Consider the following 64,884-nt stretch of genomic DNA (forward strand, 5'->3'; position numbering starts at 1 on the left):
ATCTAGTAGATGGGGGGGGGGGGGTGAGGAGTGTCCCTTATATTACTCACGTTGGCCATCCCTTAAAGCTGAGCGCTCTGCATACCCAGGAAGTTCTTCTGTATAATCTAGCCTATCTGTATACATTAGCCTGTCTTTTGTACACATTAGCCTCTCTGTACCAACTAGCCGGCCCTCTGTATACTCTAGTCCGTCTGTATACACTAGAGAGGCTTGGTTACACAGACGGCTAAAAAAGGGTTTAAGAGGCTTGTGAATGCAGAAGACGGGCTAGTTTATACAGAGAGGCTAAAGTGTACAAAACACAGGCTAGTGTATACAGATAGGCTAGATTAATACAGAAGAACGTCTTGGGTATGCAGAGATGGAGGCTAAGGTATACAGAGAGAGAGGCTAGAGTACGCATACTTGCTAGTGTATGCAGATGGACTAGTGTATACAGAAGACCTTTCTAGTTTATACAGAGAGGCTAATGTGTACAAAAGACAGGCTAGTGTATACAAATAGGCTAGATGATAGATAAGAACGTGCTGGGTATGCAGAGATGGAACCTAGGGTATACAGAGAGGCTAGTGTATGCAGACTTGCTAGTGTATACAGACGGACTAGTGTATACAGTAGACCAGCTAGTTTATACAGGGAGGCTAATGTCTATAGAAGACCGGCTAGTGTATACAGATAGGATAGATAATAGAGAAGAACGTCCTGGGTATGCAGAGATGGAGGCTAGGGTATACAGAGAGAGAGGCTGGGTTACAAAGAGAGGCTAGTGTATGCAGACTTGCTAGTGTATGCAGGCGGACTAGTATATACAGAGAGGCTTGGGTATACAGAGAGATAATGTATAAAGAGATGCTAGTGTGTACAAAAGACAACCAAGAGTAGACAGTGAGGCTCGTGCGCGGAAGCCGCGGAACGGCTACAGAGAGGCTAATTTGTACAAAAGACAGGCTAGTGTATACAGATAGGCTAGATTATACAGAGGAAGGTCCTGGGTATGCACAGATGGAGGCTAGGGTACCCAGAGAGAGACTGTGTTACACAGAGTGGCTAGAGTATGCAGTATACACTAATACGTCTGTATACACTAGCAAGTCTGTGTAACCAAGCCTCTCTAGTGTATACAGACGGACTAGAGTATACAGAGGACCGGCTAGTTTATACAGAGAGGCTAATGAGTACAAAAGACAGGCTAGTGTATACAGATAGGATAGATAATAGAGCCTAGTGTATACAAAAGAATGGCTAGTGTATACAGAGAGGCTAGATGATAGATAAGAACGTGCTGGGTATGCAGAGAGGCTAGTGTATGCAGACTTGCTAGTGTATACAGACGGACTAGTGTATACAGTAGACCAGCTAGTTTATACAGGGAGGCTAATGTCTACAGAAGACCGGCTAGTGTATACAGATAGGATAGATAATAGAGCCTAGTGTATACAGAAGAATGGCTAGTGTATACAGAGAGGCTAATGTGTACAGATAGGCTTGTGTATACAGAAGACAGTCTGGGGAATTCAGTGAGGCTATTGTATGCAGAGAGGCTGGGACAACGAAACTATTTGTAAAAAGAAGGCAGGCTAGTGTATATAGATTATGGGCACGGAGAGATTAATGTATACAGAAAAGCTAGCGTGTAAAGAAGACAGGACTTTATTTTTTGCTAATGCAACTACTTCTGAATCATGTAAAGCGCTTTTTTCATTCATGCTTTTTTCATTCTTTGGTGCTGTTAAAAGGTCAGTGGTGTGTTGTCAGTGGTGATATCAATGTGACAGTTAATGTGGAGAACTACAAATATGCAAAATAGGGCAAAAGAGTGCTAAGTTTATTTTGTTAAGTCATTGACTGATAGACGTTAAGTAATTGGCCGTTATTGGTTTGGCAGTACATTGTTTATTTTGTTCTGGTAGCACTGAGAAGACTGATATTAGATGAGTGATCTACACATTACGTTTACTTTTGCAGAGAGATACCGGCTAATATCTTAATATGTGCTGCGTGTAAGGTAGGTTTACCAGGATTTAGAGATAGTAATGTGTTTATTCTAATAATAAATATAGCAAAATTACTCAGATTAATATTGAGACAGTATATACAGGTCGGGTTTAAGTGGAAGTACACGAAATAACAGCAACGACGTGTTTAGGTTTTTATCAATCAGGTTCATTACGTGTCTTTAATCATGTAGTGAATATACCCCAAATAGAGCATAAGGATGAGAAAGGATAATAACTGGCATAGGATGACATGGCAAAAAGACAAACTGCATTAGAAATGTGAATGTGAATTAGAGATGAAATGTCAATCCCCATTGGTTACTTGCAGGTAACTATTAATACAGTTAACACGGCTACGTACAGCAAAGTGTGAGCTAAGCAGCAAAATATTACTTAATATTGCAGAGATTAAGTATTGCAGTTAAAAAGAGATCAAAAAGTTATCCCGGTAGCACAGAGTGGACTGATATTAGATGAGTGATCGTTGTAGTACAAATTCAGTTTCCTATAGCAGAGAGATACCAGATAAAGGTGAGAAGAGCAATTAAACTGTTCACATCGGTAGCATTGTATTACTCCTAATATGTGCGGCGTGTAAAGAAGCAATAAGATTGTTTTGTATTGTCTTAAAATTTGCAGAATACGTAATAAAGGTGAGTAGGTAACCTGGATTTAGACATAGCAAACTCTATAATCGAATTTAGCAAAATTAGAAAGGATAATATTGAGACAGTATATACAGGTCGAGTTTAAGTGGAAATATACAAAGTATCTAGCTTACCTTTACATTGTTCAATAGAGCGTTGCAAAGTGATACCAAGGTAGAATGTCGGAATAGCAATTAGATGAGATGATTGCTGTAATCATGAAATATCAGCAACGACGTGACTAGGTTTCTATCTTTTTTCAGGATCCTTACGTGTCTTTAAGGATGAGAAAGTGTAATAACTGGCAAAGTATGACATGGCAAAGAGACAAATTGCATTAGCGATGTGAGATAGAATTGAAATGTCAATCCCCATTGGTTACTTACATGTAACCATTAATACAGTTAACGCGGCTACATACAGCAAAGCGTGAGCTAAGCAGCTAAAGGGTATACATTGTTTAAGAGTCAATTGTTGTAGCTTGAAAATTCCAACGTGTAAATCGTTCCATAAATTTTGTTACGCACGAAGACGGCTTACACTGACTGTTTTCCGTTTCTAATGGTTATCGGCATATCAGTAACCCTGAACATTAATAGTGATAGACATTAGGATGTATGCTTGATGTGAATGTAAAATAGTGGCATTATGTGTTATTAAATGTAATCAAGCTTTATTGCTATCCTTTGCTACTGCAACCACTACTACATCAAGTAAACCGTCCCACTGCTTTTCTCACATTTTGCTGCTGTTAAAAAATATATTGCCAGTGTTATGTGTTACAAAAGGTTATCAGTGTGACAGTTAATGTGGAGAAGAAGTAATACACAAAATAGAGTCAGAAAGAGAATCCCATTTCATAGAGGTAACGAGAGATGGATGCATTACTCTTAATGTGCAGTGTGTAAAACGTTTTTAAAAGATGGTTTTGTGTGAATTTTGCGTTAACGTAAAATTAGCTGTAGACATTGTAACTATGGTTAGGTTTACAACGATTTAGAGATAGTAATCTCTATAATAGAATAATAAGTATAGCAAAACAAATTAGGAAAATATTGAGGCAGTATATATAGGTCGAGATAAAGTGAATACACAAAAGGGATCAAGGGATAGTTGCAAAGTATCATTAAGGCAGAATGTCGGAATAGCAATGAGATTAGATGGTTGCAACATAACACGAAATATGAGCACGGCTAAAATACAGAAAAACAGTACATTATTTAAGAGTACAGTAGAATATAGTATAAATTATTTAAGATTAAATTGATTTAGCTTGAAAAAATCTAAGTTTAAATCGTTGAGTAAATCGTTGAGAAAATCGTAAATTTATCAGATGTGTTATCTCGTCTGATTGATGAGATTATTAATCAATGAGATTATGATTAATTTGACAGTTCCATTACACGGTCCTTTTCCACTAGTATAATCGTAATCTAATATCAGTAAATGTTAAAATTGTATGATGGTTTACATTAGTATGTGGCATTGATATGGATTTTAAAGCGGTACATTAATTTTCTGAAGCATATGGCAGAAAGACGGCTTACACTGCTTTTCTCAGATTTTGCTGCGGTAAAAAGGAATGTTTTGTCACTGTGTTTTAACTGTGACAGTTAGGGTGGAGAAGTAATACAGAAAAGAGAGTCAAACAGTGAAATAAAAACGTTTATTTGCTTGTGTCATGACAGCTGATACTGGTTGAGCAATAAAACTGTTTTATTAAGATGTAAGACTAGTTTTATTCGCTATATATATGCTTTTCAGAGAGTTGTATAATATAGGCGACCAATAGGACATTTAAATGGCTTAATGTTGCAGGGAGGAAGTATCGCTGTTTCAACGGTAGGAGATTGAAAGCTTAGTTTGAGCATGGCCGAAAATTGTTTCGTTAGTCTAAATTTAAAGGATAAGTCGGTACCATTGAGAAAGCTTATATTAGACTAGTTGATCTTTGCATTACACAATTCTATTATTATTATTATTATTACAATCCTAGTGCAGAGAGATACTCAGTTAAAGTCAGAGATACTCAGTTAATGTCAGAAAAGCCATAAAACTGTTTAGCGAGCGATATTTACATTGCTCTTCGTATGTACATCTTGTCTGGTAGCAAATGGATGGTTTTGTGAAAATTTTGCATTACCGTACAATTAGCGGTAGACCTCATCAAAGTGAATAGATTTAACCGGATTTTGAGATAGTATTTCTAATAATAAATAAAGCAAAATAAGTCAGAATGGTGTGTGGTCAGTGGTTATATCAATGTGACAGTTGATGTGGAGAATTACAAATATGCAAAATAGAGCATTAGAACAATAGTCTCTCTGTATAAACTAACACCTCTGTATACACCAGCCTGTCTTCTGTACCCACTAGATTCTCTGTATACTACCCAGTCTTCTGTATACACTGTCAGCTTTGCCTGTTTTATGTACACACTAGTTTCTCTATATGCACTGTCCTATCTGTATACACTAACATCTTGGTATATACTAGCCTCTCTTTAAACTAGCCTCTCTGTGTATACTCAAGCCTATCTGCATACATGAGTCTGTATTCTGTATTCACTAGCCTTTCTTCTGTATGCTGTAGTCTTCTATATATACCAGCTTATCTGTACACCCTTGCATTTATGCTGTAGTCTTCTATATATACCAGCTTATCTGTACACCCTTGCATTTCTGTAATAAAGCATCAAGCATACATCCTAATGTCTATCACTATTAATGTTCAGGGTTACTGTTACATTATGCCGATAACCAGTAGAAACGGAAAACAGTCTCTGCTATAGGAAACTGAATTTGTACTACAACGATCACTCATCTAATATCAGTCCAATCAGTGCTACCGGGATAACTTTTACATTTTAGAGTAATGAAATGATTTCTCAGTCATTTTGAGGCTACTAACGCTTCAAATCTCTTTTCAACTTCAATACTTAATCTCTGTAATATTAAGTAATATTTAGCTGCTTAGCTCACACTTTTCTGTACGTAGCCGTGTTAACTGTATTAATGGTTACCTGTAAGTAACCAATGGGGATTGACATTTCATCTCAAATTCACTTTCACATTTCTAATGCAGTTTGTCTTTTTGCCATGTCATCCTCTGCCAGTTATTATCCTTTCTCATTCTCATGCTATATGTGGGGGATATTCACTACATGATTAAAGACACGTAATGAACCTGATTGATAAAAACCTACACACGTCGTTGCTGTTATTTCGTGTATTTCCACTTAAACCCGACCTGTATATCTGTCTCAATATTAATCTGAGTAATTTTGCTATATTTATTATTAGAATAAACACATTACTATCTCTAAATCCTGGTAAACCAACTCACACAAAACCATCTTATTTCTACCTTACACGCAGCACATATTAAGATATTAGCCGGTATCTCTGCAATAGTATCACTCATCTAACATCTTCTCAGTGCTACCAGAACAACACAAAACAATGTACTGCCAAACCAATAATGGCCAATTACTTAACGTCTATCAGTCAATGACTTAACAAAATAAACTTAGCACTTTTTTGCTCTATTTTGTATATTTGTAGTTCTCCACATTAACTGTCACATTGATATCACCACTGACAACACACCACTGAACTTTTAACAGCGCCAAAGAATGAAAAAAGCACTGTAACGCTTTACATGATTCAGAAGTAGTTGCATTAGCAAAAAATAAAGTCATGTCTTCTTTACACGCTAGCCTTTCTGTATACAATAATCTCTCCGTGCCCATAATCTATATACACTAGCCTGCCTTCTTTTTACAATAGTCTCGGTGTCCCAGCCTCTCTGCATACACTAGCCTCACTGAATTCCCCAGACTGTCTTCTGTATACACAAGCCTATCTGTACACACTAGCCTCTCTGTATACACTAGGCTCAGGGGAATAACATTAGCCTATCTGTATTACCTTGTTTGACTTTTCTGTTTTCTGTTTCTTTTCTAGGCTGTACTTCGCCGTATACCCGAACCATTCTTATTACCCCAGCCTCATTCCAATTATAATAGCCTCACTGTATACCCCAGGCGGTCTAGCTTGTCTTTTATACACCTAGTCTCTCGGTATACCCAGGTCTCGTGTATACGTCTTTATACACTAGCCTCTCTGTGTACCCTATCCTCTCTGTATAATCTTGCCTCTCATTATACCCCAGCCTGTATTCTGTTTACCCAATCTTGTCGTTTATATAAACTAGCCTGTCTACTGTATAACCTAGCTTCTCTTTATACCCCAGCCTCACTGTCAGCTTGTCTCTGTACACTAGCCTCTCTGTTTTCCCTAGTCTCTCTGTATAAAATAGCCTCTCTGTATACACTAGTCTGTCTGTATACTCTAGCAAGTCTGCATACACTAGCCTCTCTGTGTAAAAAAGCCTCTACCTCTGTTTAACCTTCCTGTCTTGTGTACACATTAGCCTCTCTGTATAAACTAGCCGGTCTTCTGTATACACTATTCCGTCTGTATACACTAGCAAGTCTGTGTAACTCAGCCTCTCTCTCTGTATACCCTAGCCTCCATATCTGCATACCCAGGAAGTTTTTCTGTATAATCTAGCCTATCTGTATAAACTAGCCTGTCTTTTGTACAAATTAGCCTCTCTGTAGCCGTTCCTCTGTATGCACGAGCCTCACTGTCTACTCTTGGTTGTCTTTTGTATACACTAGCATCTCTTTATACATTATCTAGTCTTAACTAGTCCGTCTGTATACACTAGCAAGTCTGCATACACTAGCCTTTGTGTAACCCAGCCTCTCTCTCTGTATACCCTAGCCTCCATCTCTGCATACCCAGGACTTTCTTATCTATAATCTAGCCTATTTGTATAAACTAGCCTGTCTTTTGTACACATTAGCCTCTCTGTATAAACTAGAAAGGTCTTCTGTATACACTAGTCCGTCTGTATACACTAGCAAGTATGCATACTCTAGCCTCTCTCTCTGTATACCTTAGCCTCCATCTCTGCATACCTAGGACGTTGTTCTGTATAATCTAGCCTATCTATATACACTAGCCTGTGTTTTGTACACTTTAGCCTCTCTGTATAAACAAGCCCGTCTTCTGCATTCACGAGCCTCTCTGTATGCACTGTCCTATCTGTATACACTAACATCTTGGTATATACTAGCCTCTCTTTAAACTAGCCTCTCTGTGTATACTCAAGCCTATCTGCATACATGAGTCTGTATTCTGTATTCACTAGCCTTTCTTCTGTATGCTGTAGTCTTCTATATATACCAGCTTCTCTGTACACCCTTGCATTTCTGTAATAAAGCATCAAGCATACATCCTAATGTCTATCACTATTAATGTTCAGGGTTACTGTTACATTATGCCGATAACCAGTAGAAACGGAAAACAGTCTCTGCTATAGGAAACTGAATTTGTACTACAACGATCACTCATCTAATATCAGTCCAATCAGTGCTACCGGGATAACTTTTACATTTTAGAGTAATGAAATGATTTCTCAGTCATTTTGAGGCTACTAACGCTTCAAATCTCTTTTCAACTTCAATACTTAATCTCTGTAATATTAAGTAATATTTAGCTGCTTAGCTCACACTTTTCTGTACGTAGCCGTGTTAACTGTATTAATGGTTACCTGTAAGTAACCAATGGGGATTGACATTTCATCTCTAATTCACTTTCACATTTCTAATGCAGTTTGTCTTTTTGCCATGTCATCCTCTGCCAGTTATTATCCTTTCTCATTCTCATGCTATATGTGGGGGATATTCACTACATGATTAAAGACACGTAATGAACCTGATTGATAAAAACCTACACACGTCGTTGCTGTTATTTCGTGTATTTCCACTTAAACCCGACCTGTATATCTGTCTCAATATTAATCTGAGTAATTTTGCTATATTTATTATTAGAATAAACACATTACTATCTCTAAATCCTGGTAAACCAACTCACACAAAACCATCTTATTTCTACCTTACACGCAGCACATATTAAGATATTAGCCGGTATCTCTGCAATAGTATCACTCATCTAACATCTTCTCAGTGCTACCAGAACAACAAAAAACAATGTACTGCCAAACCAATAATGGCCAATTACTTAACGTCTATCAGTCAATGACTTAACAAAATAAACTTAGCACTTTTTTGCTCTATTTTGTATATTTGTAGTTCTCCACATTAACTGTCACATTGATATCACCACTGACAACACACCACTGAACTTTTAACAGCACCAAAGAATGAAAAAAGCACTGTAACGCTTTACATGATTCAGAAGTAGTTGCATTAGCAAAAAATAAAGTCATGTCTTCTTTACACGCTAGCCTTTCTGTATACAATAATCTCTCCGTGCCCATAATCTATATACACTAGCCTGCCTTCTTTTTACAATAGTCTCGGTGTCCCAGCCTCTCTGCATACACTAGCCTCACTGAATTCCCCAGACTGTCTTCTGTATACACAAGCCTATCTGTACACACTAGCCTCTCTGTATACACTAGGCTCAGGGGAATAACATTAGCCTATCTGTATTACCTTGTTTGACTTTTCTGTTTTCTGTTTCTTTTCTAGGCTGTACTTCGCCGTATACCCGAACCATTCTTATTACCCCAGCCTCATTCCAATTATAATAGCCTCACTGTATACCCCAGGCGGTCTAGCTTGTCTTTTATACACCTAGTCTCTCGGTATACCCAGGTCTCGTGTATACGTCTTTATACACTAGCCTCTCTGTGTACCCTATCCTCTCTGTATAATCTTGCCTCTCATTATACCCCAGCCTGTATTCTGTTTACCCAATTTTGTTGTTTATATAAACTAGCCTGTCTACTGTATAACCTAGCTTCTCTTTATACCCCAGCCTCACTGTCAGCTTGTCTCTGTACACTAGCCTCTCTGTTTTCCCTAGTCTCTCTGTATAAAATAGCCTCTCTGTATACACTAGTCTGTCTGTATACTCTAGCAAGTCTGCATACACTAGCCTCTCTGTGTAAAAAAGCCTCTACCTCTGTTTAACCTTCCTGTCTTGTGTACACATTAGCCTCTCTGTATAAACTAGCCGGTCTTCTGTATACACTATTCCGTCTGTATACACTAGCAAGTCTGTGTAACTCAGCCTCTCTCTCTGTATACCCTAGCCTCCATATCTGCATACCCAGGAAGTTTTTCTGTATAATCTAGCCTATCTGTATAAACTAGCCTGTCTTTTGTACAAATTAGCCTCTCTGTAGCCGTTCCTCTGTATGCACGAGCCTCACTGTCTACTCTTGGTTGTCTTTTGTATACACTAGCATCTCTTTATACATTATCTAGTCTTAACTAGTCCGTCTGTATACACTAGCAAGTCTGCATACACTAGCCTTTGTGTAACCCAGCCTCTCTCTCTGTATACCCTAGCCTCCATCTCTGCATACCCAGGACTTTCTTATCTATAATCTAGCCTATTTGTATAAACTAGCCTGTCTTTTGTACACATTAGCCTCTCTGTATAAACTAGAAAGGTCTTCTGTATACACTAGTCCGTCTGTATACACTAGCAAGTATGCATACTCTAGCCTCTCTCTCTGTATACCTTAGCCTCCATCTCTGCATACCTAGGACGTTGTTCTGTATAATCTAGCCTATCTATATACACTAGCCTGTGTTTTGTACACTTTAGCCTCTCTGTATAAACAAGCCCGTCTTCTGCATTCACGAGCCTCTCTGTATACCCTTTCTTTTTTTTTGCAAATCTTTTTATTAAGATTTAGGCAGTAAACAACAGCAAGCAAACTAACAAACAAAAAAGAACACATACATTGGTCACGACTACAGTTACAGGTGTGGTGTATACAGAGTTGTAATACAAGACAGTTTGGTACATACAGAATATGACGGAGAGTCTAAGGCACCTCATTGGCCACAGATAGCTGACTCCATGTGCAGCAGGACAACTTGGAGTTAAAACATGCTACTCAGACAAACAACATTTTCACTGGTGCAGTTTCCAGTTTACTAGCAAAAGGTAACTTGTTAAGTAGGCTGCGGGTCAGAGGCTGTGGAGGCGTCGGCCAGCCAGCTGGACCAGACCTTGTCATATTTTTGCGGGCAACCCCTATTAACATAGCAGTCTTTGTAAAGAGGCATGCTGCCGTTGACCAATTTTTTCCACAGGGAGAGAGAAGGAGGAGTTGGCTTACGCCAGCTGAGGGCTATGACCTTGCGGGCATAGAACAGGAGAAGCCCAACCAGGGTGCGTCGCGCCACAGTGGGAATAATATGATCTATCAGGCCCAGTATGCAAATTTCTATGGAGGGCTGGAGCGATATGGAGGTGGCCTGTGCAATGACCCTCAGTATCTCCTTCCAATAGTCGACAATGGCCGGGCAGGTCCAAAAAATATCAGTGAAGTCCCCCGGTATTGTCCCACAACGCCAACACCCCGGGGGGGAAGCAGGGTTCATTTTGTGCAATCTATATGGGGTGAAATATGCTCGGTGGACCATCTTAAACTGTATTAGCCGGTCTCTCAGGGAGACCAGGGATCTGAAAGGGAAGTCCCACATGTCATCCCAATCATCATTATCAAAGGTGGGAATGTCGCGCACCCATTTGTCTCTGAGTTTTCCCAAGGTAGGGAGGGAGGTCGTTATCAAATGGGAGTAAAGTTTCGAGGTGGGCTTATTTTCACATCTGGACGTGAGGAGGTCCGGACTGGACAACCTGGGGGGGAGACCCGGAGAACTGGCATCTGAAGGCATGGGAGAGTTGTAGATATCTAAAAAAATAGCTCTGCGGGACGTTGAAGTCAGAAATCAACTTGGGGAATGGGGCCAGCGATTGGTCGGAAATTATTTGGTCCGCTGTTTTAACGTTAAACTTAGTCCAAGCATGGGGTTCAGGTAGTTTGTAAAACTGCTCTAGGGTGGGGTTCAACCACAAGGGGGCAGCTGGAGAAAGTGCATTGGCAGGGTATTTTTCAAGTTTAAGTCCTGCCCCCCATGCACGCAACGTGGTGCGCATGGAGGGGGTCAGCGGGTATGTTGCTTTTGGGCCACGATACAGTAAAAATTTCAGCGCTTCCAGTGACTTCACCACCGCCGCCTCAACCAAGGTGGCAGGGTTCGTCCTATCAGGAGTGAGCCACCAAGCCGCAGTAACCAGCTGGGTGGCTAAAAAATATTTGTACAGGTCAGGGCACGCCAGTCCTCCCTGGGAGGACTGACGCGTAAGCGTTTACCATCCATACCTGGGGGACTGGCCCCCCCAGATAAAGGAGGTAAAAAGGCTATGCAGTCGGGAGAAAAATGATTTAGGGATCCATTGTGGGGATTGGCGAAGTAGGTAGAGAAATTTGGGCAGGATTTTCATTTTTATCAGGTTTATCCGCCCTAGCAATGATAGGGGTAGAGATTCCCATGCCTTCAGTCGCAGCCGTGTCTCCTGAACTCTAGATTCAGAGGTAACCTGTCTCTAGATTCAGAGGTAAGAAGTCCGAAGCCTGCCTCGAGACCACCACCCCAAGGTACTTGAAGCTCTCCACCCACTGTAGAGGTATATCGGGGGGGGGGGGGGCGGTGTCACTGGCTGCTGGGTCTATAGGGAACAGAAGTGATTTTGACCAGTTAACCTTAAGGCCCGTGATCGTGGAGAATGAGTTCAGAATTTGTAATGCCCCTCTGAGAGAGGAGTCTGCGTCGTTAAGGAAGAGAAGGAGGTCGCCCGCATACAGGGTGACCCTCTCCTCCAGCCAGCCAACACGCAGGCCCCTAATGTGCAGGGAGGTACGTAAGGCCTCCGCCAGGGGTTCCATTGCGATGGCGAACAGGGCCGGAGAAAGAGGGCAGCCCTGTCTCGTGCCCCTGGACAGAGGGAAGGACCGTGAGAGACCCCCCCCCAGCTTAATGGCTGATGTGGGGTGCTGGTAGAGCGTCTGTAACCACGCAATAAATACCAAGGGGAACCCCATTCTATGGAGGACTTCCCACAGAAAAGGCCACTCCACAGTGTCGAAGGCCTTCTCTATGTCCAGGGAGGCCACCACCCGGGAACCCTCATTGAAGTGTTGTGCATGGATGTTGGTAAACAGGCGTCTTAAGTTGATGTCAGTGGCTCTATTAGGCATAAAACTGGTCTGGTCCGTCTCTATCACAGATGGCAGTAGGGGCTGTAGTCTCGTAGTGAGCAATTTGGTAAGGATTTTGAAGTCTGCATTTAGGAGGGCGATAGGCCTATATGAGGCGCAGGATGTGGGGTCCTTAGGGGCTTTATGGATTAGTATTATGTGTGCATGGCTCATGGAGGTGGGAAGGGTGCCCTCTGCCAGACAGTGAGTATAGAGCTGGGCCAGCTGGGGGGCAAGAAGGGCCCCGTGGGTTTTGTAGAACTCCATAGGGAGACCATCTGGACCCGGGGATTTTCCTGCAGGAAAGGAGCAAATTGCCCTCTGTACCTCCTCCGGGGTAATGGGCTTCACCAAATTTTCTCTCTCGGCGTCCGAGAGCCAGCCGAGTGCCAGGGGGTCCAGCCAAGGCGCCAGGTCCTGTGGCATGAGATCCGAGGGAAGCACAGAGGTATAAAGGGAACCATAGTATTGCCGAAATGCGTCCAATATGTCTGGGAGAGAGGAGACCGATTCACCCGAAGGGGACACCACACCCTAGTATCACCGTCATGGGCAGGTCGTGTTGAGCTAACATTGCCAGGAGGCGACCGTTCCGGTCCCCCTGCTCGAAAAATCTTTGCTTATTGCGGTAAAGATCCAGTCTGGTAAGCTCTGTGAGGTGGAGGTGTAATTCTCGTTTCGCCGCATTAAGGGCTTCAAAACTAGAGTCGGTGGGGTCAGCTGTGTAGGCCTCAGTCTGGGTATCTACCTTGCTCTGTAGCTCAGTCGTGGTGGCAGCTTGCTCTCTACGGATCCCAGCTATGGAGGAAATATAATGACCTCTACTGAAGGCCTTGAATGCGTCCCAAGTAACCCCTGGGGAGGAGGACCCTGCATTAATTTGCCAGTATTCGGCAAGGCGGGCGGGATAGTGTTGGTCAAATCGGCGTGGGAGAGCCAGTGGGTTCCCAGGCGCCAAAGGGCTGAGGTTCGGGAAGTGGGGGAGCGGACATTAAGGAGGAGGGGGCAGTGGTCCGACAGCCCGCTGGGCAAATACGTGGCGTCTAGCACGTATGATAGCATGGCTGGATTGGCAAAAGCTAAGTCGATGCGTGAGGACGTTTTATAGGTGGTGGAAAAGCAGGAGTAGGCCCTAGTCGAGGGGTGTTTCCACCTCCAGACCTCCGTCACTCCCATGGCCTGTGCCCAATTGGGTAGGTCTGAGGATCATTGTTTGGGGGGGACCGGCCTGTATAAGTCTGGGGCTAGAATAGCGTTAAAATCGCCCATAAGTAGCAGCCTAGCGGGGCAGTATGGAGTAACCTTTTCCAGGATAGTGTATAAGGTGGATGCTGAAAAGGGAGGAGGCAGGTATACATTTACCACAATATATCTCGTACCCCAAACTGTGAAAACTACTATCACGTATTTGCCCTGAGAGTCGGTGTGAATCTGCTCCACTGCACAGGGAAAGGATTTGCTGATCAGCACCGAGACCCCCCTGGCATAGGTAGAATAGGAGGCATGAAAGGCTCTCTGGATCCACGGCTTCTTTAGTGCCAACAGTTTGCTGCCCATGAGGTGTGTCTCCTGGAGCAGTATCATATGGGGGGAGTGCAATTTAAGATATTTAAACAGAACTGCTCTTTTAAATTTAGAATTGAGCTCCCGGACATTCCAGGATAGGATATTAAAAGAGGACATGTCACGTGTGGCCATCAGATGGTTCCGTTAATATTGCAAGGAGACGCCCATGGGTGTTAATATCATGTACCAAGAGCCGCCTAGACCCAGAGAGCCCATTGTAGAAAGAGTCATGACCAAACATTAACCATACAAACAAAAAAGTAAATACATAGACAAAAAACAAAAGTACCCTTGGTGACCGCCAGGGGTCAACCCTGCCCATATCTGGTGGCATCCCTGGAAACTGGGGAGCGATCAGATCGGGCCTATACCCAAAAAATAACAATTTAACCCCTTAAACTGTGCACGGCAACAGTGCAATGCCGCGTGTAAGAACGTGTAAAAGTCCTCCAGGGGGAAGTCCGCTGCAGGTTAGCAGCAACACTCCGTGCTAACCCGAGTACCTCGAGTGCGACTTAGAGAACAAAAAAAAAAGGGAGAAGAAGGGGAACAGAAAACAAAATACAAACCCCCCCAAAACAAGGGGGAAATATAGCTTCCACGGTGTATTCCAGCCGGGATGGAGAGGTATATCCCAGGCACAGCTACAATCGTCACCGAGACAAGCCAGAAGGGGGGGGAGCAACAACTTATCTTGTAAAGTTCCGTGTGGATAGCTCACTCAACATAGGAGTTCGCAGACATGTAAGGATGATGGGCCGATACTTGGGCCTGAAATAACATAAGAGTTCAGTGTGTCCATTCATGTTCATTGCCTTCCCCCAGTGAGCCCCAGACAACCCCCGGGCCCCCACGATGGAGTAATACACGCCACCTCAGCACAGCCCAGTAAGCCAGGCATCCGCCTCGGCCGGCGTGTCGAAAAATTTGACAGTGCCCTCGTGCTGGACCCGCAGGCGACTAGGATAGAGCATTCCATATTTAATGTTGCGGTCTCGTAGTCTGCGCCGAACATCAGTGAAGGTCTGTCGTCTTCTCTGTAGATCCGGGGAGAAATCGGGGAACAGCATGATGCGTGCATTACCATATTGCAGATTCGGGTGCTTCCTGGCCTCAGCGAGTATGCGATCTCGATCACGGTAGTTGAGGAAACGCACCAGGAAGGCACGTGGGGGTGCACCCGAGATAGGTCGACCCATCGGAACCCGATGAGCACGTTCTGCCACATACGTAGGGGGGATATCGGTCAGACCAAGTAGATCTTTGAAGAAGGTTTCTGCAAAGTCTGCCGGGTGGTCTCCCTCCGATCCTTCAGGAAGGCCCAGGACCCGAACATTGTTACGACGCATTCGGTTTTCGGCATCATCTGACTTCGCCACTAAAGCTTTAATCGTGTTGTGTAGGTCGGTGAGTTGGTCGGCATGTTGTCCCGTTCGATCCTCCACCTCCGAGATCCGGTGTTCAGATTCCGAGAGACGCCCCCGTATTTTATCCAGATCGTTGCGGATAAGGTTGCACTCCTCTGCCAGGTGATCGATCCGTACCAATAGAGATGTCCTGCTGCTTTCGATTGCTGCTAAGATCATGTTGGTGTCACCTGTGGGAGGCTGGGGTGAGGAGGGCGTGGGAATGTCAGCCGGGGGACCGTCCTCCATGTCAACCAACAAGGCCTGCAGTTTCTGGAGTAAGGCGGGGTCCCCGCGGGGGGATGGGGCTGCAGCCGGTGTCCTGGGCTGTTGCACAGTCTTTGGAGGCTTCTTTGAAGGCATCACAGGGCTCTCGACCGGCAGCAGATCTCTGTAGCCAGAGCAAAGCAAGAGACGGGGACTGTGGAGACAGGAGGGCCAGCAGTTGGTATTATGGCGTAGTAATATGGCTGCTACGTGCAAGGCTGGCAGTGCGGACAATGTCCTGGTGAATCCAAAAAAAAGGGGGGCGGAGCCTCAGTTGTAGATGTTGCGGGCGGCAGTCCAGCCGGGGGGGCAGCTCTGGTGGCAGTGAGCTACAAGGGGAGGAGTCAGGGGGATCAGGATTGTGCACAGTACGGCTGGGTGGAGCAAGATGGACACTGCACGTGGCACCGGAGTCAGGGAGGAAGGCCACAAAAGGTCTGGAAGTGGAGGCTGATGCCCAGCACTGCGGGCAGGCCAGGGTGTCCTTAGAAGGAGTCCGGAGCAAGTGCAGAGGAGGCAGGAGATCCCCCGGGTGTAGCAAGATGGCCGCCAAGTGTCCGGCCGGAGCCACAGAGCGCTGTGCAGGAGGGCCAAAGCACGGGCTGCAGAGGGGTTATGGCACTGAGGGAGGCTAAGAAGCTGAGAACAGGCCCAGGGTGTCCAGGAGGCTAGGGGAGGATTCCAGGCCGCAGCCGGTTGTACCAAGATGGCCGCCGGACAGGGTGCAGGGCCCAAGACTAGGCCCAGCAAAACAGCGGTTGGAGCAGGAGGATGGAGGGTTGGCAGGGTGGCAGCGATCGTGTCCCAGCAACCGACGCCGGCCGCTGTCCGGCGGCCGGTGGTGTAGGAAAATCCGGTAGGCTGGAGGCTCTACTAGGCCGCACTAGGCCACACCAGGCCGCGGCCTTGACGGGCGGCACTGGGGGTCCCGCAGGCCACGAGGCCCCACCGGAGGTGCAGGGAAGCTGGCTGGAGGACAAGGGGGGGTCCCTTACCGCACCGCTGGTCCAGGAAAGGAGCTGCTTGCAGAGCACAGGCCTGGAAGATGGCGGCTGCCACTAGCACGCAGGCTCCCAGCCGATCGCGGGTCAGAATCCGCCCAATGGAGCCACGGACTGCAGCAGGCCACGGAGCAGAGCAAGGAGGTAGGGCCTCCGGCCGTTTTAGGGCTTTGAAAAAGAAGGATTGAGAAGGATTGAGTTCAGGATGTCAGGAGTTCTCCACTTAGACGTCCGTCGCCTTTCACATCCGGACACGCCCCCCTCTGTATACCCTTGCATGTCTTTTGTATACACTAGCTTCTCTTTATACATTAGCTCTCTGTATACCCAAGCCTCTCTATATACACTAGTCCGTCTGTATACACTAGCAAGTCTGCATAAACCACCCTCTCTGTGTAACCCAGCCTCGCTCTCTGTATACCCTAGCCTCCATCTCTGCATACCCAGGGCGTTCTTCTCTATAATCTAGCCTATTTGTATACACTAGCCTTTCTTTTGCACACATTAGCCTCTCTATATAAACTAGCCAGTCTTCTGTATACACTAGTTCGTCTGTATACACTAGCATACTCTAGCCTCTCTCTCTCTGTATACCCTAGCCTCCATCTCTGCATACCCAGGACGTTCTTCTGTATAATCTAGTCTATCTGTATACACTAGCTTGTCTATATATACTAGCCGGTCCTCTGTATACACTAGTACGTCTGTATACACTAGCAAGTCTGTGTAACCAAGCCTGTCTAGTGTATACATACGGACTAGTGTATACAGAGGACCTGCTAGTTGATACAGAGAGGCTAATGTGTACAAAAGACAGGCTAATGTATACAGATAGGCTAGATTATACAGAAGAATGTCCTGGGTATGCAGAGCGCTCAGATTCAAGGAATGGCCGACGTGAGTAATATGAGGGACACTCCTCACCCCCCCACCTACCACCTTTCATCCCCTTTCCCTCTCTGCCCCGGTCATCTGGTGGCAGTTTTATGCACTCCCTGGCCCCCACCCATTCATAATCCTTACCGACCTTTCCTTCCGCTGCTCACAGGAACATACTGGATGACTTGTCTAATTAACTAACTGTACAAGACAGCGCTATCCTCCTGGAGGAGGCTTTACCCCTCACTGTTTGGGTGGTCCCTGCCTCCCCCTGGATGCTCCACATATACCCCGACGACATTGTCGGAGGGGCACCACTTGACAGGACATGGGGCTGTCATGCCAGTGGCATCTCCCATTGGAGGAAGGGATGATGGCCCCAACCCCTTGGCAGCAGGTTCTTTCATGTACAGACCAGTTCCGCTCATCTTCCCTTCTGGAATCTTGACCTTAAAGGGGGGAGTTGCACTTTGGGGGGTCTGAGTGATACCTAGTGCGCTGTACTGGAAGGGCTTGACATTCCCGCATATGTGTCCCCTCCCCCTGGTTGCGCCCCTCTTCCCCCCCCCCTCTGGCCCCCACCTACTCTTTGCCGACATTGCCTTCTGCAGCTTTTGGGGACACCCTGGATGACTTATTTATTGAGCCTATTGGTACGAGACACTGCTTCCCTCCAGTTTGACTCTGGACCCCCCTGGAGAATTTACCCCTTACTGTTTGGGCGGTCCCAGCCTCCCTCTGGATGCTCTACACAGCCCCCAATGGGGATGCAGGAGAGACACTAATTGGCGGGCCCCAGGACTGCTGCTCGGGTGAAGTCTCCCATTGGATGGAGGGATGGTGGCCCCAGCCCCTTGCCTGCCGGATTTTCCATGCACCGACCAGGGCTGCTCCTCTTTCATCTTGATGTGGTGACCATGGAGGGGAGGAATTGAAATTTATGGGGTCCGGGTGGCTGCTGGTGTGAGTGCGCTAAAGGACTTGACATTTCCGTATGTTTGTCCCCTCTCCCTAGATGCCCCTCCTTCCCTCCCCCCTTCCCCCCCTTCCCTCCTTCCCTTCCCTCCCTCCTTTCCCCCTTCCCTCCCCCATTTCCCTCCCCCTTTTGCCCCTTCCTCCCTTTTTCCCCCCTTCCCTCCCCCTTATCCCCTGGGGTGTGGACGGGGGAGAGGGGGTAAGGAGAGGACAATCTGCCAAAGGGAGAAATGCATTTGTTCGGGGGCTGCATGTGTACTTTTGGGGTATCAGACGGGGGGTGGTGGATCCCATTCTGTGATGCCTTTTCTGTTGTGACGGGCTCCCTCATGCATGCCTACGTTTAGGGCGAGCCGAGGAGACCCCTCAGTGCTGATAGTTATATGCTCTACCTCGGTTTTGATTATACTATTGTTTTTTGGTTCTATGATGTTACTGATTGTCTTTTATTTGCATACCGGTATCAGACGTGACATTTACCACTGCCAGGACTGGGGGGACTGGGATCCGGGGGCTCCCTCTCTGACCTGTCTACCCACCAACCCAAGTAGGACGGCGCTTTAAACCCAGTGTACATCTGGTAAGCGCTATAGCATAATTGTGCTGTTTTAGTATACCCTTCCTGTACTGTTGAGTGCAGACAACCCTTAATTTCTCTCTCCCCCTGGGGTTGAGGTGCCCGGCCTCTTTTTCCCCTTACCTTTCCTTTCATTTGGCCTTCCTTTCTCCTCCTTAGTTCCCGCCATCCATTTCCTATCCAATACCTACCTTGGTTCAACTTTCTTTGCTTTTCTCTGACGTCCACCTCCCCCTCCCTGAGGAGCGATGGCAGACTCAGTCAAGGTCACCTCTCTAAACGTTAAGGGACTGAATTCCCCTGAAAAACGGCTGATCCTCCTGTGAGAACTGAAGACTTCCCGTACTGATGTGGCCTTTATGCAAGAAACACATTTTAATAATACTAGCCTCCCCTTTCTATGGTCGAGATCCTTCCCTAAGGTCTACCATTCTACTAACCCCTCCTCTAAGACCAAGGGAGTCTCCATTCTGATCTCTAGCAGGCTCCCCTGGGTTCTCCAGGATTCTCTGGGGGACCCTGGGGGTCGATATCTTTTTCTTAGGGGCCACATTGGAGAGCTCCTTTTTACATTTGCCACTGTGTACGCTCCCAATGATCACCAAGACACGTTCCTCAGAACTACCCTGCACAGATTATGTGACTTTCGGGAGGGCCAGTTTATATTAGGTGGGTTGACACTTCTGCCTCTTGCTCCTCGCTCCTCATTTCCTCTAGAAAGCGGATTACTAAGTGTTTACTGAATGACCAATTAGTTGATGTCTGGCGTCTGCAACACTCTGGGGAAAGGGACTACTCTTTTTGCTCTTCCCCTCACAAATCATACTTTAGGATAGACTTCTTCTTGATTCCACATGACCAACTGCACTTGGTGAGCTCTTTCTCCATCGGCCATATTACTTGGTCTGACCACGCTCCTGTAGCCCTTACCTACACTCTCTCTAGGAACCCCTCACCTTGGTCTCTCTTCTGGCACCTTAATGAAAGCCTCCTCCAGATACCGGAAGTTTTAGCAGATGTGACCAGGGAATTGGACTTTTATTTCCAAGAAAACTAAACGCAGGACTGCGACTCGGGGATAATTTGGGAGGCTCATAAGTCAGTATTCTGCAGGGTACTTATCAGGCATGGGGCGCGCATCAAACGAACACGGAAGGAACAGCTTGCTAAAATTTTACTCTGATCTCTACAACCTGCCCGATTCAGGGTCTGGACAGGACAATATAGACAGATATGTAACCGTTTCTGGTCTACCAACCCTCTCATCGGAATCACGGGAGTACTTGGAGGACCCGATTACACTGGAAGAACTCCAGACGGCCGTGGGACCTCCGAAGGTGGGTAAGCCTCCGGGCCCTGACGGATATACCGCACAATACTATAAGACCTTCCTCCCTATTCTCGGCCCGCGCTTGGTGAATTTATTTAATACTCTGAGCTCAAATGGGGATTTTCCTGAGGATACCCTTAGAGCCCACATCTCGTTGATACCTAAGGTGGGCAAAGACCCGGGCCTATGTGGGAGCTACAGACCCATTTCCCTCCTAAATTCGGTCCTAAAACGATTCTCTAAAATCCTCGCCACGTGATTGGCACAGCACTTGCAGTCCCTTATACAGATTGACCAGTTAGGTTTTATTCCCACCAGGGAAGATAGGGACAACACCATTAGGGTGCTTACCCTGGTCCATAAAGTAAAGTCATCTGGGACCCCTTGTCTTTTCGTGAGTACTGATGCCGAGAAGGCTTTTGATCGGGTCAAATGGACATTCATGTTCTCGGTCCTTCGCCATATAGGTCTGAGTGAACGGATGCTGGCATGGATAAGTAAGATATACTCACGCCCTTCAGCTCAAGTCAAAGCGAATGGGGTGCTCTCATCTCCCCTTGACATCGGGAATGGGACCAGACAGGTTTGCCCCTGTCACCCCTATTATTCGCATTGTCATTGGAACCCTTTCTCTCCACAATTCGACAAAACTCAGACATAACGGGTACTTTTGAGTGCAAGGTATCTGCCTACGCGTATGACATGCTGTTCTCGCTGACGAATCCCAGAGTTTCCTTGCCAAATCTCCTTCGGGAATTCCAGATATACGGGATACTTCTTGAAATCAGAGGCCATGGGGGTTGCAGTCCCCCCGCAAACGTTACTAGACTTGCAGTCCAATTTTCATTTTAAATGGACCCATATTAGGTACTTACATTCCACCGGACATCGCGCGTACATTTATGTTGAACTTCCTCCCACCCCTTGTCAGTAAGATCTGCAGTTTGCGTCACGGGTGGCATTCTGGCCTCCATTCCTGGTTCAGGAGATACAATCTCATTAAAATGAACATACGCCCTAAATTTACCTATCTTTTCCAAGCTCTCCCGATCCAGATTCCAGTCCCATTTTTTTAGCAAGCTCAATCCCTGCTCACTCAATTTAACTGGGCCCACAAAAATCCCAGACTTAAGCGGTCACAGCTGACATTGTCTAAACAACAGGGAGGGTTGGTTCTCCCTGACTTGCGACGCTACTACCTGGCCCTCCCATCTGGGGCATGTATTGGACTGGCATCGAAACAAACTTTCTAAGCTCTGGGTGCAACCAGAACAATCTCACTCCCGAATTCCGCTAAGAAGCGCCATGTGGTGCTATAAGGATTTACCCACAGAATTGACGTCACATCCCACTATAGGGGCTTCGTTGAAAGTCAGTCACCTGATTGCTACCCAAAACACACTCACGTCTTTGACTTCCCCCCTATTCCCTATACGTGGCCATCCGAACTTTGAACAGGGGACCCACGTAGAAATTCCAACCTAGACCATGCGTCTAAATTCGTCATTGATGGAAAATGGCCTTCTTTCTCAACCCTAAGAGATCCAACAGGGCTTTTCCAACTGCCTTTTTGGAGAGCGGCGCAATGACATCATTTTCTCCATTCCATTCCCAATCCTCAAACTTTCGCCCGCCCTCAGATGGAGTTTGAGACTCTATGCAGGAGCGAAGGCCCTTTGGCCCACATTTTCTCTCAAACAGATCACCCACACTTAACCTGTCTGTCCAACTGGGAAAAGGACCTTAATTGCTCGTTTTCCCCAGCAACCTCGCTGTGCAGGAAGATACAGGAGACGAATTTTAAACTTCTCACCAGGTGGTATTTGACACCATCAAAGCTGCATAAATGTTTCCCCTCTTCCTCGAACATATGCTGGAGGTGTGGAGAAGAAGAGGGCACGTTGCTCCACATTTTTTGGTCCTGCCCCAGCTTGGTGGACTTCTGGACAGAGATCCGATGCATAACACAAAAATTCACAGACTTCTCCATCCCGGAAGAGGCTGCATTCTTTCTCTTGCACCATTCACAGATTCCCATTAAGAAGTACAAAAAAATCAATTTTATGGCATGTGATAAATGCGGCGAAATCCTGCATCCCTCTCTATTGGAAAAAATGTTCCCCCCCTTTCATTACTCACTGGCTTAGGAAAATAGAGGACATTAAAAAAATGGAGGACTTGATCCTCACATCACAAGGTAAACAAGAATTTTTTAAACAAACCTGGGAAATCTGGAATACCTTTATATTCTCGCTGGAAGGATATCGCCTTAGTGCTCTGAGCTTTCCTTGACTGGCCCCTTGGGCAGTTGCTGCCATCATGTCTTGTCCCCTCTTCTCCTTTCCTGATGTTTCACCCCGTCTCTTTTCTGCCTTCCTCCCCTATCTCTCACCCCCTCCACCCCCTCTCTCTTTTGGAAAAAGTGGAAAATTGGGAATGACGGCCCTACACCCCCCTATGGATGGATTATGCCAGAGGGACCTGGGGTTTGTGTGACCCTGGATCTTGGTACAGTACTTTATCCTTGCCTCGAATCATTATGATTGATGGAAGGCAGACTCACAGTTGCAAATATACCGGTATCAAGTATTGTTCAGCTGCTTTTTGCTCTGTATTTTTCTGTTGCATTATGTACTCGGGGGACCGTCTTCCCCTGTTTGGAGAAAAAATTATATTTGAAAAAAAAAGAAGCCTACGACACCTGGTATTCCCAGGTGGTCTCCCATCCAGGCATTAACCAGGCCCGACCCTGTTTAGCCTCCAAGATCAGACGAGATGGAACAGATTCAGGGTGATGTGGCCGTAGCCAATATCTTCAGGCACTCTCAACTCTCTTGACAAACGCCAAGATGGTCACCTTGGGAACAAGCAGAAAAAAATAGGTCAACGGCAACAACATAAAAAGAAGACTACGGCATTTGGAAATCCCATCCAGATGCCGACAACATAAAAAGAAGCCTACGGCACCTAGTATTCCCAGGTGGTCTCCAATCCAGGTACTAGCAAGGCCCAACCCTGTTTAGCCTCTGAGATCAGAGGAGATCGGGCGCTTTCAGGGTTATGTGCCCATAGGCAATCTCTTTGGGCACTCTCAACCGTCTTGACAAATGCCAAGATAGTCACCTTGAGATACAAGCGAAAAAAAACAGGTCAATGTCAACAACATAAAAAGAAGAATACGGCACCTGGTATTCCAACACCATCTCCTATCCAGGTACTAACTAGGCCCAACCCTTCTTAGCCTCAGAGATGAGAAGAGATAGGGCTCTTTCAGAGTGTTGCTGCTTTAAGCGATCTCTTTGGGCACTCTCAACCCTCTTGACAAATGCCAAGATGGTCACCTTGGGAAACAAGCGAAAAACAAACAAACAAATCAATGCCAACAACATAAAAAGAAGCCTACAATAACTGGTATTCCCAGGTGGTCTCCCATCCAGGTACTAACCAGGCTTGACTCTTCTTAGCCTCCAAGATCAGACGAGATTGGGTGCTTTCAGAGTGATGTGGCCATAGGCAATCTCTTCAGGCACTCTCAACCCTCTTGACAAGTGGGAAGGCTGGCCGCAGGCCAGCCTGTATTTGTGGGAGGAGTCTGAGGGACTATTTAACCCTCCTCCTCTGTCAGGGCCTGGGTTGGTGATTTCTAGGTGGAGGCAGCTCATGGGGAAAGGGCTGTCCATCTATCCCCCACCACTCACTTCTCTACATTCATGCTGGTGGAGAGCGGGGAGAGGGGGGTGTTCGGCGTTCGGCCGCCCCAGCTCCTCTCTCTCCCCACATGTTTGCTCTGTCCACCCGCCCGCCGTTCCTTCCAGTGTGGGGAGGGGGGGTGATCGGTCGCCCCAGCTCCTCTCTCTCCACACGTTTGCCATGTCCAGCCGCCTGTTTCTTCCAGTGTGGGGAGGGGGGGTGATCGGTCACCCCAGCTCCTCTCTCTCCCCACGTTTGCCATGTCCAGCCGCCCGCCGTTTCTTCCAGTGTGGGGAGGGGGGGTGATCGGTCGCCCCAGCTCCTCTCTCTCCCCATGTGTATTGTGCTCCGTCCGCCTGCCGATTCCTCCGGTGGGGGCTCCACGTGGCGGCCATCGGCTGCTTCTCCCTTGGGGGAGGGTGTGATCGGCGGGGCTGCTGGGAGCCCGCCTGGTGATCGGCCGCCCGCTGGATCCTCTCTCCCCTTGCTCGCATGGCGGCCGGGGGGGGATGGTCGGCGGTCAGCAGCGGGATCCTCTCTCCCCTTGCTCATGTGAGGGGGGGGGTGGTATCGGTCGGCTGCCTAAGTTGTGCATCTCTCTGTGTGCTGGTGCTCGGAAGGGGGATGGGATGTCACCCACCTGTTGCTCCTTTCCTCCCCGCAGTGCAGACTGGCACCTCTGCTGAAGTGATGGAGGATCTCAGTCCACCCAGGTTCCTGCTTTACTTGTTGGTTTTCTTTGGTCGGTGTTATATTGCTTCCATCAGCAATTTTCTGTAGTAGCGTTCTGTTATAGTGTTTTGCCAGCGTTTTTCTGTCATAGCGTTGTTCCAGCGTTTTCTGTCATAGCGTTTTCCAGCGTTTTTCTGTCATAGCGTTCTGCCAGCGTTTTTTCTGTCATAAGCGTTCTGCCAGCGTTTTTCTGTCATAGCGTTCTGCCAGCGTTTTTCTGTCATAGCGTTCTGCCTACGTTTTTCTGTCACAGAGTTCTGCCTGCGTTTTTCTGTCACAGCGTTCTGCCCAGCATTTTCTGTCACAGTGTTCGGCCCAGCATTTTCTGTCACAGCGTTCGGCCCAGCATTTCTGTCACAACGTTCTATCCAGCATTTCTGTCACAACGTTCTGTCCAGCATTTCTGTCACAGCGTTCTGCCCAGCATTTTCTGCCCAGCATTTTCTGTCACAGCGTTCTGCCCAGCATTTTCTTTCGCCATATAGGTCTGAGTGAACGGATGCTGGCACCCCTTGTCAGTAAGATCCGCAGTTTGCTTCACGGGTGGCATTCTGGCCTCCATTCCTGGTTCAGGAGATGCAATCTCATTAAAATGAACATACTCCCTAAATTTACCTATCTTTTCCAAGCTCTCCCGATCCAGATTCCAGTCCCATTTTTTAAGCAAGCTCAATCCCTGCTCACTCAATTTAACTGGGCCCAGAAAAATCCCAGACTTAAGCGGTCACAGCTGACATTGTCTAAACAACAGGGAGGGTTGGTTCTCCCTGACTTGCGACGCTACTACCTGGCCTCCCATCTGGGGCGTGTATTGGACTGGCATCGAAACAAACTTTCTAAGCTCTGGGTGCAACTAGAACAATCTCACTCCCGAATTCCGCTAAGAAGCGCCATGTGGTGCTATAAGGATTTACCCACAGAATTGACGTCACATCCCACTATAGGGGCTTCGTTGAAAGTCAGTCACCTGATCGCTACCCAAAACACACTCACGTCTTTGACTTCCCCCTTATTCCCTATATGTGGCCATCCGAACTTTGAACCGGGGACCCACTTAGAAATTCCAACCTAGACCATGCGTCTAAATTCGCCATTGATGGAAAATGGCCTTCTTTTTCAACCCTAAGAGATCCGACAGGGCTTTTCCAACAGCCTTTTTGGAGAGCGCGCAATGACATCATTTTCTCCATTCCATTCCCAATCCTCAAACTTTCGCCCGCCCTCAGATGGAGTTTGAGACTCTATGCAGGAGCGAAGGCCCTTTGGCCCACATTCTCTCTCAAACAGATCACCCACACTTAACCTGTCTGTCCAACTGGGAAAAAGACCTTAATTGCTTGTTTTCCCCAGCACAGAGACAACGCATTATCACTTTGGCTCTCAAAACCTCGCTGTGCACGAAGATACAGGAGACGAATTTTAAACTTCTCACCAGGTGGTATTTGACACCATCAAAGCTGCATAAATGTTTCCCCTCTTCCTCGAACATATGCTGGAGGTGTGGAGAAGAAGAGGGCACGTTGCTCCACATTTTTTGGTCCTGCCCCAGCTTGGTGGACTTCTGGACAGAGATCCGATGCATAACACAAAAATTCACAGACTTCTCCATCCCGGAAGAGGCTGCATTCTTTCTCTTGCACCATTCACAGATTCCCATTAAGAAGTACAAAAAATCAATTTTACAGCATGTGATAAATGTGGCAAAATCCTGCATCCCTCTCTATTGGAAAAAATGTTCCCCCCCTTTCATTACATTTCAAACAAACCTGGGACATCTGGAATACCTTTATATTCTCGCTGGAAGGATGTCGCCTGCTATCGCCTTAGTGCTCTGAGCTTTCCTTGACTGGCCCCTTGGGCAGTGGCTGCCATCGTGCCTCGTCCCATTTTCTTCTTTCCTGATCTTTCACCCCTTCTCTTTTATGCCTTCCTCCCCTATCTCTCACCCCCTCTTTTGGAAAAAGTGGAAAATTGGCAATGACGGCCCCACACCCCCCTCTGGATGGATTATGCCGGAGGGACCTGGGGTTTGTGTGACCCTGGATCTTGGTACAGTACTTTATCCGTGCCTCGAATCATTATGATTGATGGAAGGCAGACTCACAGTTGCAAATATACCAGTATCAAGTATTGTTCAGCTGCTTTTTGCTTTGTATTTTTCTGTTGCATTATGTACTCGGGGGACCGCCTTCCCCTGTTTGGAGAAAAAATTATATTTGAAAAAATAAAAAGAAGCCTACGACACCTGGTATTCCCAGGTGGTCTCCCATCCAGGCATTAACCAGGCCCGACCCTGCTTAGCCTCCAAGATCAGATGAGAGGGAACAGATTCAGGGTGATGTGGCCGTAGCCAATATCTTCAGGCACTCTCAACTCTCTTGACAAACGCCAAGATGGTCACCTTGGGAACAAGCGGGAAAAAATAGGTCAACGGCAACAACATAAAAAGAAGACTACGGCATCTGGAAATCCCAGGCGGTCTCCCATCCAGGTACTAAACTGGTCCCAACCCTGCTTAGCCTCTGAGATCAGATGATATTGGGCTCTTTCAGGGTGATGTGGCCATAGGAGATTTCTTCAGGCACTCTCAACCCTCTTGACTAACGCCAAGATGGTCACCTTGGGAAACAAACAAAAAAAAACAAGTCAACGCCAACAACATAAGAAGAAGTCTACAGCACCTAGTATTCCCAGGTGGCCTCCCATCCGGGTATTAACAAGGCCCGACCCTGTTTAGTCTCTGAGATCAGACGAGATCTGGTGCTTTCAGGGTTATGTGGCCATAGGCGAGCTCTCCAGGCACTCTCAACCCTCTTGCCAAACACCAAGATGGTCGCCTTGGTAAACAAACAAAACAAAAACAAGTCAACGCCAACAACATAAAAAGAAGCCTACTGCACCTAGTATTCCCAGGTGGTCTCCAATCCAGGTACTAGCAAGGCCCGACCCTGTTTAGCCTCTGAGATCAGAGGAGATCGGGCGCTTTCAGGGTTTTGTGCCCATAGGCAATCTCTTTGGGCACTCTCAACCCTCTTGACAAATACCAAGATAGTCACCTTGAGATACAAGCGAAAAAAAACAGGTAAATGTCAACAACATAAAGAGAAGAATACGGCACCTGGTATTCCAACGCCATCTCCTATCCAGGTACTAACTAGGCCCAACCCTTCTTAGCCTCCGAGATGAGAAGAGATAGGGCTCTTTCAGAGTGTTGCTGCTGTAAGCGATCTCTTTGGGCACTCTCAAGCCTCTTGACAAATGCCAAGATGGTCACCTTGGGAAACAAGCGAAAAAAACTAATCAACGCCAACAACATAAAAAGAAGCCTACAATAACTGGTATTCCCAGGTGGTCTCCCATCCAGGTACTAACCAGGCCTGACTCTTCTTAGCCTCCAAGATCAGACGAGATTGGGTGCTTTCAGAGTGATGTGGCCATAGGCAATCTCTTCAGGCACTCACAACCCTCTTGACAAACACCAAGATGGTCACCTTGGGAAACAAGCGAAATAAAAACAGGTCAACGCCAACAGCATAAAAAGAAGCCTATGACACCTGGAATTCCCAGGCGGTCTCCCATCCAGGTACTAACAAGGCCTGACTTTTCTTAGCCTCCAACATCAAACGAGATCGGGTGCTTTCAGGGTGATGTGCCCGTAGGCAATCTCTTCTGGCACTTTTAACCCTCTTGACAAACGCCAAGATGGTCACCTTGGGAAACTAACAAAAAAAACAAGTCAACGCCAACAACATAAGAAGAAGTCTACAGCACCTAGTATTCCCAGGTGGTCTGCCATCCGGGTATTAACAAGGCCCAGACCCTGTTTAGCCTCTGAGATCAGACGAGATCTGGTGCTTTCAGGGTTATGTGGCCATAGGCGAGCTCTTCAGGCACTCTCAACCCTCTTGACAAACACCAAGATGGTCAACTTGGTAAACAAACAAAACAAAAACAAGTCAACGCCAACAACATAGAAAGAAGCCTACGGCACCTAGTATTCCCAGGTGGTCTCCAATCCAGGTACTAGCAAGGCCCAACCCTGTTTAGCCTTTGAGATCAGAGGAGATCGGGCGCTTTCAGGGTTATGTGCCCATAGGCAATCTCTTTGTGCACTCTCAACCCTCTTGACAAATGCCAAGATAGTCACCTTGAGATACAAGCGAAAAAAAACAGGTCAATGTCAACAACATAAAAAGAAGAATACGGCACCTGGTATTCCAACGCCATATCCCATCCAGGTACTAACTAGGCCCAACCCTTCTTAGCCTCCGAGATGAGAAGAGATAGGGCTCTTTCAGGGTGTTGCTGCTGTAAGCGATCTCTTTGGGCACTCTCAACCCTCTTGACAAATGCCAAGATGGTCTCCTTGGGAAACAAGCGAAAAAAAACAAACGAATCAACGTCAACAACATAAAAAGAAGCCTACAATAACTGGTATTCCCAGGTGGTCTCCCATCCAGGTACTAACCAGGCCTGACTCTTCTTAGCCTCCAACATCAAACGAGATCGGGTGCTTTCAGGGTGATGTGCCCGTAGGCAATCTCTTCTGGCACTTTTAACCCTCTTGACAAACCCCAAGATGGTCACCTTGGGAAACTAACAAAAAAAACAAGTCAACGCCAACAACATAAGAAGAAGTCTACAGCACCTAGTATTCCCAGGTGGTCTGCCATCCGGGTATTAACAAGGCCCAGACCCTGTTTAGCCTCTGAGATCAGACGAGATCTGGTGCTTTCAGGGTTATGTGGCCATAGGCGAGCTCTTCAGGCACTCTCAACCCTCTTGACAAACACCAAGATGGTCAACTTGGTAAACAAACAAAACAAAAACAAGTCAACGCCAACAACATAGAAAGAAGCCTACGGCACCTAGTATTCCCAGGTGGTCTCCAATCCAGGTACTAGCAAGGCCCAACCCTGTTTAGCCTCTGAGATCAGAGGAGATCGGGCGCTTTCAGGGTTATGTGCCCATAGGCAATCTCTTTGTGCACTCTCAACCCTCTTGACAAATGCCATGATAGTCACCTTGAGATACAAGCGGAAAAAAACAGGTCAATGTCAACAACATAAAAAGAAGAATACGGCACCTGGTATTCCAACACCATCTACTATCCAAGTACTAACTAGGCCAAACCCTTCTTAGCCTCCGAGATGAGAAGAGATAGGGCTCTTTCAGGGTGTTGCTGCTGTAAGCGATCTCTTTGGGCACTCTCAACCCTCTTGACAAATGCCAAGATGGTCTCCTTAGGAAACAAGCGAAAAAAAACAAACGAATCAACGTCAACAACATAAAAAGAAGCCTACAATAACTGGTATTCCCAGGTGGTCTCCCATCCAGGTACTAACCAGGCCTGACTCTTCTTAGCCTCCAAGATCAGACGAGATTGGGTGCTTTCAGAGTGATGTGGCCATAGGCAATCTTTTCAGGCACTCTCAACCCTCTTGACAAACACCAAGATGGTCACCTTGGGAAACAAGCGAAATAAAAACAGGTCAACGCCAACAACATTAAAAGAAGCTTACGACACCTGGTATTCCCAGGCGGTCTCCCATCCAGGTACTAACAAGGCCCGACTCTTCTTAGCCTCCAACATCAAACGAGATCGGGTGCTTTTAGGGTGATGTGCCCGTAGGCAATGTCTTCAGGCACTTTCAACCCTCTTGACAAACGCCAAGATGGTCACCTTGGGAAACAAGCAAAAAAAAAATAAGTCAATGCCAACAACTTAAAAAAAAAGCCTATGGCATTGAGAAATCCCAGGCGGTCTCCCACCCAGGTACTAACCAGGTCCCAACCCTGCTTAGCCTCTGAGATCAAATGAGATTGGGCTCTTTCAGGGTGATGCGGCCATAGTAGATTTTTTTCAGGCACGCTCAACCCTCTTGACAAATGCCAAGATGGTCACCTTGGGAAACAAACAAAAAAAACAAGTCAACGCCAACAACATAAAAAGAAGCCTACAACACCTAATATTCCCAGGCGGTCTCCCATCCAGGTATTAACAAGGCGCGAACCTTTCTAGCCTCTGAGATCAGAGGAGATTGGGCACTTTCAGGGTGATGTGCTCATAGGCAATCTCTTTGGGCACTCTCATCCCTCTTGAAAAATGCCAAGATAGTCACCCTGGAAAACAAGCGAAAAAAAACAGGTCAACGCCAACAACATAAAAAGAAGAATACGGCACCTGGTATTCCAAGCCCGTCTCCCATTCAAGTACTAACTAGGCCCAACCCTTCTTAGCCTCCGAGATCAGAAGAGATAGGATGCTTGCAGGGTGATGTGGCTGTAAGCGATCTCTTTAGGCACTCTCAACCCTCTTGACAAATGCCAAGATGATCACTTTGGGAAACAAGCGAAAAAAAACAGGTCAACACCCGCAACATAAAAAGAAGCCTGCGGCATCTGGAAAACCCATGCGGTCTCCCATCCAGGTACAAACCAGGCCCAACCCTGCTTAGCCTCTGAGACCAGACGAGATTGGGCGCTTTCAGGGTGTTGTGCCCATAAGCATTTTCTTTGTGCGCTCTCAACCCTCTTGACAAATGCCAAGATGGTCACCTTGGGAAACAAGGGAAAAAAAATAGGTCAACGCCGACAACATAATGAGAAGCCTACGGCACCTGGTATTCCCAGGCTATCTCCCATCCAGGTACTAACCAGGCCCATCGCTGCTTAGCCTCTGAGATCAGATGAGATTGGGCTCTTTCAGGGTGATTTGGCCGTAGGCACTCTCTTTGGGCACTCTGAAGCCTCTTGACAAAGGCCAAGATGGTCACCTTGGGAAACAAGCTAAAAAAAGCAGGTCAAAGCCAACAATATAAAAAAAAGCCTACGGCATCCGGTATTCCCAGGCGATCTCCCAATCAAGACACTAACCAGGCCAGATCCTTCTATGGCACCTGGTCTTCCCAGGCAGTCTCCCATCCAGGTGCTAACCAGGCCTGACGCTGTTTAGCCTCTGAAATCAGACGAGATCGGGTGCTTTCAGGGTTATGTGGCCGTAAGTGTTCTCTTCAAGAAATGCCCAACCCTCTTGACAAACGCCAATATGGTCGCCTTGAGAAACAAGCGAAAAAAAACAGGTCAAAGCCAACAACATAAAAAGAAGCTAGGTACTAACCAGGCCCGACACTGTTTAGCCTCCCAGATCAGATGAGATTGGGCACTTTCAGGGTGATGGGGCCGTAGGTGATCTCTTCGGGCACTCTCAACCCTCTTCACAAACGCCAAGATGGTCACCTTGGGAAACAAGTGAAAAAAAAAACAGGTCAAGGCCAACAACATAAAAAGAAGCCTACGGCACCTGTTATTCCCAGACGTTCTCCCATCCTGGTACTAACCAGGCCCGACACTGCTTAGCCTCTGAGATCAGATGAGATCGGGTGCTTTCAGGGTGATGAGGCCATAGGTGATCTCTTTGGGATCTCTCAACCCTCTTGTTAAACACCAAGATGGTCACCTTGGGAAACAAGCGAAAATAAACAGGTCAATGCCAACAACATAAAAAGAAGCCTACGGGACCTGGTATTCACAGATGGTCTCCCATACAGGTATTAACCAGGCAGTACACTGCTAGGCCTCCGAGATCAGATGAGAGCTTTCAGGGTGATGTGGCCATAGGTGTTCTATTCAGACACTCTCAACCCTCTTGACAAATGCCAAGATGGTCATCTTGGGAAACAAGTGAAAAAAAAACAGGTCAACGCCAACAACATAGACCCTGGCGGTCTCACATCTGACCCTGACCCTGCTTAGCCTCTGAGATCGGGCGCTTTCAGGGTGATGTGGCCTTAGGCTAACGCTTCGGGACATACTCAAAACTCTTGACAGATGCTAAAATGGTCCCCTTGGGAAACAAGCGGAAAAAAAACATGTCAAAGCCAACAATATAAAAAGATTCCTATTGCACCTGTAATTATATACTATTTAGGCCGGACCCTGCTTAGCCTCTGAGATCAGTGATGTGGCCGTAGGAGATTTCTTTGGGCTCTCTCAGCCCTCTTGACAAATGCCAAGATGGTCACCTTGGGAAACAAGTGGGAAAAAAAAAAACATGTCAACGCCAACAACATAAAAAGAAGCCTACGGCACCTGGTATTCCCAGTCGATCTCCCATCCAGTTACTAATCAGGCCCGACAATGCTTAGCCTCCGAGATCAGACAAGATCGGGCACTTTACTTGTGATTTGGCCGTAGGCACTTTCTTTGGGCACTCTCAACCCTCTTGACAAACGCCAAGATGGTCATCTTGGGAAACAAGCGAAAAAAAACAGGTCAACGCCAACAACATAAAAAATACGATTTTTATGTACAGCTTACCTGGAAAATCCTTTTCTTGAGAGTACATCACGGGACACAGGAGCTTTATTATATAGTGGGTTATATAGGCACCTCTGGTGATTGGACACTGGTTAACCCCCAATTAAGGAGAATTCCTCCCCTATATAACCCCTCCCATATGGGAGGCACCTCAGTTTTGTAGCAAAGCAATAGGAAACCACGTAAAACCCAAGAGGGGCGGGAGCTCTGTGTCCCGTGATGTACTCTCAAGAAAAGGATTTTACAGGTAAGCTGTATATAAAAATCCTATTTTCTTGATCATACATCACGGGACACAGGAGCTTCATTACATAGTGGGATGTCCCAAAGCAATGCTCAGATTGAGGGGAGGGAGACACAGATCATAATATATAGACCGCCAAGGACCGGAGGACCTAAACTGCAGCCTGCAGTACACTGCGCCCAAAGGCGATATCCTCTTGCCCTCTGACATCCACCTGATAGAATCTGGTGAATGTGTGGACTGATGACCAAGTTGCAGCCTTTCAGATCTGAGCCAGGGAGGCCTGGTGATGCACTGCCCAATAAGCACATACAGCCCTAGTTGAGTGCGCTTTCACTTGAAAAGGAGGGATCTTCCTTTTAACACTATAGGCCTGAGAAATAATCTGTCTAATCCACCTTGAGAGAGTGGAATTTGATGCCGCCTGGCCCTTCCTAGAGCCTTCCGGCAAAATAAATAAGCAATCAGTTTTCCTTATCTGAGCAGTTGCCTGATGATAGATACTGATTGCCCTTACCACATGCAAAGTGTGCAAAGATTCTTCTTCTGCGGACTGTTGGTCCTGAAAAAGTAATGGTAGGATTACATCTTGATTCAAATGGAATCCTGAAACCACCTTAGGCAGAAAGGACCTGTTGGGAGGCATTACCCGGTCCTTATGAATAATTAGATACGGCTCTTTGCTGGAGAGAGCTGCTAGTTCTGACACTCTTCTAGCCGTGGATATGGCTACCAAGAAAACCAATTTTTTAGTCAAAAGAACTAACGAAGGCTGATGCAAAGGTTCAAAAGGTTGCCCCTGCAAAGCTGAGAGAACCAAATTCAGATCCCATGGGCATACCGGAGGTTTGGCCGGCGGCCTTATCCGCATAGCCCCCTGGATGAAAGCCCGCACCAGGGAATGCGATGCCAGTGGCTTCTGAAAAAACACTGAGAACGCCGAAATCTGCACCTTGATAGTGCTTACGGCCAAATTAATTTCTAGGCCTGACTGGAGGAAGGCCAAGATCCTGCTAATGACATACTTTCTAGGATGCCATTCCCTGAGTTCACACCAGAAAACATATGCCCTCCAGATTTTGTAGTAAATAAGCCTGGAGGCCGGCTTTCTGGCATTGACCAGAGTAGAAAGGACTGGCCCCGAAAGCCCACGGTCTCTCAGAATGTGGGTCTCAGCAGCTAAACCATCAAATTCAGACTGTGTAAAGCAGGATGGTAAATTGGACCCTGTGAGAGCAGATCTGGCCGGAGAGGGAGGATCCACGGCCTGCCTACTGCCAACTTCATGATCTCTGCATACCACGGTCACCTGGGCCAAGCCGGGCTACCAAAAGAACCGACTTTGTCTCCCTCTTGACTCTTCCCAGGAACCGCGACAGAAGCGGGCACAGGGGAAAGGCATAAAACAAATTGTACTGATCCTAGGGAACTGTTAGAGCATCCGACTCCTGAGCGAGTGTATCTCTTGTCCTTGACACGAATTTGTCTAGTTTTCTGTTGAACCTGGACGCAAACAGATCTATGTCTGGAGTACCCCACCTGTGACATATGTTCCAAAACACGTCGGGGTGCAGAGCCCATTCTCCTGGGCACAACTGCTGGTGGCTCAGAAAATCCGCCTGCCAATTTTCCACTCCTGGAATGAAGACTTCAGAAAGGCATGGAACATGCCTTTCTGCCCAGACAAGTATGCGATTCACCTCTTTTTGCGCAACCGGACTCATGGTACCGCCCTGGTGATTGATATAGGCACCTGCTGTGGCATTGTCAGACTGAACCTGAACAGGGAGACCCCGTAGTCTGAAAGACCAGTTTATGAGAGCCATATAAACTGCCCGGATCTCCAAGAAATTTATGGGCAATAGCTTCTCGATCGCAGACCATTTCCCCTGCGAGCACGTCTCCTCCAACACTGCTCTCCAGCCTGTCAGGCTGGCATCTGTTGTAATAATCTTCCATGGAAGAGGAAGAAAAGTTTTGCCTTTCAGCAAATTCTCGGTTTGTAACCACCAGATGAGACTCTTGCATGTCCCTGGGGATAGACGCATAGGAAGATCCAAGGACTGGGGCTTCCTGTTCCAAGCCGCAAGGATGCATCTTTGCAGAGGCCTTGAGTGCAACTGGGCGAATGGAACGGCCTTGAAGGAGGCGACCATTTTCCCTAACAGTCTCATGCACAACCGAATGGGGGAAGATCTTCTGCCCAGAATTAGGCGCACCAGATCCCCAATGGCCAATGGCCTTGGTAGAAACACCTTGCCCTGAGCGGTATCGATAACCATACCCAGGTATTCCAACCTGGTAGCAGGCTGTAGGGACGACTTTTCTAGGTTTATAATCCAACCTAGTTGTTCCAGGTGTTCTAGCGTTCTGGTAACACTGTGGTTCAGGAGCGCTACTGTTTTCTCTATGAGAAGCAAATCGTCTAGATAAGCCATGACGGCTATACCCTGAGCTCTTAGGTTTGCCAAGAGAGGGTCCAGAATCTTTGTGAAGACTCGAGGGGCTGTAGCGAGCCCGAACGGCAAGGCCAGAAATTTAAAATGGCGCCGCTCTACCGCGAACCTTAGATAATTTTGGTGTGCGGGAAAAATTGGCACATGGAGATATGCATCCTTGATGTCTATTGATGCCATAAACTCTCCCCCTTGCAGGCAGGAGACCACAGTGCGAATTGACTGCATTCGGAAGGACCGGATGCGTAAAAACCGGTTCAGATCCTTCAGATCCAGGATAGGTCTGACACTTCCATTTGGCTTTGGAACGGTGAAGAGATTCGAGTAAAACCCTCAACCCTGTTCTTTTGGGTCCACTTCTACTATCACCCCCTGGGATAGTAAGTGATCTAAGGCCAGAAATAGCGGTCTTTGCTTTACTGGGTCCCTGGGGATCCTTGACCTTAGAAAGCGAGAAGGTGGAATCTCCTGAAATTACAGCTTGTAGCCCAGAGATACTGAAGAGACCACCCACTTGTCCCGGATCTCTTCCCGCCAGGCTTCCGCAAACTGCAGGAGCTTTCCTCCCACTCGGCCGAGTGGGGGCGCCCCTTCACAAGGAAGCTTTTGGGCTCTGCTTGGCAGGCTTTCGCCCCCAGGATTTCTTCTGCCCCTGAGCCCGGCATAGAGCCTTTCCTGTGGAGGGGGGTTGAGAAGGCCGTAGAAGAAACAGCCGCATCGACAAATGGGACCCCCCATTTCTTGGTGAAACTTTCCTCCAGAGGAAAAACCATAGAAAACCTTTTAGGAGGAGCAAACAGTTTATCAGGATGTTCCCAATCCTCATACAACAATTTATCCATTAAGGGATGAATTGGAAAGGAAAAGGCAGTCTGTGGGATTTTCCTGACTCCCAGGGAAGAAACAGAGGATGTAGCGATCTCAGCAGCAGGCATTCTGAATGTGGTACGCACCAATTCAGTATAATACTGCACCTGTTTTCTGAGCGCCTGGGAGGAGGGGACTCTCTCCTCTTCCTCTGATTCATCCGACTGCTCAAGATCCCTGTCCCAAGATAGGGATCTCTCCTCATTGTCAGAAGTGTCATCTGAAAGAGGAATCTCAGCAGAGGGAGGGGATCTACCCCTTTTCCTGCTATCTTTCAGGGAAGCTGAAATAAAATTCATGATTCTCCCTTCAAAACCCTCCAATGTAGCCCTAAGGGAGTCCCCAGTGACGTATATCGGGGCTGAAAAATTAGGAGAGGCTGCAAAACCTGACAGGGGTACTGACTCATCCTGTGAGGCTGGCTCCAGTCTTGCAGGGGGGGATGGTAACCTACAGGCATTTTTAGAACCCCTAGACCTAGGCGGTGACTTACCAGTGCCCTTGTTACCTCCCACTGAGACCCTCTTACGAGGAGACATAGTCATAAGCTACAAAGCAGAGGTACTAGTACAAAGTGCAATCACTGTTGTGCTTAAAGTCTTACAATAAATATATATGCTTAAACTGCACAACCTGATGCTGAGTAGGTGTCTTAGATTTGCCTGGATCCAATCCCTTGGGATGCTTACTGCCCACAGCTCCTGTGTCTCCACTTACAGCCCCCTGACGCTCTGGGCTTTTTAAAACTGCCGCCTGGTGCCTGGTGCCACACCGACGTGCACGGCTCGCAACCACACTCCCCCTCCTCCATTAGCACGGGAGCGCGCTCAGCGCGCATGCACGATGACCGCCGCTATCCAGGGGGGAAGGGAATTGCCATCGGAGCTGCGTGGGACCCCTAGACTACGTGGGACCCCTGTATTACCTTCATTGTGGCAGAGATTGCAGTGGAGACGTGAATCATCTGGGAGAACCAGGCTTCACTGAGCGTGTGTATCTGAAAGGCATGTAAGTATGCATCAGGCTGCTCTTACTCCCTCTAGTGGTGGAAACCAGGTAAGACATACAACTACTCAATGAAGAAATCCATAATATAATTTATAGAGGATTAACTTCCCTTACCTGTCCTCACCGCAGGAATTGCTGAAAACAGACAGATTCCAGCCTTCACCCATCACAGCGGGCAGAGTTGTGGAAAGCTTCAGGGTTTTTTTGGGGTTCCTTCTCAGAAGAACCTCCTACCTGGACCTTGTAAAAGACTCTGCCAGAAATTTTCGTGCCACTATGTAAATAGTACACCAAGTCTGGTTTTCCCAGAGCCCAGTCTTCCAATAGGAGAGGACTTACAGGCAAAACCTTGTTTCTTCGGATGATGAGGCCCGGGTACCATATCATCTTGGGAGTCAAAATATCGGCCCGAGATATGGATCCGGTTTGTTGTAGCCCTTAGGCCCCCGCAGGGACCTGCACAGAGCTTTCTTCATAGCACATGTTTTACGTGACCAACCACCATAGACACTGGCGAGAAAACTGAGGTGCCTCCCATATGGGAGGGGTTATATAGGGGAGGAATTCTCCTTAATTGGGGGTTAACCAATGTCCAATCACCAGAGGTGCCTATATAACCCACTATGTAATGAAGCTCCTGTGTCCCGTGATGTATGATCAAGAAATAAGCAAACGGCACCTGGTATTGCCAGTCGGTCTTCCATCCACTTACTAATCAGGCCCGACAATGCTTAGCCTCCGAGATCAGACAAGATCTGGCACTTTCAAGGTGATGGGGCCATAGACGATCTCTTCGGGCATTCTCAACCATCTTGACAAACGCCAATATGGTCATCTTGGGAAACAAACGAAAAAAAACAAGTCATTGCCAACATTGGAGGCTAAGCAGGGTTGGGCAATCAGTTTCCTTGCCTGAAATAGGCATCTCAGAACTGCCATCTGGCTGCTTCCCGGGTTTCCAACTCCTTCAACTAATCCCAGGAGACAATACTTTGCCTCCATGCTGGTGGAGGTTCCAAACACTCGATCAATGGTTCCTGTGACCTCCGTCCAGTAGCGGATCAACTTCGTGCATCTCCAAAACATGTGCATCATGTCTCCCCCCATGTTCCCGCACCGGGGGCAACTTGCGTCCGGCCGTTCGGCCAAATTGAAAAAGTGTACGAGGAGCATAATAAGTTCTATATAATAAGAACAGATGTGACATCCTCTGAGAGGAGAGCCACAATTGACCACAGGGAGGATTCCTGTGGCCAATTATATCTCAGGCGGCCTTGTATAGTGTATTGCGGCGGTCAGGGAAAGAGGACGATAGTCAGGGACAGTGTCTTTACTTCTTGGGAACCTGTTACAGTGGGTGTTATGTGCCTCCTGCACAGTACACACCTGAAGCTACCCTTTATTACTGGTGTTCAATTTCTGCAATACAGGCATCTGCGGTGCAGAAGTTAGAGTGGGTGTTGTGTGCCTCCTGCACAGTATAAACCTGAAGATACCCCTTATTGCTGGTGTTCTGGTTCTGTAATACAGGAACCTAGCACTGTTACAGTGGGTGTTGTGTGCCTCCCACTCTTGTCCTTATTTTCGGCAGCTGGACGTGTTGAGCCACATCATGCCGAACACTTGGTCGGATGTGGAAGACCAAGCCCTCCTAATGCTCCTCATCCTCTCTCACCCAGGCTCAGGGTACTAGCCTGTGTTCTGTATACACTAGGCTTTCTTCTGTATACCCTATCCTCTCTTTATACTCTAGCCATTCATTTATGTACACTACACTTCTTGTTTACCTCATAAATGGCAGTGTATATAGAAGGAAGGCTAGTTTATACAGAGAGGATAAAGGTATACAGAAGGTAGACTAGATTATACAGAAAACAGGTTGGAAATACAAAGTATGTATTTTATTTAGATGGCAAGCTATTGTATACAGAGAGGCTAGAGAATAAAGAAGACAGGCTAGTGTATACAGGACACATTCTAATGTATACAGAAAACAGGCTTGGTTATAGAGAGAGACTGAGACTTTTATATTCAGAAGAAAAGCTAGTGTATATAGAGAGGCAGGCTGGGGTATACAGAGATGCTAGTGAATACAGATAGGGGGATGCATACAGAAAAACTAGTGTATCCAGAAGACAGGCTTGGGTATACACCAAAGCTGTCAGTGTATACAGAAGACTGGGTAGTGTATACAGAGAGTCTAGTGGGTACAGAAGACAGGCTGGTGTATTCTAGCTAGTTTTTACAGTCTAGTGTATACAGAAGACAGGCTGTGGTATACAGAGGGTTTAGTGTATTCAGAGAGTCTAGTGTATACAGTCGGCGAGTGTATACATAAGACTGGCTAGTTTACACAGTGTTTACAGAGATGCAAGGGTGTACAGAGAAGCTGGTATATATAGAAGACTACAGCATACAGAAGAAAGGCTAGTGAATACAGAATACAGACTCATGTATGCAGATAGGCTTGAGTATACAGAGATGCTAGAGTAAACAGTGAGGCCGGGGTACACAGAGAGGCTAGTTTAAAGGGATGCTAGTATATACAAAGATGTTAGTAAATATAGAGAGGTTAGTGTATAGAGAGAGTCGAGTGTATACAGAAAGGACAGTGCATATAGAGAAACTAGTGTATACAGAAGACAGGCTTGGGTATACATCAAAGCTGACAGTGTATACAGAAGACTGGGTAGTGTATACAGAGAGTCTAGTGGGTACAGAAGACAGGCTAGTGTATTCTAGCTAGTTTTTACAGTCTAGTGTATACAGAAGACAGGCTGTGGTATACAGAGGGTTTAGTGTATTCAGAGAGTCTAGTGTATACAGTCGGCGAGTGTATACATAAGACTGGCTAGTTTACACAGTGATTACAGAGATGCAAGGGTGTACAGAGAAGCTGGTATATATAGAAGACCACAGCATACAGAAGAAAGGCTAGTGAATACAGAATACAGACTCATGTATGCAGATAGGCTTGAGTATACAGAGATGCTAGAGTAAACAGTATAGGCTGCGGTACACAGAGAGGCTAGTTTAAAGAGAGGCTAGTATATACAAAGATGTTAGTGTATACAGTCGGCGAGTGTATACATAAGACTGGCTAGTTTACACAGTGTTTACAGAGATGCAAGGGTGTACAGAGAAGCTAGTATATATAGAAGAGTAAAGCATACAGAAGAAAGGCTAGTGAATACAGAGTACAGACTCACGTATGCAGATAGGCTTGAGTATACAGAGATGCTAGAGTAAACAGTGAGGCTGGGGTACACAGAGAGGCTAGTTTAAAGAGAGGCTAGTATATACAAAGATGTTAGTGTATATAGAGAGGTTAGTGTATAGAGTGGGTCGAGTGTATACAGAAAGGACAGTGCATATAGAGAAACTAGTGTATAAAGAAGACAGGCTTGGGTATACATCAAAGCTGACAGTGTATACAGAAGACTTGGTAGTGTATACAGAGAGTATAGTGGGTACAGAAGACAAGCTGGTGTATTCTAGCTAGTTTTTACAGGCTAGTGTATACAGAAGACAGGCTGTGGTATACAGAGGGTCTAGTGTATTCAGAGAGTCTAGTGTATACAGTCGGCGAGTGTATACATAAGACTGGCTAATTTACACAGTGTTTACAGAGATGCAAGGGTATACAGAGAAGCTAGTATATATAGAAGACTACAGTATACAGAAGAAAGGCTAGTGAATACAGAATACAGACTCATGTATGCAGATAGGCTTGAGTAAACAGAGATGCTAGAGTAAAAAGTGAGGCTGGGGTATACAGATAGGACAGTGCATATAGAGAAACTAGTGTATACAGAAGACAGGCTTGGGTATACATCAAAGCTGACAGTGTATACAGAGAGTCTAGTGGGTACAGAAGACAGGCTGGTGTATACAGAGATGCTAGTTTATACAGAGAGACTAATGTTCTAATGCTCTATTTTGCATATTTTTAATTCTCCACATCAACTGTCACATTAATATAACCACTGACGACACACCATCCTGACTTATTTTGCTTTATTTATTATTAGAAATACTATCTCAAAATCCGGTTAAATCTATTCACTTCGATGAGGTCTACCGCTAATTGTACGTTAATGTAAAATGTTCACAAAACCATCCATTTGCTACCAGACATGCTGCTAACGATGTAAACATTTTTTTTTTGCTTTTCTGACATTAACCGAGTATCTCTGACATTAACTGAGTATCTCCCTGCACTAGGATTGTAATAATAATAATAATAATAGGATTGTGTAATGCAAAGATCAAACTAGTCTAATATAAGCTTTCTCAATGGTACCGGCATATCCTTTAAATTTAGACTAACGCAACTATTTTCTGTCATTCTCAAGCTAAGCTTTCAATCTCTTACCGCAACATTAAGCCATTTAAATGTCCTATTGGTCGCCTATATTATACAACTCTCTGAAAAGTATATATGTAGAGAAAACTAGTCTTACATCTTAATAAAACAGTTTTATTGCTCAACCAGTATCAGCTGTCATTACACAAGCAAATAAACGTTTCCACTGTTTGACTCTATTTTCTGTATTACAATTTTTCTCCACCTTAACTCTCACAGTTAAAACACAGTGACAAAACATTTCTTTTTACCGCAGCAAAATGTGAGAAAAGCAGTTTTTCTGACATATGCTTCAGAAAAGTAATTAGCTTTTAAATCCATATCAATTCCACATCCTAATGTAAACCGTCTTAAATTTTAACATTTACTGATAGCAATAACTGATATTACATAATGATTATACCAGTGGAAAAGGACCGCGTAATTGAACTGTCAAATTAATCATAATCTCAGAGCTAACTTATCTGATAAATTTACGATTTACTCAAAGATTTAAACATAGATTTTTTCAAGCTAAATCAATTTAATCTTAAATAATTTATACTATATTCTACTGTACTCTTAAATTATGTACTGTTTTTCTGTATTTTAGCCGTGCTCATATTTCGTGTTATGTTGCAACCATTTAATCTCATTGCTATTCCGACATTCTGCCTTAATGAGGATATTACTTTGCAACTATCCCTTGATCCCTTTTGTGTATTCACTTTATCTCGACCTATATATACTGCCTCAATATTTTCCTAATTTGTTTTGCTATACTTATTATTATATTATAGAGATTGCTATTCCTAAATCATTGTAAAACTAACCATAGTTATAATGTCTACAGCTAATTTTACGTTAAAGCAAAATTCACACAAAACCATCTTTTTAAAACCTTTTACACACTGCACATTAAGAGTAATGCAACCATCTCTCGCTACCTCTATGCAATAGGATTGTCTTTCTGACTCTATTTTGTGTATTACTTCTTCTCCACATTAACTGTCACACTGATAACCTTTTGTAACACATAACACTGGCAACACATTTTTTAACAGCAGCAAAATGTGAGAAAAGCAGTGGGACGGTTTACTTGTTGTAGTAGTGGTTGCAGTAGCAAAGGATAGCAATAAAGTTTGATTACATTTAATAACACATAATGCAACTATTTTACATTCACATAAAGCATACATCATAATGTCTATCACTATTAATGTTCAGGGTTACTGATACATTATGCCGATAACCAGTCAGTGTAAGCCGTCTTCGTGCGTAACAAAATTATATAGGATAATACAAAACCATCTTATTGCTGCTTTACACGCTGCACATATTAAGAGTAATACAATGCTACCGATGTGAACAGTTTAATTGCTCTTCTCACATTTAGCTCGTATCTCTCTGCTATAGGAAACTGAATTTGTACTACAACGATCACTGATCTAATATCAGTCCACTCAGTGCTACCGGGATTTTACATTTAGAGTAATGAAATGATTTCTCAGTCATTTTGAAGCAACTAACGCTTCCGATCTCTTTTCAACTGCAATACTTAATCTCTGAATATTAAGTAATATTTAGCTGCTTAGCTCACGCTTTGCTGTACGTAGCCGTGTTAACTGTAGTAATGGTTACCTGTAAGTAACCAATGTGGATTGACATTTCATCTCTAATTCACATTCACATTTCTAATGCAGTTTGTCTTTTTGCCATGTCATCCTCTGCCAGTTATTATCCTTTCTCATCCTTATCCTATATTTTGGGTATATTCACTACATGATTAAAGACACGTAATGAACCTGATTGATAAAAACCTACACACGTCGTTGCTGTTATTTCGTGTATTTCCACTTAAACCCGACCTGTATATACTGGTTCAATATTAATCTTTGTAATTTTGCTATATTTATTATTAGAATAAACACATTACTATCTCTAAATCCTGGTAAACCAACTCACACAAAACCATCTTATTTCTACCTTACACGCAGCAAATATTAAGATATTAGCCGGTATCTCTCTGCAATAGTAAACGAAATGTGTAGATCACTCATCTAATATCAGTCTTCTCAGTGCTACCAGAACAAAATAAACAATGTACTGCCAAACCAATAACGGCCAATTACTTAACGTCTATCAGTCAATGACTTAACAAAATAAACTTAGCACGCTTTTGCTCTATTTTGTATATTTGTAGTTCTCCACATTAACTGTCACATTGATATCACCACTGACAACACACCACTGACCTTTTAACAGCACCAAAGAATGAAAAAAGCACTGTAACGCTTTACATGATTCAGAAGTAGTTGCATTATCAAAAAATAAAGTCCTGTCTTCTTTTTTTTTTTAATTCTTTATTTATGGATTGCAGGTAATACAGAAGCAAACTGTAAAAGAAACAATAGACGCCCAGTCGTCTCATTACATCAAATAATACATTCAGTACATGGTGGGGAGCATTTGATAGTTTATCACAGTACATCTGTAGCAGACCTAGAGTAGCCAAGGCCCCAACCCTTACTGGGTTCTTTGAGTCTCCCGCTCGGTACTTCCTTTTATAGTAATGCGGCACATGGGGTGGTCCCTTCTAGGCCGACCCCGAGGGGTCTTCGTTAATAGCTTGGGGTCACTCGCAGAATGGGAAGCCCAGTCGGGGCCACTCCCACGGCCAGCAGCCATTTAGAAAGAAAACTGGGTAAATAGCGTGGTAAAGCCCTCGCAATCACTAGTTATTTTTATCGAGATTGTGGGGAGTGGAAGAGGGAATGGAAGTGGGGTGGGGGGCGGGGAGGCTAAGGAACAGGAAGAAAAGAGGGGGTGTTAAATTGGGTTAAAAGGTATAAGGGGAATAAGGGGGGGGTGGTGTGGACCCTAACGGTCCTCAGGTGGAGGTACAGACTGTGGTGATCCCGGTGGTGAGCCCATACCGGAACTGTCTTTCTATTCCCATGCCAAGTATCACAAGTAAGTTCTGTATGCATCAGAATACCTAAACAGGCTCCAGGGCATCCATCGAGCGGTGTGTTCCTCCTCTCTATCATGCAGGGACGCTGTAAGCTGTTCCATTCGATAGATGTCGCAAACTCTCGCAAACCATTGAGACACCGTCGGGGCGGCCTGCTGCTTCCACATACTGGGTATGCATGCCCTGGCTGCGTTCAAAAGGTGTTTTAAAAGTGACTTACGAAACCTCTTACCAGAAAGTGGAGTCAGGTTAAGAAAGATTGCCGCTGGGTCATTCCTAAGATCGACAGCTGTGAGATCAAGTATAATCTTGAGAACTTGCCCACAGAAATGGGACAATTGCGGGCATTCCCAAAATATATGGAGCAGAGTACCTGCATGTGCACTGCATCTCCAACACCCAGGGCTATGTCCCGGGAACATGACTGCTAGGACTGTGGGAGTCCTGTACCAGCGGGTCAAGATCTTATATGTGATTTCCTGATACTTGCTGCACTTGTGTGCAAACAGAAGCACTCGAGCCTTTTGTTCCGTTGAGAACCTGACATCAAGGTCCCTCTTCCACTTTCCTATAAACGTCGGGTCTCCCCGAGATAGAAGGTCCATTAAGATCCCATACGATTGGGAAAGGGACCCACGGATCGGCCCCTCACCCAAGCACAGGTCTTTGAACGGAGTTAATGGTCTGCGAAAGCTCTCACTGTTGGGCAAGGACTTCAAAAAGTGAGAGAGTTGGGCCAGTTTCCACCTGCCCAGGGCAGTGTGCCCCAACTGCTCATCAACAGTCAGGACACTCTTCCATGCCCTCGGGCCCAAGAAGTGGGAAACTCTGATCAGATCCTGGTCTGGAATGAGGCGAAAGGACTGGTCTACCATGCCTGGAGCAAATTGCGGGTGTCCAATAATTGGAGTCATTGGAGTCCGGTCTTCTTTACACGCTAGCCTTTCTGTATTCATTACATTCTGTATACAATACATTCTGTGTACACCAGCCTCTCTATATAGACTAGCCTCTCTGTCTTCTGTATACACATGCCCATAATCTATATACACTAGCCTGCCTTCTTTTTACAATAGTCTCGGTGTCCCAGCCTCTTTGCATACACTAGCCTCACTGAATTCCCCAGACTGTCTTCTGTATACACAAGCCTATCTGTACACACTAGCCTCTCTGTATACACTAGCCATTCTTCTGTATACACTAGGCTCAGGGGAATAACATTAGCCTATCTGTATTACCTTGTTTGACTTTTCTGTTTCTTTTCTAGGGTGTACCTCGCCGTATCACCCGAGCCAATCTTATTAATCCAGCCTCATTCCAATTATAATAGCCTCACCGTATACCCCAAGCGGTCTTATGTATACCCTAGCTTGTCTTTTATACACCTAGTCTCTCGGTATACCCAGGCCTTTATGTATACATCTTTATACACTAGCCTCTCTGTGTACCCTAGCCTCTCTGTATAATCTTACCTCTCATTATACCCCAGCCTGTATTCTGTTTACCCAATTTTGTCTTTTATATAAACTAGCCTGTCTACTGTATAACCTTTATACCCCAGCCTCACTGTCAGCTTGTCTCTGTACACTAGCCTCTCTGTTTTCCCTAGTCTCTCTGTATAAAATAGCCTCTCTGTATACACTAGTCTGTCTGTATACTCTAGCAAGTCTGCACACACTAGCCTCTCTGTGTAAAACAGCCTCTCCCTCTGTATAACCTAGCCTCCATCTCTGCATACCCAGGACTTTCTTCTATATAATCTAGCCTGTCTTTTGTACACGATAGCCTCACTGTATAAACTAGCCGGTCTTCTGTGTACACTATTCCGTCTGTATACACTAGCAAGTCCCCTAGCCTCCATATCTGCATACCCAGGAAGTTTTTCTGTATAATCTAGCCTATCTGTATAAACTAGCCTGTCTTTTGTACAAATTAGCCTCTCTGTAGCCGTTCCTCTGTATGCACGAGCCTCACTGTCTACTCTTGGTTGTCTTTTGTATACACTAGCATCTCTTTATACATTATCTCTCTGTATACCCAAGCCTCTCTGTATATACTAGTCCGCCTGCATACACTAGCAAGTCTGCATACACTAGCCTCTCTTTGTAACCCAGCCTCTCTCTCTGTATACCCTAGCCTCCATCTCTGCATACCCAGGACGTTCTTATCTATAATCTAGCCTATTTGTATACACTAGGCTGTCTTTTGTACACATTACCTTCTCTGTATAAACTAGAAAGGTCTTCTGTATACACTAGTCCGTCTGTATACACTAGCAAGTATGCGTACTCTAGCCTCTCTCTCTGTATACCTTAGCCTCCATCTCTGCATACCCAGGACGTTCTTCTGTATAATCTAGCCTATCTATATACACTAGCCTGTGTTTTGTACACTTTAGCCTCTCTGTATAAACTAGCCCGTCTTCTGCATACACGAGCCTCTCTGTATACCCTTGAATGTCTTTTGTATACACTAGCTTCTCTTTATACATTAGCTCTCTGTATACCCAAGCCTCTCTGTATACACTAGTCCATCTGTATACACTAGCAAGTCTGCATAAACCAGCCTCTCTGTGTAAGGGGAGTTGCACTTTGGGGGGTCTGAGTGATACCTATCGCGCTGTACTGGAAGGGCTTGACATTCCCGCATATGTGTCCCCTCCCCCTGGTTGCGCCCCTCGTCCCCCCCCCTCTGGCCCCCACCTACTCTTTGCCGACATTGCCTTCTGCAGCATTCGGGGACACCCTGGATGACTTATTTATTGAGCCTATTGGTACGAGACACTGCTTCCCTCCAGTTTGACTCTGGACCCCCCTGGAGGATTTACCCCTTACTGTTTGGGCGGTCCAAGCCTCTCTCTGGATGCTCTACACAGCCCCCGATGGGGATGCAGGAGAGACACTAATTGGTGGGCCCCAGGACTGCTGCTCGGGTGAAGTCTCCCATTGGATGGAGGGATGGTGGCCCCAGCCCCTTGCCTGCCTGATTTTCCATGCATCGACCAGGGCTGCTCCTCTTTCATCTTGATGTGGTGACCATGGAGGGGAGGAGTTGAAATTTATGGGGTCCGGGTGGCTGCTGGTGTGAGTGCGCTAAAGGACTTGACATTTCCGTATGTTTGTCCCCTCTCCCTAGATGCCCCTCCCCCTTCCCCCTTCCCTCCTTCCCTTCCCTCCCCATTTCCCTCCCCCTTTTGCCCCTTCCTCCCTTTTCCCCCCCTTCCCTCCCCCTTTTCCCCTGGGGCGTGGACGGGGGAGAGGGGGTAAGGAGAGGACAATCTGCCAAAGGGAGAAATGCATTTGTTCGGGGGCTGCATGTGTACTTTTGGGGTATGGGACGGGGGGTGGTGGATCCCATTCTGTGATGCCTTTTCTGTTGTGACGGGCTCCCTCGTGCATGCCTACATTTAGGGCGAGCCGAGGAGACCCCTCAGTGCTGATAGTTATATGCTCTACCTCGGTTTTGATTATACTATTATTTTTTGGTTCTATGATGTTACTGATTGTCTTTTATTTGCACACCGGTATCAGACGTGACATTTACCACTGCCGGGACTGGGGGGACTGGGATCCGGGGGCTCCCTCTCCGACCTGTCTACCCACCAACCCAAGTAGGACGGCGCTTTAAACCCAGTGTACATCTGGTAAGCGCTATAGCATAATTGTGCTGTTTTAGTATACCTTTCCTGTACTGTTGAGTGCAGACAACCCTTAATTTCTCTCTCCCCCTGGGGTTGAGGTGCCCGGCCTCTTTTTCCCCTTACCTTTCCTTTCATTTGCCCTTCCTTTCTCCCCCTTAGTTCCCGCCATCCATTACCTACCCAATACCTCCCCGAGGAGCGATGGCAGACTCAGTCAAGGTCACCTCTCTAAACGTTAAGGGACTGAACTCCCCTGAAAAACGGTGGATCCTCCTGTGAGAACTGAAGACTTCCTGTACTGATGTGGCCTTTATACAAGAAACACATTTTAAAAATACTAGCCTCCCCTTTCTACAGTCGAGATCCTTCCCTGAGGTCTACCACTCTACTAACCACTCCTCTAAGACCAAGGTATTCTCCATTCTGATCTCTAGCAGGCTCCCCTGGGTTCTCCAGGATTCTCTGGTGGACCCTGGGGGTCGATATCTTTTTCTTAGGGGCCACATTGGAGAGCTCCTTTTTACATTTGCCACTGTGTACGCTCCCAATGATCACCAAGACACGTTCCTCAGAACTACCCTGCAAAGATTATGTGACTTTCGGGAGGGCCAGTTGATATTAGGTGGGGACTTTAATGTCCCCTTTCGCCATCGGTTGACACTTCTGCCTCTTGCTCCTCGCTCCTCATTTCCTCTAGAAAGCGGATTACTAAGTGTTTACTGAATGTCCAATTAGTTGATGTCTGGCGTCTGCAACACTCCGGGGAAAGGGACTACTCTTTTTGCTCTTCCCCTTACAAATCATACTTAAGGATAGACTTCTTCTTGATTCCACATGACCAACTGCACTTGGTGAGCTCTTTCTCCATCGGCCATATTACTTGGTCCGACCACGCTCCTGTAGCCCTTACCTACACCCTCTCTAGGAACCCCTCACCTGGGTCTCTATTCTGGCACCTTAATGAGAGCCTCCTCCAGATACCGGAAGTTTTAGCAGATGTGACCAGGGAATTGGACTTTTATTTCCAAGAAAACTAAACGCAGGACTGCGACCCGGGGATAATTTGGGAGGCTCACAAGTCAGTATTCCGCAGGGTACTTATCAGGCACGGGGCGCGCATCAAACGAACACGGAAGGAACAGCTTGATAATCTGTTTCGTGAACTTGCCTCTGTGGAAGCGAAACATAAACATGCCCCCTCACGGACCTTAGAGATTGAATTGGGGACATTCCGTACCCAGATTACTGACCTACTCCACTATAAAGCGAAAGCGGCACTCCAGTTTTGTCGTAAACTGACGTAGGAGTCAGGGATCAAATGTGGAAAAATCTTAGCCAGGTCGGTAAAGGAGTTGAAATCTGCCTCTTACATACCACAGTTGATAGATGAGAATGGCCAGAGGGCCTCTACCCCAACCCAAATAGCCGAAGTCTTTGAAAAATTTTACTCTGATCTCTACAACCTGCCCGATTCAGGGTCCGGACAGGACAATATAGACAGATATGTAACCGTTTCTGGTCTACCAACCCTCTCATCGGAATCACGGGAGTACTTGGAGGACCCGATTACACTGGAAGAAGTCCAGACGGCCGTGGGACCTCCAAAGGTGGGTAAGCCTCCGGGCCTTGACGGATATATCGCACAATACTATAAGACCTTCCTCCCTATTCTCGGCCCGCGCTTGGTGAATTTATTTAATACTCTGAGCTCGAATGGGGATTTACCCTTAGAGCCCAGATCTCGTTGATACCTAAGGAGGGCAAAGACCCGGGCCTATGTGGGAGCTACAGACCCATTTCCCTCCTAAATTCGGTCCTAAAACTATTCTCTAAAATCCTCGCCACGTGATTGGCACAGCACTTGCAGTCCCTTATACAGATTGACCAGTTAGGTTTTATTCCCACCAGGGAAGATAGGGACAACACCATTAAGGTGCTTACCCTGGTCCATAAAGTAAAGTCATCTGGGACCCCTTGTCTTTTCGTGAGTACTGATGCCGAGAAGGCTTTTGATCCAAATGGATGTTCTCGGTCCTTCGTCATAAAGGTCTGAGTGAACGGATGCTGGCATGGATAAGTAAGATATACTCACGCCCTTCAGCTCAAGTCAAAGCGAATGGGGTGCTCTCATCTCCCCTTGACATCGGGAATGGGACCAGACAGGGTTGCCCCCTGTCGCCCCTATTATTCGCACTGTCATTGGAACCCTTTTTCTCCACAATTTGACAAAACTCAGACATAACGGGACTCCTAATGGGTACTATTGAGTGCAAGATATATCTGCCTACGTGGATGACATGCTGTTCTCGCTGACGAATCCCAGAGTTTCCTTGCCAAATCTCCTTCGGGAATTCCAGATATACGGGATACTTCTTGAAATTAGAGGCCAAGGGGTTTGCAGTCCCCCCGCAAACATTACTAGACTTGCAGTCCAATTTTCATTTTAAATGGACCCATACAGCCCTTAAGTACTTAGGTACTTACATTCCACTGGACATCACGCGTTCGTTTATGTTGAACTTCCCCCCACCCCTTGTCAGTAAGATCCGCAGTTTGCTTCCCGGGTGGCATTCTGGCCTCCATTCCTGGTTCAGGAGATGCAATCTCATTAAAATGAACATACTCCCTAAATTTACCTATTTTTTCCAAGCTCTCCCGATCCAGATTCCAGTCCCATTTTTTAAGCAAGCTCAATCCCTGCTCACTCAATTTAACTGGGCCCACAAAAATCCCAGACTTAAGCGGTCACAGCTGACATTGTCTAAACAACAGGGAGGGTTGGTTCTCCCTGACTTGCGACGCTACTACCTGGCCTCCCATCTGGGGCGTGTATTGGACTGGCATTTAAACAAACTTTCTAAGCTCTGGGTGCAACTAGAACAATCTCACTCCCGAATTCTGCTAAGAAGCGCCATGTGGTGCTATATGGATTTACCCACAGAATTGACGTCACATCCCACTATAGGGGCTTCGTTGAAAGTCAGTCACCTGATCGCTACCCAAAACACACTCACGTCTTTGACTTTCCCCCTATTCCCTATACGTGGCCATCCGAACTTTGAACTGGGGACCCACTTAGAAATTCCAACCTAGACCATGCGTCTAAATTCGTCATTGATGGGAAATGGCCTTCTTTCTCAACCCTAAGAGATCCGACAGGGCTTTTCCAACTGCCTTTTTGGAGAGCGGCGCAACAACATCACTTTCTCCATTCCATCCCCAATCCTCAAACTTTCGCCCGCCCTCAGACGGAGTTTGAGACTCTATGCAGGAGCGAAGACCCTTTGGCCCACATTCTCTCTCAAACAGATCACCCACACTTAACCTGTCTGTCCAACTGGGAAAAGGACCTTAATTGCTCGTTTTCCCCAGCACAGAGACAACGCATTATCACTTTGGCTCTCAAAACCTCACTGTGCATGAAGATACAGGAGACAAATTTTAAACTTCTCACCGGGTGGTATTTGACACCATCAAAGCTGCATAAATGTTTCCCCTCTTCCTCGAACATATGCTGGAGGTTTGGAGAAGAAGAGGGCACGTTGATCCACATTTTTGGTCCTGCCCCAGCTTGGTGGACTTCTGGACAGAGATCCGATGCATAACAAAAAAATTCACAGACTTCTCCATCCCGGAAGAGGCTGCATTCTTTCTCTTGCACCATTCACAGATTCCCATTAAGAAGTACAATTTTACGGCATGTGATAAATGCGGCGAAATCCTGAATCCCTCTCTATTGGAAAAAATGTTCCCCCCCTTTCATTACTCACTGGCTTAGGAAAATAGAGGACATTAAAAAAAATGGATGGGGGCGTGGCCAGCGGCGGACATGTAGACAGCGTGTCTTGAGAGCTCCTCCGGCACAAAAGAATCCTGCACAGCATCCGACCGCACCGACACTGTCCCTGTCTCGCAGACACCACCGGAACACCCACCGCCTTCGCCAGGACCCGTTAGAATGGGTCGGAATGGCCCGGCGAGTCATAAATCCGCCGTGGAGCGAGCGGCCTCACAGGCGGGGAACAAGGCCAAAGATGACGCCGGCGCATCCTCCTCTAATGGTAAGCCGCCGAAATGCAAGCCGCAGACGAATCCGGCCCCTCGGCCGGTACACAAACATCCTCTAGCAATGGCATTAAACCTAAGCCCCCGACGACCATTAAGGAACATTTTGCGGACTCCCCGCACAGTCAGCATACCCCTCCGCCGGTGATGCCACAGGCGGAGGAGGACATGGAGCCATGGGAGGAGGATGGGGCCTGGGAGAAGGATAGTGACCCTGGCGATCCCACACCATGGGCGGACCGGGGGATGGAGGCTGAGGGGACGGTGGAGGGAGAGGAAGAGCTTACTTTAAAACATGTGATGGAGGCTATACATCAATGCCAGACTACACTAACCACACAGATCGAAACAGTCAGACTGGATTTATCCATTGTTAAACATGACATGCAGAAGATTTGCTCTAGGATATCTACTGCAGAGCAAAGAATCAGTGATATGGAGGACAGTATACAACCTATGTCTGCTACTATCCGCATGCACCAACAGGAGCTTAAAGAGCATGCCACTAATTTGGGAGACCTTGAAGACCGAATGCGCAGGAACAATCTGCGATTCGTGGGGTTCCCGGAAGGCGCGGAAGGCAGGGACACAGAGCAATTCCTGGAGCAATGGCTGGGTACTTTGCTGGGGCGGGAGGCCCTGTCACCCTTGTTTGCGATTGAACGGGCTCATAGGGTACCTATGCGCCCTATGCCCCCTGGAGCGCCCCCACGTCCCATCCTGGCAAAGTTGCTCCACTTTCGGGACAAAGAATGCATTATGCTTACTGCCTGGAACTTACAAGATATACAATATAACGGAAAGAAGATCTCCATTTTCCCTGATTTTTCTGCAAACACCCAAAAACAAAGAGCAGCTTTCCTCCACGTTAAGAAGCGTCTACGAGAGAAACACCTTCCTTAAAGCATGATGTATCCTGCTAAGCTGAGAGTGGTTAATGAAGGCAGAGTACAATTTTTTCTTTCACCCACAGAAGCTTCGGAATGGTTAGATGGACTGCAATAAACCTATCTTTCTAAGGCATTGCACAGACATCGCGGAGATTGCCCTTACCTATTATTACGGATGGATTTGTTGTTTACGGGCTGGGGCGAACATCGTGTGAGGTATCTCTGTGTTTTCCTACCCAGGAGTTATGTTTAATGCTGAGTTACCCTCACGTTTACCTGGCGGACCTAGATTTGGTGCCCATAACCCAACATAGGATGCGCACTTTTTCATTTTGTTACAACATCAGGTGCCTTTTATTTGCTATGATTTGCCGGGGGATGCCCAAGATTCCCCTTAACTGACCTGACAAGGTTTTACTACTAACTGAACCTGGGAGCTACGTCTGGTCACTCCCTAGACTGAACTGTTTTTCCTTTTTGGTTTTTGGGATGAAGCTCGTTACAGTTGGGGACAATGAGCAGGGAGGGGGGAGGGGGGAACCTGGATGGTTAAGGTTGGGTTGTTTGTTCTGTTTTTCTTGCATAGACAATGCACGCACAAACTGGCAACGAAAATACTGGTGGAATAGACATGATCGATTTTTGAATTCCTTACACAATGTTCATGATATGTTGGTAGAGGGGGGGAGATGGGGGCTAGTTTTTTTCTGGCCTGTCCTCTCTCCCCTTTTCTGTTATATGGGCTCTACATCCCACCGATGAGTTTTAATTGTATTACTTGGAATGTCAGAGGACTAAATTCAAAGATTAAGAGATCACTCGTCTTTGATTACTTAAAGCGTACTAAGGCGCAAATACTTATGCTCCAAGAAACTCACCTGGTGGGATCACGGGTCATGGCCCTAAAAAAGAGATACATTGCACATGCTTTTCATGCAACTTATTCAAATTACTCTAGAGGTGTGTCTATACTTATACTGAGATCTCTACCAGTCCAGATACTGGAAGTCAAGACTGACCCGCAGGGCTGCTATGTTGTGGTAGTTTTACAATACCTAGGAGTGTTGTATACTTTAGTAAATATGTATATGCCGCCGCCGTTTGACTTGCAAAGGCTGAGGGCCTGTATGAAGGTGGTGCTTCCCATGTTACAAGGTCACCTCCTTATAGGAGGAGATTTTAACCAGGTTATGAGCGCAGATCGAGATAGGCTCCGATGCACTAGACCGTCGTCCACAGTGTTGAGTGATTGGGCCGCTTCCTATGACCTTAAGGAGGTATGGCGTTGGAAGCACCCGGAGTTGTGGGAGTTCTCTTGTGCATCGGCATCCTATAGATCTCTTTCTAGACTGGATATGTTTTTCCTCTCTGGGGCTGCGTTTCCCGGAGTAGAGGAGATTTCCTACTTACCGAGGGCAATATCGGATCACTCACCCCTGCAATTGACTATGAGAACATGCACTGCCTTGGGCGACCGGGTGTGGCGGATGAGCTCATATTGGCTGCAGGAGCCCATGGTGACATATACCTGCAAAGACGCAGTGACACACTTTTGGCAGGAAAACAGGGATGAGGTCCCCGAACTAATAACTTGGGATGCTTTTAAGGCGGTTTCTAGAGGGGCCTACATGAAGGGGGTACTGGATCTGAGGAGGGCAAATGGGGAGCGCCTACGAAAGTTGGCCTCTCAGCTAAAGTTGGCGGAGGATTCCTATGTCAGGGATCCCTCTCCCCTCTGTTATCAGAACTTACAGAGCATTAGTAGAGAATATGAACTTGCACTTCTTTCAAAGACCCAAAAAAAAGCCCTATACCAACGTCAGCGGATTTTTGAAATGGGTGATAGGAGCGGGAAACTGCTGGCGTTTTTGGCCGCACCGCTCCCTGACCCCATTTTCATCCCTTGTGTCTATGATACTTTGAATACACTCAAAGATACACAGGATGAGATTATGGAGATTTTCCAAAGCTTCTACACAAACTTATATCGTTCCCAGGCCCACTATACCATTCCTGAACTATATGAATATGTTGATACGATTGACTTCCCAGTGTTGCCCCTAGAACAGAAGATGTCCCTGGAATCGCCCATTTCTGCTGAGGAGATAACGCTCACCATTAAAAACTTTGCTAAACACAAGACCCCGGGTCCAGATGGATTCCCCATTGAATGGTATCTAGAATATCAGGATATCCTAGTGCCCAGACTGTGTAAACTTTTTTCAACCATTTTTGCACAGCGCTGCCTACCCCCATCCATGAAAGAAGCACTTATTGTATTAATTCCCAAACCCAACAAAGACCCGCATTACTGTGAATCATACAGACCAATCTCGTTAATTAATACGGACCTGAAAATTTTATCTAAAATTCTAGCCACTCGATTAAATTCTATAATTAGCACCCTAATTAACCCGGATCAGACCGGCTTTATCTCCGGAAGATCTACCTATAGTAACGTTCGCAGATTATATACCAATCTACAGACCCCCAATCCACTAAAGCCCCGTACACACGAGAGGACTTATGTCCGACAGACTTCCGAAGGAGTTCTGCCGGAGTTCCGACAGAGTTCTGACGGACTTTTCGAATGAGCGGACTTGGCCACACACAATCACACTAAACTCCGACGGATTCGAACGTGATGACGTACGACTGGACTCGAATAAGGAAGTTCATAGCCAGTAGCCAATAGCTGCCCTAGTGTCGGTTTTAGTCCGTCGGAATAGCATACACACGAGCAAATTTTTTGAAGGGACCGGGTCCGGCGGAGTTCCGTCGGAAAAATTTGAAGCATGTTCCATATTCTAAAGTCCGTCAGACTTTGGCGAATCAAAAGTCCGTTGCAGCCCACACACGATCGAATAGTCTGACGGAATCAGTCCGCCGGACTTTGGATGTTGAAAAGTCCGCTCGTGTGTACGCAGCATAACAGTCCCTAGAGCAATTGTGTCTCTGGATGCCCATAAGGCGTTTGATTCAGTGGAATGGCCTTATCTCCTATATGTTACGGAAAATGCTTCGGACACAATGTTATTACCTGGATTAGAATATTGTATGACCAACCCATAGCACGCCTTCGGCTTAATGGTGTAATTTCTAAACCCTTTAGAATTCATAGAGGCACCCGGCAGGGTTGTCCTCTGTCACCCCTTCTATATGCGTTGGCAGTGCAGCCTCTGGCAAGGTTGTTAAGGGGTTCCGCGGAGCTACAGGGCATGTGGATAGGGCTGTTGGAAGAGCGTATATCACTATATGCCGTGCTGCTTTATTTGTCGAATCCTAAATGTACGATTCCCAGGTTGCTGCAGTTGATCACTGCTTTTGGCGCATATTCAGGGCTGAAGATTAATTGGATCAAATCCATTATATTCCCAATAGACTCAGATTCCCCTGATCAATTACCACAAAACTGTCCTCTGCAGATTGCCACAAAGTTTAAATACTTAGGGGTGGTGGTTCGGCTACCAATCTCAAAGTACATCCCAGATAATCTTCTCCCTTGTATAGCTTCCCTTAAGGTTAAACTTAATAACTGGGTTAACTTACCCCTTACGTTGATGGGGAGGGACAATTTATTTAAAATGGTGTTTTTTCCCAAACTATTATACATCTTAGCAAACTGCCCGGTATATGTGCCCAAGGCGATTTTTCAAGAGATTGACTCTTTAGTATCCACATTTCTGTGGTCTCCTAAAAACCCACGGATAGCAATGACTACTCTGCAATTACCCATAAATAAGGGGGGGCTGGCACTACCAAACCTGAGACTGTACTACTATGCCTCACAATTGGTATATGTACATTGGTGGCTGTTCCCACAATTGAATAATGCTGCGACTGCGGCAGAGGCAGCATTGCTTTCCTCCTATGAGGCACTATCGAACGTTGTATTTAGGGGGGGAGTTGCTGGGAGGAGTGGTACAGACATGATCAAGGTCTCTCTCAAAATCTTTAAAGTATGTCAGACACTGGTGCCTGAAGCCCACCCTACGATATCACCCAATCAGCCCATATGGAACAACCCTTCATTCCCACACTTTCGAGATTTACCTGCTGCAGGCAGATGGGCTGAAAGAGGCTTAAAATACGTTCACCAACTGTACGAGGAGGGGGGCTTTAAAACATTCCCAACGTTGCGACAGGAGCTGGATATACCTGAGTCCTGGAGATTTAGATATTTACAACTGAAACACGCATCTGATTCTCAGTTTGGACTCAGGGATGTTTTCTTTCAGAATTCTACATTAGAGGGAGCGCTAGCACGACCAGAGCATGTTAAACTTGTTTCCACTTATTACAAGGTACTGAATGAACCTAGAGCTACTAGATTACAAATCCTGAAACAACAATGGACGAGGGATATACCTGAGCTTTCAGAGGGTAACTGGGAGGAACTCCTGGATACGTATTTTAGCACTGCTATCTCCGCCAGAGATAGAATGATACAGATACGTATTTTTCACAGGTTATACTACACTCCTCTACGTCTTTTTCGTATGCGGAAAATACCTACCCCAGTGTGTCATAAGTGTGGTAGAGGGGAGGGAAACTTGTTACATATGCTATGGGACTGTGAGAAGATAAGACCATTTTGGTCTCAGATGACCCACTTTGCTGCGGTCACTTTTGACCTGCCCAATATATGTAGTCCTAAATGGTGTCTCCTCTCGGTATTTGAGGAGGTAGATCTTAGTAGTTACCGTAAGCAATTTTTGCGCTTTCTGCTATATTATGCTAGGAAGACTGTACTCTTACAATGGACACAAACCGCAATGATCTCCTTAAACAGATGGAAAGCCTTGATTAATCAGGACATACCGATATACAAAATAACATATGAGGCAAGGGGAAGGGCAGGAAAGTTTCTTAAAATATGGGGAGATTGGGTGGAAAAGGTAGAAACATGTGGAACTGCTGAATTGTGAACCTAACATTATATGAGAATACTACCATGAGACTCTCTTGACCTCAGAGGAATGGGTTTGTGCTTCGAACTTTTTGCCACCTGACTATCTTACATATGCGTGCAACAGTTTGTTTGTATGTTTGTTTATTGTTGTTGGGGTTTAGGGGGGGGGAGAAAAAGTACACACTTACTGAATAAATGAAGCACAGGGAAGCTAAAAACGTAAGACTTGATACTATACATGATGTCCTGTTTGTATTACACCCTGATGTACAATGTCTGTTATATCATACCTGTCTGTACCAATTACTAATAATAAAAAAAAAGAAGTTTAAAAAAAAAAAAAAAATAGGGGGCGTGTCCGGCAGCCGACCTGGAAGGACGCACAGTGTGAGTGCTCTCCTCCAGCCCGCCGCTACAAGGCCTTGAATCGGGGACCCCACCTGCACCTCATGGGGAGATCACGGGCCACTCGTTCCTCCTCACTCCGGGGAACGCCTCAGCCTCCGCCGGGACCCGCCGCGGCCTTCAAAAGCTACTTCCAGCCGCCCGAGGCCTTGCCGGGTGGAGGAAGCAAGATGGCGCCGGACGGCGCGGAGCCTCACAGACGGCCTCCTTCGGCGCCCTCTGACCTCCGGACGGATGTCGCATATCAGCCCCTGCTCCCCCCGGAGATTGCGGGGGAGCGGGATGCCTTCTACCACCCCCCGGACCCTGCTTTGGACTGCCAGGAGGCCCCGGATGGGCCGGCCAGGGATCCTCTCCTTGCGCTAGGCCGCAACGGCAAGATGGCGCGGATCGGGCGCCCAGCGTCCTCTCAGGTATGCCAGCCCTCCCCCCTGCCTGCAACCGCACAGCCCCTGTCCCTGTCTGCCTTCTCCCAGGACCTTTTGCAGGGCAGGCAACCTTCTGGAGAGGCCACCCAGGGTTCCCCATCTCCCTCCCCCCCTCTGTGCTCTGGGGGGAGCAGGCCATGGATCCACCACCTTCCCTGCTGCATACCCAGTGCTCAGAGGCCTTCCCCCGCCTTCTCCGCTCAGCTCCTCTCCCGAGCAAGGCCCTCAGCTCTTCCTTGTCCCCCACATCCTTGGGCGTTATGGAGGACTCTCGGGAGCGCTCGGACTGTCTCCCTAGTGGGGATGCTGGAACGCCCCTGGCGGCTGTGGGGGGGCTCCGGTGGCATGGCCGCAGCCTGCCTCCCCTAAGGCGCAGAGGCCCCCCCGTTCTCGGGACTCTAGTGAAGTCAGGGACCGCTCAGATGCCATCCCCTCCTATGCCCAGGTGGCCCGGGCCCCTGGCCGCCTCCGAGGAACTGCCCAACTGGACCCCTCACCCTGCCCCCCCCATGCTACCTCCTGGGCTGACCCCAGGGGACCTTTGCCATCGTGGCCCCCCTCCCCTACCCGATGCCATGAGGCCGTTCGCCCTGACTGGCAGATGTACCTGCAATCTATGCAGACGAAAGAGGACTTTAAACAGCTTATCACGGAGGTACAGGCCACTTGCCGCGCTGAGATCCAGTCCCTGCACACTGGCCTCAAACATCTATCTGACCGTGTGGAGATGGTGGAAGAGGAGGTCCAGGAGACCAAGCTGGCGGTCCATCGTGCTCAGGTGGAGACCTCTGACCACCGCCTCTTGCTACGGGATATGCAACACCACGTGGAAGACCTCGACAATAGAGGTCGCAGAAACAACATCCGCATTCGCGGTCTGCCTGAGTCGGAGGGCGCCGAGGACCTTCAGTCTTCACTGCAAACGCTATTCAACGAGATGTTGGGGGAAGATCCGGACAAGCACATTGAAATGGATAGAGCCCATCGGGCCCTGAGACCCAAAGGCCCGGCCTCCAAACCCAGGGACGTTATTTGCAGAATTCACTCCTTCCCGCTTAAGGAAGACATTATGCGCAAGTCCCGCGCCATCCGAAATCTGGCCTTCGATAACTCACCGATTCAGCTTTACCCGGACCTTTCCTGGATCACGCTTCAGAAACGGAGGCTGTTGCAGCCTCTTCTCCGAGCCCTGCAAGATAAGCACGTTCTCTACAGATGGGGCTTCCCCTTCAGCCTGACCGCGAGACATCAAGGAAAGTCGGCAACTCTCCGCTACCCGGAAGATCTTGTCCCCTTTTGTGACACTCTTGACATTCCTGTCCCTCAGCTGCCTGATTGGGATCTGGTCGCCTCTCCCCCTCCGATGCCGGTGCTCTGGCAGAAAGTCCCTTCAGCCAAATGGCGCAGAGGCCCGGATCCCCACCGCGGGTCACCCAAGCGTGACTGAAGCACTGGCCCTGTCCAACGGACGTCTCCCCTCTACAGTTTTTTCTTTTCCCCTATTTTTGGGGTTTTGTTACTTTTTTTCCCCCCGATTGCCGGAGCTACATATTTTACCAGTTTTTCTTCCTCGGGCTGGCCTAGGTTGAGTCTCGAACCGGATCGACTCCCGGGTTACTGCCCCCCCTGTGGTTTTGCACTTGTTGGTTCCTTTGGTGGAGTGGACTGTTGGTGCCTCCCTAACCCGATTTTTTTTTTTTTCTTTTTGGGTTGGGGAGTCGATAAGGAACCGTACAGATCCGGTGTCCCTATAGGACCTCCGGACCTGTTACTTGATAATGTTTTCTTTTATCTTGTACTGTGTTTTTGTTTCTCTTTTTTCCTCTCTTTCTAGGCTTTTTCCTCTTCTTGCCTCCTCAGAAGTGCCATGCCAGTGGTTCTCCCGGTTGCCGTATCTCCTCCAGTGGTCGCTGCTCCTCCCGAGGCACCTGGGCCTCCAATGGACCGAGCTAAGTATGCCCTATGCTCCACCCCTACTTGACCATGGCTAGGATCCTGTCCCTTAACGTTCATGGCCTAAACTCCAACAAAAAGCGGCACCTGGCACTTAGGGAGTTCCGACAGGCGGGGGCGGATATAGTAATGGTTCAGGAGACACATTTCAACCGGGGAGACTCCTTTGCGTTTGCCTCCAGGCATTTCCCTCAGGTTTATCAGGCCTTCAACCCACGGAAGAGAGCGGGAGTGGCCATTCTTTTCCGGCGGGGAGTCCCCTTTACTTGTACCTCCGTGCACCTAGATCCACGGGGCCACTACATTATACTCCGTGGTCTGTGGCGTACGCAGGCACTGACCTTATGCGTCCTCTATGCCCCCAATGTCCATCAACATAAATTCTTGTCTAAGGTGTTTTCCCGTTTGTTTAAGACGCCCCCCGGGCTCCTGGTGATAGGGGGAGATTTTAACCTTACTCAGTCCACACTCCGAGATCGCCTAGCAGTGGGCCTCCGGATGCCTCAGGCTAGGACCTTGAGAGACTCCAGGCTCTTCCGCCAAATTACCAGAAGGCGGGGTCTTTTTGACGCCTGGCGAGCTCTGCACCCGCAAGACCGCCAGTACACCTTCTTCTCCGCTCCCCACGGCACACACTCGCGCATCGATCACTTTTTTGTTAACAACGCGACACTGCGGGCGGTCCAATCTGCAAATATACTCCCCATCTCCTGGTCAGATCACGCCCCCATAACTCTAACTCTAGCACTGGACTCCCCCCTTTATAAGCCCTGCACCTGGAGGCTGAATAACTATCTCCTGCAGCATGCTCCGGCAAAGGCGGAGCTGGAGTCTTCGCTCCGGCACTATTTTGTTGAGAACGACACTCCAGACGTCTCCCTCACTACCCTCTGGGCCGCCCACAAGGCTGTCATCCGGGGGCGCTGTATAGCTCTGTCTTCAGCCTTAAAGCGGGACGCACGGACCGCCAGGTTACTGGCTGAAAAACGACTTAAGACCCTTGAGGCCCGTCTCTTGGTCTCCCCCTCCGTCCCCACCCTTAAGCGAATCGTCCAGACTAGGCAGACACTTCGGGACCTGGCGTTGGGATCGGTTGAGAAAGCTCTAGTCCGCTTACGACAACTGTACTATGACAAAGGGAACAAAGCACAGTCACTATTGGCCCGGAAACTGGCGGACCGTACGGCGACCTCTGCCCCCGCCCAAATTAAAAATAAGGGGGGGACCTTTTGACCCACCCCCAAGCGATGGTGGATGCGTTCGCGGACTATTATACTGACTTGTACAACAGACCGGACATCCCCCACAATCCCCCAACCTCGGACCAGTCCGCCCGCATTACCCAGTACTTGGACAATATAGTTCTACCCCGACTGCAAGACGCGGACCTCCGAGAACTGAACGCCTCTGTCACTGAAGAGGAGCTCTTGGAGACTGTGAGGACCCTCCCTGCCCACAAGTCCTCGGGACCAGACGGGCTCCCCTACGAATACTACAAGGCGTTTATACCCCTCTTAAGCCCGCACATGACCAAGCTTTTTAACTCCTTTCTCCAACAGACCCCGGTCCCGACCGACATGCTAGGCTCGTTTATTTCCCTTATTCCCAAGCCAGACAAAGACCCGACTGTTTGCGCTAGTTACCGACCTATAACCTAAAAATTTTTACGAAGCTGCTAGCGAATCGCCTTAACACAATCCTCCCTTCCCTAATACACAAGGATCAAGTGGGATTTGTCCCCTTGAGACAGGCAGGGGATAACACTAGAAAGATCATTGATCTTATTGACGTGGCGAATAGGGATAACCTAGGATCTTTGGTTCTCAGTTTAGACGCCGAGAAGGCGTTTGACCGCCTCAGCTGGCCCTTTATGGAGGCCACGTTACACCGCATGGGCTTCCGGGGCCCATATCTGCGAGCGGTGCGGCACCTCTACACCACCCCCTCCTCGCAGGTTAAAACCCCCTTCGCCACGTCCTCAACTTTCTCTATCACTAATGGCACCCGCCAGGGCTGTCCGCTCTCTCCTCTCCTTTTTGCTCTATGTGTGGAGCCTCTGGCGGCTGCCGTTAGAAGCAACCCCGATATTCGGGCGATCCCGGTCAGGGGCAAGGAATTCAAGATTTCGCTCTTCGCAGATGACGTTATCCTCACCTTGGCTCAGCCCGGGATCTCACTCCCCAACCTCCACTCCAAGCTAGACCGATATGGGGAACTTTCCGGCTACAAAATTAACCCGTCCAAATCGGTGGCCCTCCCACTAAACATGGGGGCGACTGAGACGACCCGCCTACGCGCCGCTTTCCCATACAAATGGGAAAGCTCTTCCCTTAAATATTTGGGGGTCCTCCTTACGCCATCATTCCACTCCCTATATCAGGCTAATTTCCCCCCCCTCTTTCGGGCGATTAGGGAATTACTACGTAAATGGAAGGCCCACCACATATCACTCATAGGACGGATCACGTCTATTAAAATGGTGATCCTCCCCAAGCTCCTGTATCTGTTCCAGGCACTGCCAATCCCGGTCCCGTATGCACAGTTACGCGGGCTCCAGAAGGATCTGTTGAAATTCGTATGGAACTACAGAAAACACCGGGTCCCGAGCTCTGTCCTGACGGCCTTGCGCTCTGACGGCGGTTTGGCGTTCCCCGACTTAGTCCGCTACTACCAGGCCGGTCAGCTGCGGGCCATAGCCTCCTGGTTTCCGCAGAAGTCTTATAATAGATGGTCAGAGATTGAAAAGATCTGGCTGGCTCCTGTACACCCGAACAGTTTCTTATGGGGAGCGAAGTTCGATATAGATTCGGGTCGACTACTGGGGCTGATGGCCCAGCTTCGTCTCCTCTGGCGGAAGCTCTCCCGCGACCACAGTCTCCACTCTGAGTTCTCCCTACTGACCTCCTTCCTCTACAACCCGACTCTACCGACCAGCTTGACCCACCAGATGTCCTGGCCTTGGGCCTCGCGTGACCTGTTCCACTTGGGGCACCTGGTGGACCCCAGAACACGACGGCTGTTGTCCTTCTCGGAGCTCCAGGCTAAGCATGACCTCCCCCATCAGACGTTCTACAGCTACCTACAAATTAGGCACTTTGCACAATCTAGGGCCCCTCACCTACGGTTCTCCCCGCCCTCTCCCTTTGAACTGATAATCCTGGCAGGATGGAATCGCAGAGGGTTGATTTCAGACATTTATCGCGTCCTCAA

At 47.1% G+C, this 64,884-nt stretch overlaps 16 pseudogenes; all 16 read right to left on the bottom strand.

The window, feature by feature from the left end:
- Nucleotides 1-23,435: 23,435 nt before the first annotated feature.
- On the bottom strand, nt 23,436-23,554 carry LOC143951792 (5S ribosomal RNA; annotated as a pseudogene).
- A 147-nt stretch (nt 23,555-23,701) lies between these two features.
- LOC143946629 (5S ribosomal RNA) lies at nt 23,702-23,820 on the bottom strand (annotated as a pseudogene).
- A 322-nt stretch (nt 23,821-24,142) lies between these two features.
- On the bottom strand, nt 24,143-24,261 carry LOC143954155 (5S ribosomal RNA; annotated as a pseudogene).
- Nucleotides 24,262-27,401: 3,140 nt separating this feature from the next.
- LOC143953560 (5S ribosomal RNA) lies at nt 27,402-27,520 on the bottom strand (annotated as a pseudogene).
- A 317-nt stretch (nt 27,521-27,837) lies between these two features.
- LOC143949028 (5S ribosomal RNA) lies at nt 27,838-27,956 on the bottom strand (annotated as a pseudogene).
- Nucleotides 27,957-28,491: 535 nt separating this feature from the next.
- On the bottom strand, nt 28,492-28,610 carry LOC143955197 (5S ribosomal RNA; annotated as a pseudogene).
- Nucleotides 28,611-28,927: 317 nt separating this feature from the next.
- Nucleotides 28,928-29,047, bottom strand: LOC143946862 (5S ribosomal RNA; annotated as a pseudogene).
- A 100-nt stretch (nt 29,048-29,147) lies between these two features.
- On the bottom strand, nt 29,148-29,266 carry LOC143951019 (5S ribosomal RNA; annotated as a pseudogene).
- A 321-nt stretch (nt 29,267-29,587) lies between these two features.
- Nucleotides 29,588-29,706, bottom strand: LOC143951240 (5S ribosomal RNA; annotated as a pseudogene).
- Nucleotides 29,707-29,804: 98 nt separating this feature from the next.
- Nucleotides 29,805-29,924, bottom strand: LOC143946873 (5S ribosomal RNA; annotated as a pseudogene).
- Nucleotides 29,925-30,024: 100 nt separating this feature from the next.
- LOC143946640 (5S ribosomal RNA) lies at nt 30,025-30,143 on the bottom strand (annotated as a pseudogene).
- A 321-nt stretch (nt 30,144-30,464) lies between these two features.
- On the bottom strand, nt 30,465-30,583 carry LOC143955211 (5S ribosomal RNA; annotated as a pseudogene).
- A 100-nt stretch (nt 30,584-30,683) lies between these two features.
- On the bottom strand, nt 30,684-30,802 carry LOC143948045 (5S ribosomal RNA; annotated as a pseudogene).
- Nucleotides 30,803-31,776: 974 nt separating this feature from the next.
- On the bottom strand, nt 31,777-31,895 carry LOC143943540 (5S ribosomal RNA; annotated as a pseudogene).
- Nucleotides 31,896-32,459: 564 nt separating this feature from the next.
- On the bottom strand, nt 32,460-32,578 carry LOC143954827 (5S ribosomal RNA; annotated as a pseudogene).
- A 669-nt stretch (nt 32,579-33,247) lies between these two features.
- Nucleotides 33,248-33,366, bottom strand: LOC143956581 (5S ribosomal RNA; annotated as a pseudogene).
- Between the last annotated feature and the right edge of the window lie 31,518 nt (nt 33,367-64,884).

This window comes from Lithobates pipiens, unplaced genomic scaffold (genome assembly GCF_037356315.1).
Source record: "Lithobates pipiens isolate NorthernLeopardFrog02 unplaced genomic scaffold, aLitPip1_a1.2 Scaffold_10, whole genome shotgun sequence".
Classification (NCBI taxonomy): Eukaryota; Metazoa; Chordata; class Amphibia; order Anura; family Ranidae; genus Lithobates; species Lithobates pipiens.